The sequence below is a fragment of the Pinus tabuliformis genome, chromosome 8 (assembly GCF_031772625.1).
Source record: "Pinus tabuliformis cultivar Carrire ecotype Pingquan chromosome 8, CPIR1, whole genome shotgun sequence".
Taxonomy (NCBI): domain Eukaryota; kingdom Viridiplantae; phylum Streptophyta; class Pinopsida; order Pinales; family Pinaceae; genus Pinus; species Pinus tabuliformis.
The window spans coordinates 1,391,644,990-1,391,717,078 of record NC_142294.1 but is presented as its reverse complement, the minus strand read 5'-3'; the positions used below and the strand labels follow the sequence as shown (position 1 = coordinate 1,391,717,078).

The window sequence follows — 72,089 nt, the reverse complement described above, 5'->3', positions numbered from 1 at the left end:
ATGAAAATACATCGTTCCATACGTTACATATCTCACTTAACACCTTTAAATACAATTCCTTGGTGACATCATTCTCCACTTTGAAATCCTATTTTCTCTGCATATATTTTATATGAAAAGAGAGGATTGCTTGGCAAAAATATAAACAAATAAATAAACACTAATTTGTAACATAAAATTTATTTAATATATATGTATAAATTGTCTTCATATTTATTTTTAAATTAAAAATTAAAAATAAATTTATATTAGAAAATTATGACCTGGATTATCTACAGTACTTTGTTCATTAGATTGATGTTTCAAATTCCACAGGGGATCCATCATGAGGATAGAAAATGAGTAATAAACTGAGAGAAGATTTTGCCGACCAGGTAGATAAATAGAAACCCTATGGTTTGATATGTTAAAGTAGAAGCCGACTAATTTTAAAATATATAACCTATTTAATTTTATTACTATTTAATATGAATTATTCATAAATTTTATTTATTCCCTTTTTTTTTGTTATAATATCATTTCATTTTAATATGAGATCCTATTGTATTATGTTACTCAAATAATTAGTTACTTAATTAAATAAATGGTTTATGTTAATAATTCATATTATTTATAAATAATCATTTAATTACCTCATTAATAAATTTATTTTATTTATTTAGTTTATAGTATAGTTTAATTTGAATTGTATTACTACTTATTTATTAATTTTAATTAATTAACTAATTTGAATTAAATTTATACTTATTAATTAATTGTTTAATATCCTAATGTTTAATAAATTATGTAGGTTTTTAATTGTTTAATATTTTAATGTTAATAAATTAGGTAGTTTTTTTTATTTTAATTAGTTAATTAATTAATTTTGATTAATTAATTAACTAATTAGCTAATGGAGAGAGAGTTTTAGAAATTAATTGTTTAATATCTTAATGTTAATAAATTATGTAGTTTATTTGTTTAATATTTTAATGTTAATAAATTCGGAAGTTTTAGTTTATAACCAATTTTAATTAGTTAATTAATTAATCAACTAATTAACTAATGGAGAGAGAGTTTAGAAATTAAGGAGGGGGAAAGGGACAACCTGATGTACTACTCCTTGGTCTAGAGGGATTGATATGTCTAATCAGGGGAAGCCAGTTTCCACTAATCTCATTTCCATTGTCCCTATTGAGGTTATGTGGAACCTTCATAATTTCAATAGCCTCTTTGATTTTTCTCATTTGATAATGATCTTCCCTTGCAATAATCCTGGCATTCTCCAAACATACATGATGCTTGGTTTTGGAGGAGTGCTTTGCAAGAGTTGACATACAAGATCTACCATTCCTAATATCTGCTCCGTGCTCTTTAGTCTTGTTTTCAAAGGCCGCCCTATCTCTCCAATATAGCTCTTTGCGCATGAACAATCAAGAAATCCATAAAAAGAGCTCAAGAGAAGGTTCTCTCCAAAGGTCCTTGAGATAATAACAGAAAAGATAGTTGCAAAAAGGTGTACCTTCCATTCATTCAAGGGGTCACAAATAAAATCAATAAGATTGATTGTTCATGCGGGAAGAGCTATATTGGAGAGATAGGGCGGTCTTTGAAAACAAGACTTAAAGAGCACGGAGCAGATATTAGGAATGGGAGATCTCGTACATCAGCTCTTGCAGAGCACTCCTCCAAAACCAAGCATCATGTATGTTTGGAGAATGCCAAGATTATTGCAAGGGAAGATCATTATCAAATGAGAAAAATCAGAGAGGCTATTGAAATTATGAAGGTTCCACATAACCTCAATAGGGACAATGGAAATGAGATTAGTGGAAATTGGCTTCCCCTGATTAGACATATTAATCCCTCCAGACCAAGGAGTAGTACATCAGGTTGTCCCTTTCCCCCTCCTTAATTTCTAAACTCTCTCTCCATTAGTTAATTAGTTGATTGATTAATCAAAATTAAAATTAATTAATTAATTAATTAATTAACTAATTAAAATTGGTTATAAATTAAAACTTCCGAATTTATTAACATTAAAATATTAAACAAATAAACTACATAATTTACTAACATTAAGATATTAAACAATTAATTTCTAAAACTCTCTCTCCATTAGCTAGTTAGTTAATTAATAAATCAAAATTAATTAATTAATTAATTAACTAATTAAAATTAAAAAAAAAAAACTACCTAATTTATTTTTTTTTATTATTATTATTATTATTTATAATTTATTTATTTATTTATTTTTATTATTTATTTATTTATTTTTATTTTTTTTATTTATTTATTTATTTATTTTTTACTGACATTATTTTGAACTGATTTTTATTTATTTAATTATTGTTCCCTTTTATTTATTTTAAAATTTTAATATTACTTTTTTCCAATTTGCTTTTAACTTTGATAGTACTTAGAAATCAGCTCCCTTTTCAATTAATTTTATATATATTTTACATTACCTTAAGGTCCTTTATATAACTAATTTTACGTTGAAATTCTAATCTAATTATTTTTAACTAATTTTCTACTAACGTAACATCTTTTGAATAAACTAACCATTAAATTATGATTGAATAAAAATACTCGTCAACCTATTATTATGATTTTAAGTATAAAAATATTTATATATATATGTATAATACCAATATTAATTATTAAATAATTTAAATAAATAAATAAAATTTTCTTTTCTTTTCAAATCAACCATTGAAATGATTAATCCTAACTTTTAATAACCTAGTATTATAATTATAGTTATTAATTTTTATAAATAAATTCCTTTTTAACCAATCATTTATCTAATTTAACTTATTTTCATAGAAAAATAATAATAAAAATAGTAAAAATATTAATTAATAAATTATAATTTTGACCTGGCTCCTAAGGTCAAAATTAGCCGTTAATCAATCTAGCCGTTTGAGACTCTGCTCAGGATATTTATCATGCTAAGCTTGATCTGTTTCTTCAACTTGTCCTGACGATGAACCACACTAGTTGGTTCGAAACGCGTCGACAAATGATACTCCATGTGATTTTCGCAGAAAAATCTCTCACAACATATTAAACAATTAAAAAACTGTGTAATTTATTAAACATTAGGATATTAAGCAATTAATTAATGAGTATAAACTTAATTCAAATTAGTTAATTAATTAATTAATTAAAATTAAAATTAAAATTAATAAATAAGTAGTAATACCATTCAAATTAGACTATACTATAAACTAAATAAATAAAATAAATTTATTAATGAGGCAATTAAATGATTATTTATAAATAATATGAATTATTAACATAAACCATTTATTTAATTAAGTAACTAATTATTTGAGTAACATAATACAATAGGATCTCATATTAAAATGAAATGATATTATAACAAAATAAAAAGGGAAGAAATAAAATTTATGAATAATTCATATTAAATAGTAATAAAATTAAATAGGTTATATATTTTAAAATTAGTCGGCTTCTACTTTAACCTATCAAACCATTAGGTTTCTATTTATCTGTCATGGTCGGCAAAATCTTCTCTCAGTCTATTACTCATTTTCTATCCTGATGATGGATCCCCTTTGGGGTTCGAAACGTCGATCTAATGAACAAAGTACTGTGGATAATCCGGGTCATAATTTTCCAAGAAATAACCACAGAAGTTTAAAATTCAACATAAATTTATATTAATAATTTTAATTTTTTTTATTAAAAATATAATTATTTTATTTTATTAATGTATTTTATAAATAAAAATATATATCATTTTAATTTTATTATAAATTATACTTCAATTTGTACATATTTGTAAATTTAATTCTAATTTTATTTTTCCAAATACAAAAATATATTGAAATAAATATTTGAAAGTTGAAATTCATTAAATATTTATTTTAATATTTATATAAATTTTAAATATTAAAATATATAATAATAATAATTAAATTTATAATATAAATTCTAGTCATTTATTTTATTTTATTTATATAATTAAATTGTATTAAATGTTCTAATATCAATATTTTATTTTTCTTTCAGTTAAAAATATGTAAAGAAAAAACACCTCTAATTTTATTTTTTGTAAGTCAAAGTTTTATTCATTCATTAAAAAAGATGTACATCAGTTTTATTTTTTGTAAGTCGAAGTTTTATTCATTCATCAAAAAAGAAGTACATCAATAGAAAAATGCAGGTAGTCTTACCCCAACCAAGTTTATTGACTACCACGATTAGCATATGACAAAGAAACAAAAGAATAACTAGAGACAGTCCACAACTTAGGAGGCCAAAAGCACCAGAAAAACACATAAAACAAGTAAAACACCTATAACCATACTCAATCATCAGAAGTAATAGAAGCAGGATTGTTCGGAGCAATCCTTGGAGGAGGAGGATGATGAAAGGAACATTGTACATGTTCTTCGAAGTGAGCCATACATGACTCCAGCTTCTCCACCTTTTCGGATAACATATTCTAACCACGTCGTACCACCACAACCCACCCCTGAACATGACACTGAAATTAATGCATCTTGTTCAATGTAGCAATGAGCGCATGTTCTTCATGTCACACCCTCTCTGAACTTTCCAGACAGTCTAGTGCAAATTGGATCAAATCCCAACAATTGTCCAAACAACAACGATAATCCGTTGTTTCCCCACACCTAGGTCATCTCACCTTCTCCCGTCTACCCATGCCACCTCAACATGTTGCTCCACCCCTCTTTAGAGTCTGTGAGGTTCTCCCCCCATGACTATCCAGCAAGCAACCACGACCACCACAAGCCCTGGAAGTCACCCAACCCGAGATGTTAGCAGTTCCACCACCCTAACCAGAACTTGGAGGCTCCTCTACCGCTATTTCCACCTGCAGGTATGACCCATGAACCCCCTGATTGGACGAAATTCGCTTAGATGGGGGAAGGGAACGAGCGTTGCATGTCTTAGGGCGCATTATATCAAAACCAACGACGCCAAGTAAAGGTGGAACGAGCGAACAATTATTAACACACACCATAACAATGACTGTAGAGAGAATCCCCAACCGCACCATAAAGTCACTTACCACCATGACCAGGAGAACTACAAGAAGTTGAGAGACCAATCCAGTAGCAAGACATTGAACCATCGACTCACAAACCCCAACCCCTCACAGAAAGAGCATGGACCGAAAGACTTGAGGGAAGAAACATCTCTACCATGTAAGTTGCTTAAGAATGCATAACCCCGAAGGAAAGCCACTTGGAAAGGTATACCTGTTGTCCCATAAACACATAGGAAAACAAGGAGCGAAGATATCAAACCACCCACAAAAGGGCTCATGGGTCGATCCAATAGCTAGATGTCGAACCCTTATCCCACTCAGAAAAGCCAGAGACCACATATGAGAAAATAAATCGTCCAATTCAATGACCTTGATGTTGGGGAGGGGGCACCGTCTGTGAAAAAACCACCATTCCCAAACAGGGCATCAACTGTGGAGTTTAACACTGCTACCAAAGCTCGATCGATGCCCATCAGACTGCCACAAAACCCAAACTACATGCCAAACTAAAAGAGCACTGCCCTCCATAAACTAGCAATGTTCTCCCACTCTCGATCCCAACGAGGATGATGGGAAGTTCACACACATTACATTAACACCTCCCATACTTAGAACGTCGTGAGAGGACAGGGAGGCTGACCCCTGCACTAATGGTCAAGTGTTTAACATCATCAACCACACATTTGGTTGCTTTCCGTGTTTATCACCCCATCAGGGAAACACCTCTAATTTATTTACTGTAAAATATACTTAACTTTTTTGTGTTTTTTCTAAACATAAAAATATATTTAAAAAAAATAATCAAACATTTTTAAGGAAAAATGTATTTTGAATTTCAAATAGAATTTGAAAAATATAATCTTTTATGTACAATCATTACACAAATCCAATAAAATAAACACTCTTTTGAAAAAAAAATTATTTCTTCCATTGATGAGTATTTGGTTGAGTATAGAGAGTCATGGCTCAAAACAAGTTGTTCCATCATGTCAGATGGATGGACCGATGGAAAGAACAGACTATCATTAATTTCCTTGTTTCTTTCCCTCAAGGAACCATGTTTTTGAGATCAGTTGATGCATCTGATAAGGTGAAAGATGAAACCTTTCTATTTCAGCTTTTGGATGAGATTATTCAGGAAGCGGGGGAGAAAAATATTGTGCAGTTCATCACAGATAATGCCTCAAACTATGTTCTTGCTAGAAAGATGCTTGAGTCCAAATATAAGACCATATTTTGGACTCCATGTGTTGAACATTGCATAGACCTCATGCTTGAGGACATAGGGAAAGTGGAGTGGGTAAAAAACACTATAGAGCATGCCAAGTGCATTACAAAATACATCTACAACCACTCATGTGTATTGAGCCTAATGAGGAAAAACATTGGGGGAAAAGAGCTTGTTAGGCCTGAAATTATGAGATTTGCAACTCAATTCCTCATGTTGCAATGTCACAATTCTGAACAAAAAAACCTGCGAAAAAATTTATTCTGATGATTGGATTGAATCTCCGTGAGCTCATAGATAAGATGGAAAAGACACCAAAAGTAAAGTTTTTGACAATTATTTTTGGAAAAGGTTTGCAGATCTTGTGAAAATTATTGAGCCCCTTGTTAAGGTGCTAAGGATGGTGGATGGGGAAAAATTGGCCATGGGCTACATTTATGAGGCTATGGATCAGGCAAAAGAGAAGATACGAGGAACTTACAAGTATATGTTAGCTAAATATGGCCGTATATGGGAGATCATTGATAACATATGGAAAAATCAACTCCATTGTCCTATACATGCAACTGGGTATTTTTTGAACCTAAAGTATCATTATAAAGCTCGGCTAGGAGATCTGCATGTTGGGGATGTCATAGATGGATTAATTGATTGCATGGAGCTCGTGGTCCCTAACCATGAAGACCAGTTGGAAATACATAAACAACTTACTCTTTTATTATGGCAGTTGGTACCCACCTGGTGCCTTTGGAAAAAACTTGGCAACAAAGGCAAGAGATGTGGATCAACATGGTAAGAAATTCCAATTTGTGTTTCTTTTAAAGTTAAATTGTTTACAAATTTACAATTCAAATTATCTATCAATACTTGTAATTTGTAAATAAGTAATGAAATGAACTAAGTTTGTAATTTATTTCTTTGTCTTTGCAACACATTGGTGGGAATCATTTGGCAGCCAATGTCGTCAATTGCAAAAGTTTGCAATTAGAGTCCTCAACCAAACTTGTAGTGCTTCACATTGGGAGCACAATTGGTCTATTTTTTAGCTCATACGCATGAAGAAGATAAGTCATGTGGAAAAAAGACGGTTAAATGATTTTGTCTTCATGCAATACAACCTTCGACTAAGGCACAACCAAATGATGAACAAAAGACCTAATCTAGATCCCATTATGTTGGAAGATATTGATCCAGCATCAGAATGGGTGGAGGAGACTGAAGATCATGAGTTTGATGTTTATTTTAATATTGACATGGCGTTAAGGGAGGATGAAGCATATTTGGCAGCACCATCAGAACCAGGATTATTAGTCGCATCAAGTAAAGGAAAAAAACTAATGGAAGGCATTAGTTGTGCAACTCGACCAACTCGTGCTTCCATTAGGTCCATAAGAGTAATGTACCCAAACTCCCTCTTAATCAGGTATTTACTTCCAACAGCTCTCTAGGTGGAGATCATGGGACAACTAACTACTTGTAGGACTCCCACTTTCAATGCCATGAGTTTATTCTTTGTTATGGAGCCTACATGTTTTGGGAATTCTTCGTATGGCATCGACCATCCATCACTTTCATTCATGAATCATGTCAGCCATGTCATCCTTTCTTTCATTAGAAAGTAATCCACTAGCCCATATTTGGACTTTCCTTCATACCCTGCTACCTTCTTCACATCATGTTTCCTTTCGAATATTTCATCCTACCACATGAGTATCAGTTGCATATGACATCTACAACTCTTCTTTTCGTAGCCTTGCATTAGTCCATCCAGATATTGTTCAAAAACCAAGAATGAACATCAAATCAAACTTACCTTTATGATGTTCTTTTCAGCATGACATCTGCTTGTTATCCATGAACATCCTACATACATATTGACACATCTCCAAGATATACAATGTCAAGGGTCTCCTTATTTTTCAGACTGCATAAAAGTCTTCATACCTTTTTCCATGGAGATGTCACAGTCAATCCTTCTAGTCATCAGATGTTGATTTCCTTTTATGTGACCATAGTTGCATATTTCATGATCTCTCCTTACTTTCTTCACATATTGCTTCTCAGGAACTTCCATTCATAGTTCCTTCATTTTTTTCAACCACCTCATATTCCATATGAGGACTTATTATGTTGATTTCATCTAGTCAATATGTGAACCATGCCTTTATGCATCCTTCCAAAGGAGGAGATCCCCTTTTCATGAGGTGGAGCTTTTATCCATGCTATCTGCAATTATATGACATGACTCAATTTTATCAAATACAAGCATACATGCCTCATCTCTTCCTTTCAGTCATCTAGACATCCTTCAGAAGCCTTTTCCATGATTGAGTGTACTTCAATTGTCTTGACCTACTTCACTTCTTCATCATCATACCACCATCCCATGAATCCCATACAAGGTGGAATTCTCAACGATACACTTGCTTCTTCCAATAGGTGAATCTTCCAATGAAGATTCCAACAGAGGATCTTAATCATCCTTATCCTACAAATGCTTCTTTTTTGAATGATGTATGATGATCTCTATATTAGATGGCTTTCTTCTTCCGATAAGTACTAATGATTTTTATGAGGTTACTGAGAGCTACATCCCTTTATAGGTGACTGTTATAGACTTCTATTTTTTAGTTATCTTTAATGCTTCTTTACGATGATGTCACGAGCTCTTGCTTTAAATCGTATGCTTCTATGATGCCATCTCTGTATATGATGCATCCTATCATGTTTCTAATGATTCCTTACATGATAGCTATACTTTAAAGCAGAAAAATTGAAACATAAACTTGAAAAGAACTAGGTGGGGAAGACTATCTCAATCATAGTATAGATCTTTTACTTCCGCCTTCTTGGATTTCTTCTTTTTAACTTCTTCCACCTATTTAGTGATATGGGTTTCTTCCATTTCTCTTTTGTTGTTTTACTTCTTCATCTCTCTTGTAGTGCCCATATTCATGATAGCCATAACATTGAAACTTTGACATGTTCTTCTTATTTTTTCGAGGACCAAGCTTCCCAAACTTCCCTTTTACTTCTAACCATGGTAGAAAAAGCTTGAGCCTACTCGCTTGATCCTACATTGATTTTTTCCTTCCGCCTAGTTTCTTCGATTTTGCACACAATGACGATAGTTCATTGAATGGAGTAGCTTTCTTCTTCCCATATATGCTTGATGTGAAGTTTCCCCATTCCTCTGGTAGTGCATTGAGAACTATGGTAGTCATTTCCTTGTCAGACATTATTTCTCCCAACTCTTGGATTTGGTCTTCTTATTTCTAACACCCTCATAAAGTATAAGGCTATTCCTTCTTCTTTTGATATCTTCATCTTATAGAGCTTGAGCTTCTTATTTCGACGGTTCGACAATTAAACTCTTAACATGACCAATGACTTCATTTTTTATGAGGATCAAATCTATCATCTTCTTCCATGCAAGAAAATTTTCATGATCCAACCAATTTGTTGCTTTCCTTGCAAAATGAAGTCATCTTGATAGATAAATATAGATATAAAGATACTTGTCAAGTGAAGATACACCTATATGATAAAATATTCAGCTTGATGCCTTCTTGATTTTGATGAAGATGTAGATAATAGAAGATGTCTTCCTTCAAAATTGATCCTTGGCTCATAGGGAGATCACATTGGTTCCTTGATGATGACAACACTTTTTCCTGCTTTTCTTTCTTCAAGTCAACACTAATCAAACTTGTTTCACAACCTCAAATTTTCGGCCCTTCTTCAGAATTTCAGCTTGCTGTAGGATGTCTGCAATTTTAGCCTTTTTTGCATAAACCCTATGTCTCACGTGTGGCTAGAATATGGATCAATTTTCCTCTTTTTGACTTCACTTGACCTCGACTCCTCCTGTTGAAAATTCAGCTTGCTAAATAGTCCTTCTTTGACCAAAACTTTGGATTCTTTGAGTGACTGCAATTTTTGGCTTTCACTACTACAAACAATGCCCTAACCTTCACAAGTGTGGAGGAGAATTAGACCAAAACAGATCAGAAAATGATTCACTCTTCTTTATTCTTCCTTTGTTGGGTATTAGATTCCTTTATCTTCCTTGATCGAACTCTTCTTGATGATTGATGCTCTTGATGTTTTCAAGATGATTTATTCATAATTCGGCCCTTAAGTATTCTTATTTGGGTTGCCTTTCTTTGATGTAGTCACCTTAACTCTAATACCATGTTCAGAAATCTAGGGCAGCTAGATTAGGTAATTTCTCTTACTTTGAAAATAATTTTTTGTGATGTATTTTTACTTTACTTGATTAACTTCTTCTTTCCTTTATTAGTATTAGTGTTCTCTATCATCAAACAACTACCAAATCATAAAGAACGGTGAGATAATAGGACACAATATGTAGGTGATCAGCTAGGGACAAAGCCTCTCCAATTGAGAGGAGAACCCGTCAAAATTCTTCTCTTCTTATAGGACTTCAATTGACGAATTCCAAGACCTATAACCCTTAACCAAGACCCTCCAAGACGAAGTTAACTTTTTCCTTCTTGAACGACTTCCAACAACAAACTTCGACCTTCCAGTAACTTTGACCCCAACAATAATTTCTGCAACTTTGACCTTGATGCAGCTTCAGTAGCTTTGACCTAGCAACTTCACAACTTCGACCTAGAAGAAACTTCACATCTTCGACCTAGAAGCAACTTCATAGCTTCGACCTTGCAGCTTCATAGCTTCAACTTTGCAGCGTCACATCTTTGATGTAGAGTCAAAATTTCGTCTTTCCCAATAACTATAGAAACCCTAACAAAAGAGAGAGAGAGAGAGAGAGAGAGAGAGAGGCCCAAAAATTCGAACTTGTTCTTCTCCTTCTTCGTCCTTTTCCAACGTCTATCTTGTGGAGATTGAACTTGTTGGAGTGAGTGTCCAAATGAGGTTAAATTCCTTCTTATTTATAGGCTTGTGATGGATGTGAATTCCTATATTGAGGTTGACTTGTCCCTTTATGTAGGCCAACTTGATATTTGTGCCATGATGAGGTCTTTGAGGGTATTTTGACTCAATACGTTTTTCTTTACAATATGTAACATGCCCAAATGGGTCTTCAATACATGAAAATGACTCAATTGAATTTATGAAAAACCTTGAAGCACTCAATGGGTGCTTGACCTATAAATAAATTTCCTTTGAGCATGAAACCCATGCCTCAAGAACACAAATAATAAATTTATTTTTCTCTTTTCATTAAGTACATAAAATCATGATTACATATGTCGTTATGAAGACCGAACCTAGTTACATATTTCAGCACCTTGTAGCATCTATGGGATGGAATATTCATCAAATGGACGTGAAGATTGTTTTCCTCAATGGTGTAATTGAGGAAGAGGGATATATAGAACAACCTCAAGGGTTTGAGGTTCATGGAAAAGAATCTCATGTATGCAAGTTGAAGAAAACTCGATATGGACTGAAGAAATCCCCTAGAGCTTGGAACTCTCGCATTAATGCTTACTTGTTAAGGCTTAATTTTATAAACAATGAAGCTTAGCAAAATATCTAAATAAAAGTGGTAAAGAATGAACCTGTGATCTTATTTTTTTATGCAGATTACTTGCTTTTGACTGGTGTGGAGAACCTCATTCCTCAGACTAAGAGGGAGTTGGCTGCAAAATTTGAAATGAAGGATATTGGATTGATGCACTATTAATTAGGCTTGGAATTCTTACAAAAAAATTATGAAATTCTTATTGGATAAGGGAAGTATGTAATCAAGGTCCTACAAAAGTTTGGAAAGTTGGAATGCAAGTCCATGGAATCTCCCATGATAACAAACATAAGGAATCTCACTCTATTGATCCATCCATGTACATACAAATGATTGGTATGTTAATGTACTTGGTCCATACTCGACCAAACATCTATTTTGCAATAAACACACTAAGTCAATTCCAGATGGAGCCCAAACATGATCATTGAATTGTAGGAAAGCTTTGTGGTATTGTTGACTATTGCCTAAAGTTTGTTGTAGGTAATGAGATTAGGTTGCAGGAATTCTTTGACTTAGATTGGGCTAAAAATATTGAAGATGGAAAGAGTACAACTAGTGAATGTTTTTTGGGCTCTGTTATTGTTTCTTATATGAGCAGAAAAGAGTAGCATACACATTGATTCGAGATCTTATCTATCTCTTTGGGTTCGAGTTCTGATTTGTTTCTTTAAGATCTGTGGCATATATATATATATATATTATATATATATATATATATATATATATATATATATATATATATATATATATATATATATATATATATATATATATATATTATCAAGGTTTGAGATCAATGGCATATACATTGTTTTGAGACCTGATCTATTTCTCCAAGTCTGACTTTTGATTTATTGCAGGCTTGCGGTTAGGCCAAGATCTAAGGTCATTTAAGATTTCTCTCTAGTTTGATATATGAGTCTATTTATGGCTGTGATAATTTGTATCTTATGTGAAGTCTGAGCCTCTAAAGGAAAATATTTAAGCTTTATCTCTGTGGTATGTTTGTGATCTTGTTGGCAAACGTTGTGAAGAAAATATTAGCACATGTAGAAGCCATCTCGTGGTCAGTGTTATCTATGTCTTGATGTCTTGTTAAAGGATATCTCTAAGGAAAATATTTTATGGGTTTTACCCTTCATCGGGTTTTGTCCCGATCTTTGACCTAAACTACGGTGTCTCTTGTTATTGTGCTTTGTGATCTCTACTTTCTTGTCATTGTTATCTGTTGGATTTCTGAAGTATAATTATTTGATGAAGAAAATGAATTAAAGAAGCTCAAATAAATTTGCGAGTAATTATCAATAGTTCAAAAATATTGCTACTTGGTTTTTCAACAAGTGATGGGAGAGGAAGAATGCGAGTTTTCAGATTGGATCTAAAGTAAATTCCAAGTCTAGTTTAAAGGGTGTTATTGTCAGGTAAACTTGACTTGGTGAAATAGTGAAGGTTAAATAGGTCAACAACAGTGATTTCAGGAACATGGTATTGGTGACCTGTGATATTATATGTAGTTAAAATCTTTAAAAGGCTTGGGGATTCTCCATTGTCATATGTGCTTGGAGGTAACCATTGAAGACTTAATTGGCTAGCTTGCTCAAGTTTGGTCAATAGATTAATAGACAAGTCTTTGAATTGTTTTCCATTTCCTTTCACCATAGGAATCGATACCACAACTCTGCCACTATAACAAGGTTGTCCATAACCTTGAGCTAAACCCCTTGATCATAATGGCTTCCACTTGAAGCCAAACCACTCTTATACCACTTGTTTATTAATCCCTTGAATCAATACCACATATCTGCCATTGTAACAAGGTTGTTCACAACCTTGAGCCAAACCCCTTGGTCATAATGCCTTCCCCTTGAAGCCAAACAACTCTTATACCACTTGTTCATTAATCCCTTAACCAAAATCGACCAAGGTGGCCAAAGTGAGTCTTTAGTGACCATCTCCAAGCACATTACAATGGAGAATCCCCAAGCCTTTTAAAGACTTTAACTACATATAATACCATATGTCATTAATTGAATCCACCACTATTGACCTATGATCACCTATGGAGTTCCACTTTGTTGCCACTGTGGAGATCCACAAGAAACTCATGCACATGCAGAGATCCATATTGTTACCTTTCATAAGTACATAAAAAATTTATAGTCTAATGAAATTCCAAAATAAATCTCATCTCAAAACAACATTTGTTTCAGTTACATAACTTGCGACAAATGAATATTATTAATTACGATTTGACATCTTCATTTCTTCGCTTGGCTTGGATTTGTAAGATAGATTTCATAGATCAATCTAGGAAATCTAGTCATCACATATCTAAATAGATAATTAGCTTATACTAAAATATGTATTCAATATTTTAATATCTCCATTCCATTTTTTTTCTGATACAAAATATACGAAGAAAAATAGTGTATAACCACATTGTAGAAAAAGACAATTGTCTAGCTATTCTATGTTTTGTAGGTTTTCTAGGTATCTTTTTTGGTCAAATTTACACAAATTTTGACAGAATTTACTAGAATTACAAGTTGTGAACTCTACACAATCCAAACGCCCCAAGGGTTTTTCAAGACACTAAATTTATTTATATAGTAATTTTTTAAACAGACGATTCTAGCGAGAAGCTCTAAAACATAGAATTTCGAAAAGAAAAAAGAAAAAAAAAACTATATAAAATTGTTCTGATAAGCATGTCTATTTTGGAATAACACTCCCAAAATTCTAATTTAATAATCAATAATTATTAAGTAGATAATAGGGATTTCACCTCTATATAATAATCTCAATAACATGCACAAATTAGAGATTGAAGTTTGTTTTTAAATTATGTCTTTTTCACTCTTTTAATTAAATTCTATAATTTAAAAAAATGTGATATGAACTAGTGTCATAAAATTATTTATAGTTTTTGGGGCGTGTTGTGTATATAAGCGATGGTATTGTAACAAAACATATATATCACTTTATGGGCATGTGGTATGTACAAGTCATGGTAATGTAACAAGACTTATTTATAGTTTTTTGGGCATATAGTATGTACTAGCATTTGCACCAAATGTTGCAAAGGAAACATCGTAAGGCATAAATTCTAGAAGAATCGTGACATATAGAAAATCGTTGAATATAAAAATTAGTAAACAAAATGCCATTCAAACAAATATTTACACAATTTGGCCATCAATATCAACCTCTGATAGATTTCATGGGCGATGTGCATGGATCTACCTCCTATTCTTATACTCATACATCCTGGTAAATAAATGACCAACTTATGAGACTGACCAGAAACCAGAGCTGTTGTGGATGGATTCTCAGACAAAACAATCTCATACCCATCTCCAAATGAACTCATTCCTTCAAAACAATCTCATACCCATCTCCATATGAACTCATTCCTTCTGCCATCATCTGCCAAAACATGGCCCCTCCACCTGCTCCTCCCCATTTAGGAGATGCATATAAATGTTTATAAACCACATCAAGTAAATTGTCTCTCTCATGTGAAATCATGGGTCTTTGTAAGATTTCCCAAACTCTACAAACAGAACTGGTTTTTTCAATATCCTACTTCCATCTTCAAGGTGGCTCTTTATCCAACTCTGCAAAAATGAAAGTTGGGTCTCCTCATCTACCCCAGCAAGCCTTTAAAAGTTCAAATCACAGTTCAATATATTAGTGCAAACTCAAACATTATGACCAAGCAATGAACACTTGTTACTATAATAATGAACTCCGCATTCGAAATAGATATTTTTAAGCTAAATAATTGTGGTAACATCACCTAACAAGTAGTTAAAAACATTACAATATAAGTTGACATACATCATTCACTTATAAATTTAAATATTTTCATTACTTAATTAACTCTTTAAACTTTTTAATTACTTAAAATATACATTATACAATTATAAATTTACATATTTTCTTTAATTATTTTTAAACTCTCTTCGATTACAAAAATCATAACAATTTAGTTTTTTTTTCATCACATTTAAATATAAAAATAATATGTTATATTATTAAATAATATGTTATTATATAATTATTATTATTATTATTATTATTATTATTAAAAATAAAATTTTAATTCCCATAAACACTAAACAACACCACTTTCATTCTTCATAGTAAAATAATGTAAATTAATTTAAAATTTTACTAAAATAAAAAGATAAAGTACATCTACATATGTTTATGGACAATGATTATGACACTTGAGTTGGTAGATATATAAGGGAGTCATGAAATATAGGAAGTTAGTGTTGGTAAATCAACCATAATATTTTCTCTAATGTTCAAATTCTCAACCACTTATGAGAAGCAAGAGAAGATTGGCTATGGTTTTCCTTGTTTATAACATTGAAGTTATTTGAAAATAATTAATGCAAATCGTACATTTATCTTCACTAAAGGATTTTCATGTTTACAAGTATAAAAAGTCAAGGTGAACATCCCCTTCCAAACTCACAATGGAAAATGGTGCTATGTCAATATTAAAGGAGAATATTAAGGAACTGTGCTTTTTTATATTTGCTATGAAATCATAATTAGGTTCATACCTCAATATTGTTCAACAATCACCGATAAGATAAAACATAATAAAGTTTAAATAATAGAAAAGAAAGAAAGACAATAGTGCTTAAAGCACCTAATTTGGTCTCTTTTAATTTAATTGACCTAATAAGTATTTTTCTTCTAACTTAATGAACCTAATAAATATCTTTCTCTCTGTTATATATATACATCGTAAGCTCACATGTTTAATCATAAACCTAGAATCAACATGTAACTTTATTGATATACTGAAGATATTGGCTTTGGGAAACTTAAGATAAATGGCTTGATGATACACTCTTAAAACTAAGAGAAATTTTCCCTTTAGCTTTATCAAACATTACTTTCTCAGACAAAATTACAAGCATTAATGAAGGATTATTGACCCGTTTTCATAATAATTGGATTCGATATTGAGTGAAACAAAGAATTTTTTTGAAAAGATTATATGTTCACTTCGTTGACCTAAATTCTAATTTATCATCCAAAGCTTAAGGTTCTGGAGTTTATGTTTAATTTTCTGAAACAAAATTTATGGTGTTGTTACCAAAGTTTATGTTCACAATAAATATCTTCGCATAGGGATTCCCTACACTTCATCTGTTGTTAATTCGCGGCGTTCTAAAGAATACAACTGTCATTTCAATTCTGTGTTCACCCGATTACCTTATCCTTCTGGTGGTTTTTATTGTTTTTTTGTATTAATTGCCTGCTCTGCTTGGTACATGGCACGAGCAGGCCCGTCCCACCGCAGTTCCCTTCCTCGATCACTTCGCTGCATCGATGGTGGGGATCCAAGTCATTGAATCCTACGGCTATGATTGATTCCGGGTTTATTCAAGCTAGCTCTCAGGAACTAGGTTGCATTTTCCTCTTTCGGTCCAGAGCGCCAGCTTTGCTTTCCTCTCTGTCTCTGCAAACTAGTTCCTTCTTTCATCTCGACCGTGACCATCTTGGGAGATTTTTTGGTGCAGCGAATGGTTTCAACTCTGAACGGCGGTTCCAAGGTAAGAAATCACTGTTTATTTGCTTCTGTATTATCTCTTCTCTGCGGTTTACAATTTCAGTGATTTATGTTTTCTTGATTAATTCAATTCAGATACTAATGCAATTTGTGAAACCTCTACCTGTAGATTTTGTCTCAAAGGATCCAGGAGCTACCCGTCAAGCAGTAAAGTGGTCACCCTACTAGGTTCCAACGCTCAAGAAGTTCCAGGTAAGAGTTTACCACCGGTCCTCTCGTTACTTGGCTGAGATGTTCGTCCTCTCCACAAATTTGTTGTCTATACTTCTTGAATCTTTTGTAATTAAGTTCAATGGAAAGTTGTATAGTTGACAGCCAAGCACTAAGAAATTTTCATTTTTCGCTTTGTCGAAACGAGGGTTTGATTTCCGGCTTTAGTTGTAAAGTCCAAGTTAGCTGAGGATTTGATTTCCGGCTTCAGTTGTAAGTCCGAGTTAGCTTAGTTCTTTGAAGGGTTCTCCCATGTCAACACCCCTTGTTTTAGTCTTGTTTTCTTTCACAGTATCTTGTATTTGATGAGAATCTCCTTAGGATAAAGATTATGTTTTGCTTCTCTTATCAATGAGACTAAGCTTATTGTTCCGTTGGTTAATAATTTATATGCTCTGGACGCTGTATTGGTTATGGGCTTCTGCTAGATATCAAGGTTTTAATGGTCACCTTCTGTAATATAATCACATGGTTCCTAATCTGAGCTTTCAGGGTTTTATGAGTATGTTCATGAAATTATTCATATGTATTTATGGTTTTTTCTGTGCTCCTCTTGAATTATATTAATGTTATTCTTGTGCTCTACTTTGTGCATTTATTCACTGTATTTACCATTGTTATTTTGTTCAAGGGCATTGGAACATATTACCAGGGTATCTCCGTCTAAATTTCCATTTGAAATTATTGTTTACGTAGAATGTTTATGTTACTGAGTTGTTATTGATGTTGGCCTTTGCTATCTTAGATGAGAGCTATCTCCTTTTTTCTTTCCGCTATTGTTCTGGTGATGGTTAAGTTATTCCCTCCTTCGAGGGTTACTTGAATCTTCCAGCATTGAAGATTTCCTACCTGTGTAGGGTTTATGGGGATTTCTTCAAGGTTTTGAATTCCTTCATTAATATGATTTCCTTTCGCACAGGTCGACTCGACCTAGGGTTTAGGTTCCGGTCTCTCTTCGTTTCTTTTTTTTTATCTCAGAGTTTTTCTCAGATTAACTATCAATGGGAACAACCCCCTCTGCTTGATGGATTTCCATCATTTCCTGGTAAATTCCTTCTAGCGCAAGCATCTTTGTTCAAAGTTTGCTGGTCATAAGATTTTAAGTTACAAATTATGGGTTACCCTTAATCCTCTAAGGTAATTATTTTTCTAAATTTGCATTACTCTGCAACAGTATAATCTTGCAATACTTTTACGATGTGGCTACATACGTGACATCTAGTTCCTACTTGTACCTAGCTTGTGGACACCCTACAGTTTTGAGACAGACATTGTCTTTAAATAATGGGTTTTCTATAGCTACGGTAGTTCATTCTTTCCCGTCATCTCTTTCTTGTTTCTCTGTTTACTACAGTACTAAACTCTCTATTGTTTATAACTTAGGAACCTTACAGTGTAAAAGCAATTCATTAAACTACTATTACCTCTACATTTTACATTCAATTGAGGTTCTAAAACAAATGGTCTTTCATTTTTTGTAACGGTGTCGTTTTCTTAGCTATGCAGACACGGTTTCTTATACTTTCATTTACTGCTCGAGTCCAAAGAGTCACAATAATTCCAGCGTTGAAGGTTTCCTACCCTTGTAGGGTTTATGTGGATTTCTTCAGGGTTTTGAATTCCTTCATTAATATGATTTCCTTTTGCACAGGTCGACTCGACCTAGGGTTTGGGTTCCGGTCTCTCTTCGTTTCCTTTTTTTTTTATCTGAGTTTTTCTTAGGTTAACTATTGGTGGGAAAAGCCCCCTCTGCTTGATGGATTTCCATCATTTCTTGGTAAATTCCTTCTGGCGCAAGCATCTTTGTTCAAAGTTTACCGGTCATAAGATTTTAAGTTACAAATTCTGGGTTACCCTTAATCCTCTAAGGTAATTATTTTTCCAAATTTGCATTACTCTGCAACAGTATAATCTTGCAATACTTTTACGATGTGGCTACATACGTGACATCTAGTTCCTACTTGTACCCAGCTTGTGGACACCCTACAATTTTGAGACAGACATTGTCTTTAAAGAATGGGTTTTCTATAGCTATGGTAGTTCATTATTTCCCATCATCTCTTTTTTGTTTCTTTGTTTACTATAGTACTAAACTCTCTATTGTTTATAACTCAGGAACCTTACAGTGTAAAAGCAATTCATTAAACTACTGTTACCTCTGCATTTTACATTCAATTGAGGTTCTAAAACAAATGGTCTTTCATTTTCTGTAACAGTCTCATTTTCTTAACTATGAAGACACTATTTCTTATACTTTCATTTTCTGCTCGAGTCCTATACAGTCACAATAATTCCAGCGTTGAAGATTTCCTGCCCATGTAGGGTTTATGGGGATTTCTTCAGGGTTTTGAATTCCTTCATTAATATGATTTCCTTTCGCATAGGTCGACTCGACCTAGGGTTTGGGTTTCGGCCTCTCTTCGTTTCTTTTTTTATCTCAGAGTTTTTCTCAAGTTAACTATTGGTGGGAACAGCCCCCTCCGCTTGATGGATTTCCATCATTTCCTGGTAAATTCCTTCTGGCGCAAGCATCTTTGTTCAAAGTTTGCTGGCCATAAGATTTTAAGTTACAAATTCTGGGTTACCCTTAATCCTCTAAGGTAATTATTTTTCCAAATTTGCATTACTCTGCAACAGTATAATCTTACAATACTTTTACGATGTGGCTACATACGTGACATCTAGTTCCTGCTTGTACCCAGCTTGTGGCCACCCTACAGTTTTGAGACAGATATTGTATTTAAAGAATGGGTTTTCTATAGCTATGGTAGTTCATTCTTTCTCGTCATCACTTTCTTGTTTCTCTGTTTACTACAGTACTAAACTCTCTACTGTTTATAACTCAGGAACCTTACAACGTAAAAGCAATTCATTAAACCACTGTTACCTTTGCATTTTACATTCAATTGAGGTTCTAAAACAAATGGTCTTTCATTTTTTGTAACGGTCTCATTTTCTTAGCTATGCAGACATTGTTGCTTATTCTTTCATTTACTGCTAAAGTCCTATATAGTCACAATAATAGTTCTTTCTTTTTCTGCAAAAGTCTCTTTTCCTTTTAGCTAATATTATTAATGTAATTGTAAGTATAAATAAACTTAAATTTAATATTGATTTAAATTTAAATGAAATACAAATAGATATATTGTATAGAGACAAAATTCATATTTTAATACTTTAATTTCTTTAAAGAATGGGTTTTCTATAGCTACGGTAGTTCATTCTTTCCTGTCATCTCTTTCTTGTTTCTCTGTTTACTACAGTACTAAACTCTCTACTGTTTATAACTCAAGAACCTTACAGCATAAAATCAATTCATTAAACTACTGTTACCTCTGCATTTTACATTCAATTGAGGTTCTAAAACAAATGGTCTTTCATTTTCATGGTCTAGTTTTCTTAGCTATGCAGACACTATTGCTTATACTTTCATTTACCGCTAGAGTCCTATACAGTCACAATAATTTTTGCGTTGAAGATTTCCTGCCCGTGTAGGGTTTATGGGGATTTCTTCAGGGTTTTGAATTCCTTCATTAATATGATTTCCTTTCGCACAGGTCGACTCGACCTAGGGTTTGGGTTCCAATCTCTCTTCGTTTCTTTTTTTATCTCAGAGTTTTTCTCGGGTTAACTCTCGGTGGGAACAACTCCCTCTGCTTGATGGATTTCCATCATTTCCTGGTAAATTCCTTATGGCGCAAGCACCTTTGTTCAAAGTTTGTTGGTCATAAGATTTTAAGTTACAAATTCTGGGTTACCCTTAATCCTCTAAGGTAATTATTTTTCCAAATTTGCATTACTCTGCAATAGTATAATCTTGCAATACTTTTACGATGTGGCTACATATGTGACATCTAGTTCCTACTTGTAGCCAACTTGTGGACACCCTACATTTTTGAGACAGACATTGTCTTTAGAGAATGGGTTTTATATAGCTACGGTAGTTCATTCTTTCCCATCATCTCTTTCTTGTTTCTCTGTTTACTACAGCACTAAACTCTCTACTGTTTATAACTCGGGAACCTTATAGCGTAAAAGCAATTCATTAAACTACTATTACCTCTGCATTTTACATTCAATTGAGGTTCTAAAACAAATGGTCTTTCATTTTCTGTAATGGTCTCATTTTCTTAGCTATGCAGACACTGCTGTTTATTCTTTCATTTACTGCTAGAGTCCTATACAATCACAATAATAATTCTTTCTTTTTCTGTAAAAGTCTCTTTTCTTTCTAGCTAATATTATTAATGTAATTGTAAGTATAAATAAACTTAAATTTAATATTGATTAAAATTTAAATGAAATACAAATAGATATATTGTATAGAGACAAAATTCATATTTTAATACTTTAATTCATAGTTACAGACTAAATAAAATTCAATAATGAAAATTACAACTATCTAAATATATCGTTTAACAAAGGAGACAATTAAGCGAACCATTAAAACTGCTACAAATTATATAATATAATATTCAATAGAAATTAAATTTCTATACAATTTTTATACTACAAAAATTTACAAATTTCACATTATCATACATTTTATATTTAAAATAAAGTTAAATAGTTTTTGAAAATATAAATGGTTAATTAATAATTAACTAAAAATATCAAATTCTTTTTATTTAACTTAAAAAAATATATCTCACATATTTACAAATTATTAATTTATAAATTAAAAATATAACATATACCAATATTATGTTTTAGCCATATAAATCATAACACATAAGTTAATATATATCACTATGAATTTCATTAAAAATTTGTCGTCTAATTTACGCTCCAAAATTTCACTACAAATGGCAGACACGGTGCTATATGCACATACATGGTAATGGTTAAAAATGCATTAAAGTTGTTAAATAAAACTAATCATTGCTAAGTAAACTATATGAAAAAAAAAAAAAGAATATACAACATGCACATACATATTAAATTAAAAATTATTGAGACTGTCAAACAAAAATCTGCAAATTGAAAATATGTTAGGATGATTCCCGTGTTCACATAGTCATTTGATGAAAAGGGCTCAATATTTAGATTCATAACTAAATGTTCATCTTGTTTTAGATATAGTCGGTTGTTTAATAATAGCAAACATGGAAATTGTTTTTGTTAGGGTTAATAATAACAAACATGGAAATAATCTCGGATAATATTATTAATATAATGGGAAAACGGTTGAAATTATGGAATTAGAATTAGACTAGCTGCATTGAAGCATTCCAGATACAAAGGTCTGGGCTTTCGCTACATGGCAAGAATCAAGCCTGAAGAACGACAACCCAGCGAGGAGACAAACAGGCGAAGAGGATCTTTTGATAAAATAGGCGTAAGAAATATTGAGTTGAAGCCAGTTATTTGATCTGCAACACAGAGGCGGTTTGTTTAACAAAAGGGCCCTGTTTTGTGTTCTTCTGACTGGTATTTTCTTCATAGATATAGTGGAAGCCATATATTATATGGCTAATCTTCTTTTGTCTCCTCTGTGTTTCCTCAACGCGTAATCCCTTATTGCTACGCGTGTGCAAGGGAAGGAGAACCCTTCCACATTACGTAGTGGCTCCTTGGTAGTTGCATATCTTTAAGCCCATTTGCCCAGGATTTCCAATGTCATCACAGTGTAATCATCCAGAAGCTTCATAGAAGCACTTAACAAGCCATACATATACATGTCTTGTGATAGCAATCCAGAGCTTGCAAAATACAAAAATTTTAGAATCAAATTCAATCAAAATTTGTTATCCCAACAGACCAGAGGACTGCAAAAAATATAAAAGAAACTTAACAGTATTGCCCAGGAATTCAAAGTCTAGCTCTTCATGGTACCCTGGAACATCTCCCCATTTGATGTTTGCAACAGAAAGAGCTAATATCATACTTTTCCTTTCAATGAACACTGATACAAATAAGGAGAACTCGGAAAAATGCAACCACAATGCCTGTAGTGTAATCATCTAGAAGCTTCTCTTTCAAAGAATGGGAAAAATGCAACCACAATCCCTGCAGTGTAATCATCCGGAAGCTCCTCTTTCAAAGAATGGTAGTTGCAAAGTGTTAGTCGTGAACCGTTACACCCAGAAGCTTCTCTTTCAAAGAATGGTAGTCGCAAAGCATTAGTCGTAGACCATTATAGATAATAACCAATGCATACCACCCCGCAACTAACTTGTAACTAATTTGTAACTATTTTGATCTAATGGTTGAAATTTGTGCAATCATCTAACATCTAATCATATGGCGCACGAAGATGACACATAGGCAAGGAGGGGAGTTGATTTTAGATGGAACACCTTATGGCGTAACAAGCAATGGTATTGTAACAAAGTCTATTTATGGATTTTTTTTTTTTTTTTAACCAACAGATTCTTTTTTCTTTTAAAGACAACGCCCAATAAAGCATTATGCCGCAATGAGACTTACCCTAGTTAGGGAAGTTATCACTCTATAAAGTAAATCTTGTTATATATATTTAACTTATATATTAATTCTCTTTTTAATAATAATAATAATAATATAGTTTCAATTCTCTGATCCATAATGAATTAAAAAAAGTCTTTCAGTAGAAAACACATAAGAGAAATTTTTGGTCAACGCTTTTCGAACCAACCAGTGTGGTTCATCATCAAGACCAAATGAAGAGGCAAACCATGGCAAAGGGTTAAATAGAGAGCAATGTAGAGACCATAATTTCAAGTAACGGCTATTTTTGAAAAATAATATTTAAATTATGATATTAATTTATTAAAAATAAATATTAATAATAAGAGCTAGTTTTTGAAAAATAATATTTAAATTAATTTATTAAAATCAAATATTATTAAAAAATCTATTAATTGAAATAATCAAAAAATATAACTAACGAGCAAAATAAAATCAAAGTCAATAATATTTAAAATTATGATATTAATTTATTAATTTATTAAAAACAAATATCAAACAGCTAGTTTTTGAAAAACAATATTTAAATTGATTTATTAAAATCAAATATTATTAAAAAAATCTATTAATTGGAAATAATCAAAAAATATAATTAACTACAAAAATAAAATAAAGTCAATAATATTTAAAATTATGATATTAATTTATTAAAAACAAATATTAAATGACTAGTTTTCGAACAATAATATTTAAGTTAATTTATTAAAAACAAACGTTATTAAAAAAATCTATTAGTAAGAAATAATAATATTTAAGTTAATTTATTAAAAATAAACGTTATTAAAAAATTCTATTAGTAAGAAATAATAAAAATATAACAAAAATAAAAAATCAAAGTCAATAATATTTAAAATTATGATATTAATTTATTAAAAACAATTAATATTAAATAACAGCTATATTAAACAACCCGTTATAATTTAGTTAATTCAAAAAATAAAAAATAAAAAATTAACCACTAATATTTTAATATTTTAATACTGGTTATGGATTAATCCTATCAATATTTATAATCTATTTAATTTATATAAATACATTACTATACAAAATCTGACATTTGACTACATCAATGTTGTGTGAATCGCCCAAAAAGCTGCTTAAAATGAAAATTGACTACTGTTTAATCTATGTACCGACTTCAATCAACAGCGAAAATATATATCGCAATGGATTATTTGTTCAGGATTAATTAAATACTGCCTTCAATTCTCTGTATCATTTCAGATCTACCCATTGGACTCGCTACCTTTCACGCAATAAAAAGATCATCCATGTTTAATTGCTGAACACTGCCTTCAATTCTCTGTGTCATTTCAGAGCTACCCATTGGACTCAGTAGCTTTCAGGGACAACCTCTACTGCCTTTTAAGATTTTGACTTTATACGTCTTAATAAATCTATAAATTATAGATAAAAACATACTCCAAAATACAAAGGCCTGATTTTGTGCTGTAAGGTATCAGGTCAATAGTTACAGGAATCTGTGGGTGGGCTATTTAAGCAACTTATCATACAATTATAGTAAGCATTTAATATCCCATTAAATAGGTTTGAGCAGTTTATCTAGTGTTCACAGAACACTTGTCTGTTTTCCGCCATATAGTCTGAAAAGATGAAATGCAGACATTCCAGAGACAATCACCATACATATAGCTGCCAAGAATGCGTTAATCAATCCAGCTCCACATTTGAAGCAATATGCCCTGAAAAAGATGCATGTATTGAGCCACCCAAATTCTTCCTGCCCCTGCTCTGAAATATACGCTGCTTCTGTACTCGATGCTGCCGCAGCGAAGGTAACATAGGCCATCGTCTGCTCATTGCATAGGTTTTATAATCAGCTCTTTTCAAAAAATGAAAACAACATAGAAGGGCATCCTAAAATAAATTAAGACCATACAACTATGCTGTAAAGCCGCAGGCAGACAATCTGCATTCTCTTATTGAAATTCAATATTCAGACTTAAGAAAAGAACATAACGGCCCTAGCCCTAGCCCTAGCCCTAGCTCTTTCGTAGCCTTGTGGAGAGAACAAATTTATAGCAGGACATTTTTTCAGTAACTGAAAAGCATCAAAACCACCAACTGGTGGATCCGGGCTGTTAACCAAATTGGTGGAGCAGGGCATTCAACACTGAATTTACTTTATTAATGGAAATTCAACTTAGGGTACTGTTGGTGGAGTCGCTGTTAACCAAATTGTTGGAGCAGGGCATTCAACACTGAATTTACTTTATTAATGGAAATTCAACTAGGAGTACTGTATGTGGAGTCATGGGAATTCAACTCATGGCACTGGATGTGGAGTTGTGCATGGATCTTTAGGGGAGATTGAACTAAAGACAATTCACCTATGAACAGAGAAGTGGAAATGAAATCTTCGATTTCTGAAGTCTTTGCTGTTACATTGTTAGCAAATGTGTAAATTTCTCTCTTAACCCTAATTGGGTATTTGCCCCCATCAGGTCCCTGGGTTTAATAGACGAACCTCCTGAACATGAAGTTGAACAGGTTCAACAACCGCAGTGCCCTGCTCACCATGGATCTGGAACAGTTGGACTGTGTTTGCTGTGGGTTAGCAAAAGCCATATCCTCTTAAAACACTGCGTTGTCATCAATCATCCAAGGTGCGATATTTTAATGGAGGAAAAAAAATGGGAGGCATTTACAAAACTTTAATGGTGATTTGGGATTTAAATTTGAATGGAACTGGGTTTGGAGTATACTTTAAAATTATTTTTGCTTCGCTAAGAGCTTAGACTCAAAGAAATAGGTTAACAGTCCAAGACCTAGATGCATTTAGCAGGAGTGAAAACCTGCCCCTTACAACCTACCCCCTTACAGACGACCAGTGGGTAATTACAGTGCCCCTTACAACCTGCCCCCTTACAGACCAACCTGACCCCTTACAGACCAGTGGGTAATTACAGTGTGTAATTACAAGTGGTGTGGTTTTCCTTGAATAACAGTAATGAGTCAGCTTACACTGGCGAATAGAAGCCAATGATGACTGTGCTCACAGATCTATGGCTGTGCTCACTACCGATTTGACAACTGAATTATAATAATAAGTTCTCTCCCTCTTTAAAAAAACCAACCAAATATTATAAATCAAATATGAAAGCACTCAAATCTCTTCGTCCTAAATGGGTATTTACTATGTCTGTAGCATCAATGGGGAAATGGTCCCAGAGAGAAGAGCAGAACTAAATATTTAAACTCACGTGGGCAACGTTCAAACTTCTCTCACTCTATGTGAGTATTTATACCGAGTTAATTAGAAGCAAAGATATAGACAGCAATGGGATCAGATACTAAAACTCAATCGGACCTGTTGAGCAACTTTAAGTTCATACCGTCCATTAGTTACTTATAAATCCAAGTACAGTCTTCTAGTTTCAATACTGTGAAATGCACAAAGAATAGATGAACCAGCTCAACCTATACCAGGGCTCTATAACATAGTTGAGAATTTTTATTATTTATGTGCTCCTGAAGCCTTACAGTATCTATGGGACCTCTGTCTTAGTGCAAAAATATGGAATGGACACTCAGATGAGCATACCTGATCACAAAAAAATATAGCCCACGCCAATGGCTTGCTCAACAGAATGCTTTGCATATACAGGCTTGAAAAGCACCTCAACCCTTGCAGAAGAGAGTATAATGCAACAATTCCATCTACAATGACTAAGAATCTGGATTAAAAACAAAGAACCCATGTCAGGTTTTATCTGCCCTGCATTGTTTCTAAAGGTACCTAATTTCAAAAAACCACAAGTTCAGCAGAAACAAAATCATATAAAACTCACAGTAGTGTTTTCAGCAATGTGAATCGGACATGTTTCTGTAATCCGAATATGTCTCGTGTTGCAGACGCAGTTCCTACGATGATTGCTGAAACAAGAGCAAAAATCACCACAGTGAAACGCAATATCACCTCTGTCATCCTCAGCCTCCTGTCCATCTTAGGGATTACATTATTGTCCCGAGGAGGAATAAGGAGAAGCCCAGAAAACCTGCTAGCTGGCCCTTCAGTATCCTTCCCCATTTCATTACCACCTTATGCCTCTCCTTCAACAGATATGGGCAAATCATGTAGTGCAATGTACTCATTCTCGGTGGGACTTATATATGTCAAAAACTACCAACAGTGATCATTACAGATTCATTTATTCTAGAGATCGGATCTCTTTCTCCCCCAGGTAACAGAGTGCACCTCAGCTGAAAGTAGGTTGACAATTTTCGCAACTTGCAAGCTTCATTAAACTCCCAAGTTTAGCTTTCAGATTTCAAAAGAAGCGACGAATTAAATGATGGAATCAGGTTTCAGATCTGATGGCGAAAAATGGGTTTAAAGTAGACATTAGCCTAGGCCTAGATAGGTTGTTGTTGGACATGATGAGACTTGATAATTACTTGCCATTAAAACCAGCCCTAGTTCCTGGGATTATAGATGGCATAGCATGATAACTTTAAATGCTAGTCGTTGTGAGATTCTCACCAAGGGCTAGTCACCATTCATGGTGGTTGTTCCGGTGTTGTCAGTGATCTGACCAACAACACATTAATGATTCGTGCTCTGGGCAAGGAATTACCAATCAGAGATAAATGCCTGGCAGCTTTGAGAGTGTCTTGAGATCTGGCTTTCATGCTCTTGGCTTTGCCCAAAGGTGGAAATGGTATATTTTCCATGGCATTAAAATGTGGGATATCATTTTAAAATAATTTATACAAAAGTAGTTCTTATTTTTATTTTTGAAAGTATTCGGTTGTTTCTAGGTCGCTGTTACTGTATATAAAATAACGTTCTGCATCAAGATACGAATAAAATAAATAAATAGAAACGTTCTGCATAAAGATACGAATAAAATAAATAAATAGAAGATTGAAAAGTTTATTGTGAATTTAAAAATAGTTTTAAGAATAAATCGTTTCTAATGCTATTGTGAATGGGTTTAAAGATAGCCCAACAATGCTATTGAGTTTGGGTTCTTGAGAATTAAATGGATTAGGTGAGGGAGTTTTTTCTTGCCATATACTCTTAAGTCAAACTTCAAAATCTAAATAATTAATTGGTAAGAGGCAGATTGCTATCTGCATCTTAGGAAGGTTTAACGTACACAATGCCAATGTTAAATAATTATGGCTAGCATTTTCTCTTCGACATGGGGATTTACACTTGCATAATCTTTTGAATTGTCAAAGCTTGAGGCGGTAAAGACACTTCAATCAATTGGTAGTCGTCCCCACAATCAACATGTTATACCATCATTAAAAGCTCTATAGATTACAAAAATGATATACAACCCCTTTTTTGGATTTTACAACTCATTCCATATGAAGATTTAACATACTTTCACGAGGTCAAATGCTAGCTAAGCCATTTGATGTAAGGATCGACATTCATTCACTTAATGGTATGATGACAAGACTCATTAAATCTTATGGGAGCTACAATTCTCATTTACAAATGCTTACTAGTGGACCAACATCTAAGACTAGTGTTAGTCACCATCTATCTCCCATTAGATTGACAACAAACCCTGGGGCCCATGGTTCTAGATAGTTGTCTTAGACTTTGTAAGGTTGCATTATGCAATACTTTTGTCTAAGGATAGAAATACCATAAAAACATTGATGATTTAATAATGTACGTACAAGTATACACTCAGGTCACATTAATGATTGATTAAGTATTTTCCATGCTTGGAGTAAAGCTTGACCATATCAAACAAGCTTATGCCAAAATCAACATTGCTCATTTAGGAGGCTCTAGATTAACATCTCATCTATAGCATGATTGAGTTTTTCAATCATTAGTTAAATTTCAATTACCAACCTTCTTGGAACCAAACCTATTCAACTTCCCAATTCTAACAAAATTTCATGTGCATAAAGTCTCCAATCGGGTGGGGGGAGGCGCGGGTTATACATTCTAATTGAACTATACCATTTCAAGAGGCATTTCTCGCATTGGATTAACGCTGGAATATTTGTGATGCAGGCATAGAAGAACTCACATCTTTTTAATTACTCATGTCCTTTTGTTTTGTTCGAATTAAGGAGCTTTTTACATTTTACAGTGGTAAAGATTACAAAGTTAATTGCACATACACTTGGTAAATAAGAAATATTTATTCTAATTGTATGTCCTAAGAGCTACATTAAAATTATGAGTCATATTTATGAGGAGTCAACATTTACTCATTACCCTTGTGGGATGATGCTTGTGTTCCAAGAGCATAGAAGCCTTTGTAGGAGGCTCCATCGACCTAAATTTCTCAAGGCTCCCTCGACCTGAATTTCTCAAGGGTACTTGTTGAGACAAAATAAATTTTGGGGTCAACACAATGGATATTCCAAAGGCTATACTTATTTCTAAAGTAGTGTTTATGGAACAATAGTAATATCTAGTTCACTTGAGGAGTACTTTAACGCTCCCATCATGTTCAATGGTTTAGGTAGAGCTTTTGACTAAAGTTGTAAGGATCATGAGAGTATAGTTGTACATTCTAAAGCTTATCTTTAGATGTTTGATGAAGACTTTGGCTTGTTGGATCCTCTTATAGAAAAAAAAATGTTTCACCTATGAAGCATATCATCAGAAAGGGTGTCCAAGTTTTCCATCGACATGGTTAGAAATATTTTTATATAACCTAGTATACCTAGTCATGATATTAAAATCATACTTCCATAAAATTATCTAGTAGATACATCAATTCAAACAAGAAATAACAAGTTAATTAAAGGTGATACACGTCATTTAAAACAAGTGAAAGAACTCATCTAAAATCAATTACCCACAATTGAAGAAGGGTGTGCTCTTTTCCACTCAACCATAGCTCAACTGTGCATGTCTTGTCTACATTTGGCCACCCTGTAGCCAAATCATGATACCATTAGGGAAACTTAATTTCGTATGGAAATTGATGAGCATGAAGATCACTCTTCTTCAAAGATAGAGAAGTAGAAAAAAACTCTCTACATATTGAGACTAGGATCTCCACAAATTGTACAAATGCCTTCCCAACTAGTTGCAATTACATAAAGGAATATCTTCACTACTTATGCAGTCTCTCAATGTCCTCCCCTCTCTGCACATGCTTCCATTCCCATCTAACATCAAAAATTCATAGCCCTCTTGGGGTTCCAATTTGAAAAATATGGATCTAGAACTTTTGGGAGCCATTTTGAGGCATCAAATGATGTTTTCTAGAGTTGCAGGGTTCGAACGATGTGAATGCACCCTTGAAATTGATATACACTCGAACGTATTTATGATGGTCCAAATATCACCTCAATTAGAGATCATATGCAAAATTTATGCCTCTCACAAATTGACCTACCTAGTTGACCACCATGGTATGAGTGGATGCCATGTCAACCCCATCACTCAAACATGCAAAGATGGAAACATGAGGATTTTCAAAAAGGCTTTAAAAGGTATAAAACCTTATCACATTGAGAGTTGAGGAATTTAAACCCCTAAACCTAGATGGTTATCAAGGTATGTTAAATATTTGGGTGCTAGGAGGAGGAGGGGCTCCATTCTTTTGCATTGTACTTGTTCCATGGTTGAGAAAAACATCCCTTCTACAAATGTTTTTGAATTTCAAATAGACTATGTAGCAACATGACATTCAATTTTGATTGCTTCTCCTTTTCCCTAATAAGTCTTTCCTTGTTTTCCCTGTAGCTTTGAGGCCTTACTTTTAGGCTTCTCATAGCTTTTGCCATATCCATAGGTGTTTCTACATTCCTCCTCTCATAAGATTCCTAATTTTTTATGTGTGAAGTACCCTCTAATGGGCATTACACCATCTATCTTTGTTGTAACTTTACCTATTCTCTTATCATTGACCTATTTCTTCTCTTTAGTGATAAGACAAGCAATTTCAATTGTTAGTGATAATCCATCACCATAAAATATTAACATTTTAATCCTTTCAGTTGAGTTTGTCCCATAGCAGTTAGCGTTGAAGCTTTGCTCTGATACCACCTGTAAAAAAATCACCCCCTTTAATGACTGAATGGAAGCTGGAGTTTCATTTTCGTTTCATTTCCAAATTGATTGAGTTAAAAACCTAGTGCCCTTTTGTAAGCCTTCTTGATTAGATTATGAGGCAAGAATAAGAATTATCATGGATAAAGTTCCCATCCTTGACTGATTGTGTCCTAAGCTAACATAATTTTGTTTTGCACAAGTATATTAAATCTTCGTTGAAAGGATCATATTAATGGTTATAAGAAATATGGCCAACTTTGGATAGTAACTACCCCTCTATCCCAACCTCCCCTTCCTCCCCTCCACTCTATCTACCCCTCTCCCCCTCCCCCCCTATCTCACTCTCTTTCTCTTTCCCTCTCATTCATGCACTCTCTCTCTTCCCCTTACTCTCTCCCTCTCCCCCTCCCCCCCACTCTCTCTTTCCCCTCTCTCTGTCCCCCCCCCTTACTCTCTCCCTCTCCGCCTCCCCCCCCCTCTCTCCTCTCCGCCTCCCCCCCCCTCTCCCTCTCCGCCTCCCTCGCCCCCCCCCCCCTCTCTCCCTCCCCCCCCCTCTCTCCCTCTCCGCCTCCCTCCCCCCCCCCCCCCCTCTCTCCCTCCCCCCCCCTCTCTCTCCCTCTCTCTCTCTCTCTCCCACCTCCTCTCTCTCTCTCTTTCTCTCTCCACCTCTCCCTTTTTTTCCCTCTTTACGCCCTCACTCTTTATGCCTCTCCCTCACCCACTCACTCTTCCCCCCCACCCTCCAACTCTCTCCCCTGCTCCCCACAATTACCCATATTTTCCTATCTACCTCTCTTTGTACCCTTTCACTCTATCTCCCTTTCAGTCACTGGGTCACTCTCCCTCTTCCCCTACTCCCCCCTCTCCCTCTCCCCCTCCGCTCTCTCTCTCTCTCACCCCCTTTTTTTCCCTCTTTGCCCCCATACTCTTTATGTCTCTCACTCACCCACTCACTCTTCCTCCCTCCCCAAAACCTCTCCCCCACTCCTCACAATTCCCCCTATTTTCATATCTACCTCTCTTTCTACCCTGTTACTTTATCTCCCTCTCAATCACTGAGTCACTCTCCCTCTTCTGTTTCCTCTCTCTCACTACACCACTCCTCTCTCTCTCTTTCCCTCCTTACATCCCTTTCCCTCACTCCCTCTCTCTCCCCCTTCCTCTCTCACTATTCCTCACTACTCTCTTTGTATACCCCTTTATCCACGCCCCTCTCCCCCACCACTTTGTAACAACCCCGGTTAAAAATCCATGTAATAAAGTTAATGAAGGAAAAATAATAATCAAGGTGATGGCATACATATTCCAAGATAAATGTTGGGAAAAAACATAATGATGGGGATCACTTGTGATTAATTAATGGCTATGGGAATTGGCAAAGGCAATGGAAAAGGCAAAGTGGCATTAATTGACATTTTATTTATGAAAATAATGGGAAATAAGAGAAAATGGAGATGAAAGATCACATGTTGCATGTGGGGAAGAAATTGAAGGAAAATAGAGAAAAATGAAGAAAATAGAGGTCTCAATGATAAAAAGGCTTATGAGGATCAGTTCACAACTTTTGTTAGTTTTAGCTTGGAATTCTTTCTCTATTCTCTCTCTCATACTCTTGCACACTTAGAGTTTTCTTAGAGAAATCTTGAAGGATTTTTGGGCACACTTTGGATTTGGAGCAAGAAGGCAAAGGAAAAGTAGGAAAGCGTAAGGGAGCAACAGGATCAACAACTACAACGGGTTTGTGAGTTGCATGTATGATTTCATTTCTAGTTTTGGCATGCATGGTGTATGCATGTGGTTGTTTGGTTATGATCTAACATTGGCATGGGGGATTTCTTGGATTGGCAGTGGTTTTTCGTAGCCTTTCCATTTCCTGGATTGACAGTGGTTTTCCTAGCCTTTCCATTTCCTAGATAGCCATGGTGTCATGGTTTTTCTCTTCTTCTTTTTTGTTGGTGCCCACGTTACTTATGGTTATGGGTTGAGTTATTAGTTCCTAGAGCCTTGGTTGGACAAACACTCTAGATCCCTTGGTGGGTTTAGTTACTAGTCCTAGAGCCTTGGTTGGACAAATGCTCTAGAGCCCTGCGACAGTTATGGGGTGAGTTACTAGTCCCAGAGCTGGGTTGGAACAAATGCTCTAGAGCCCTGGACAACTTGGGTAGAGACTGATCTAGTGATGTTTAGTGATGTTCGACCATGAGGTGGAATCACTAGTTGAGGTTTGAGGTTGTTTGGCCTCTAGAAGCCCTAGAAATTCCATGAGATCCCACTTCATGCTTGGAATATGGCACGGGGGTGAATGGTTGAAAGAGAGATTTGGTTCAGCCCAATCTATGGTCAGGTGGTACGTGGAAGTCCCTGACTTGGTTGGTTTTTCATATGTTAATAAGAGCTCCTTTTCTCTTGTAAATCATGAGTATTTATACTTGTCATTATGTGGCTTTAATGGTTGTTTCATCATTGATATTTATTTGGTTATATGTTGGTTATAAGCATGGTTTTATGACAGACTTGAGTTATGGCTCTCATCATGTTTTGGTTAGTAAATGAAATGTTAATGAATGCATGACCTAATAGATGATATTGCAACTATTGTGAGAGGGCATCATACCTTCTTGATGATTCTTAGATAAGTATGAGACCCCTATGTTTAGATGTGTATTTCTGACCTGTACATTGCTTGTTCATGATGTGTTTGACAAAATGTTTATCATGGTTGGGATGGGCTAGGTTACATCCTTGTTCAAGTTTTGCATTAAAAGCTTTATCTTTGTGTTATGTATCCTTTTTTAGAGTTTCAGTTAGTTATGCGCAGAGGCCTGGGCCTTAGCCCTGAAAAAGTGGCTTATATCTCGTGGTCGTTGGCACAAAACTAGGTAAAAAAGACTACAGTCACTCCCTTCCAGGATTATGCATGTGACTGGAGGGTTACGGTCGAATTTAGGTAGTGTTATGCCAGCACCAGGGAGTTCAAATTAATGAAAAAAAAAGTTAACTCAAGGTTTGGGCACCTGGAAGGGTGGTTTAGCTCTTGAGGGTCTTGTAGCACCTGAGGGAAGTTAGTAACATCTTGGTTTTTCAACTCCATTTCCTTAAGGTGATCTACGAGGTTGAGTCATATCACAGTAACTCTTCATCACATATTTACCCCGGTGGACGGTAAGCTTGGGTAAGTGTGGGAGGAGGGTGTTACAGAGTGGTATTAGAGTGGGTTTTCATTCTCTTTGGGTGATATATAATATGACAGAGTGGTATCATAGCTCTCAAGTTCAACACTTGGACTGGATGGGCATAATGTGCTTGTCATGCATGCATGAAGGTTGTATATGATATTGATATGTATGCATAGTGGTTGTCATGTTTGCAGTTGTATTGTCATATAGAAGTTGATGATGTTCTTGTTGGGGTGTGTTTGGCATGACTACATGTCATTTGCATGTGTTCATTATACTTGTGGTCTATGTGTGTGTTAGGTATGCATGTTGATGGTCATTTTTGTGCTTGTGTCGTCATGCATAGGTTAGTGTTGAGATTGTGAATATGATGATTTCATTGTGTGTGTGTGTGTGTGTGTGTGTGTGTATATATATATATATATCTTATGCTAATCTGGATTGATGTTGCAGATGAGAAGCATGGTGATGAGTACTCCCCTCTAATAGCAGACACTTTGAGAAGTTTGAAGGTAGAAATAAGAAACTGCAAAGTATATAATGATAGAATCATTCAATCACAAGAGAGATTTGTCAGGGCATAGGAGAAGCAATCAGATGTCAACGCAGTTATCCTTCAGAGTTTGCTATATTTTCAGAGATAGGGACCACTTAGGATTAGTCATGGACATGAGGATAGGACTAATGAAGCATATGGTAGCAGGTCTCAGGGTGGAAACAGGTCAGATAGAGATGATACCATTAGAGGTGGAAGGTTATTTGATACACTTGATAGACGAGGCAATGGACATGGGATTTACTCTAATTTTGGTTCAGACAGGTATCATGGTCATCATTATTATCATCCTTACAGGAAGAGTGATAGGGGATATTTTTCGGTTGAGATCAAGAAAGAAAATCCACCTACATTTGATGGGGAAATGAAGAAGTCACGGGATGCATAAGCATGATTACTTGGGATGAATAAGTTCTTCCGATTGCATGATTACTTAAAGAGCATGAAGGACAAAATATTTACATTCAGTATCAAAAGGTAAAGCAAAAATTTGGTGGGAAGATGTAAAGAATGTTAAAGGTATTCATGAAGAGGAGTTGACTTGGAGTGAGTTCAAGAGACTTTTCAGGAAGCATTTATCTGAGAGATACTATGATGACAGGGTAAAGGAGTTCTATCAGCTAAATATGGGATCTATGACAGATGAGGAGTATACTAGCAGATTCTTGGATTTGTTGAGATATGTGCCTTATATTAAGGAGGGGAAAACGAAGATTCAAAAATTCATTAGTGGGTTGTTAATATCATTCAAAGACCGGATTGAGTTCGATGAGCCTAGATCATTGGAGGAAGCCATCAGAAAGCTAAAGCATTGTTATGATAAATCGAAGCGTAGGTCCGAGACTAAGTAGGATTGGAAGGGTAGTGACAATACTAAAGGAAAATGGGATAAGAAGCGAACAAGACCTTAGGATACAGGTAACGAAGAGAATGCAGCACTGCCTAACAAGTTTAATGCATCAAACAGAGGACATGGATTTCAATCTTAGGAGAAGAACAAGGGAAATGGAAGGAAGCCTTTACAGTGTTGGCCTTGTGGTGGAGAACATGACAGGAGAGATTGTCCACAACCTCTGGGTGGTAGGCCGTAAATCTACAATGCTCAGGAGGCACAGACAGTGGGGGATGTTGGACAAAGTATTCCTCAGATTTATGTAGTGTTGGATAACAGGCAAGAGGATCACCAAACATATATTATCGAGATGGAAAATAAGCTTTGTGATCAGGTTATTTCTATTTTTCTTGGCCATAGATCTAATTATAGTTATATTAATCCTGACCTGGTGGATAAGTGTGGTTTAAATAAGTAAGTGCATGTAGAGTCTTGGTTAGTGTAATTGGATATAGGTACTAAGAAAAGAGTTTGTCATTGGGTAAGAGCTTTTTCATTTGAGTTGAATGGTATGCCTACAACAATGTAAACTTTGAAATGAGAACCCATACTGTTACCCATTTTGTAGAGATAGCAAAAAAGTGACCCGATTTCGAAAAGGGGTTATGCAGAACACACATGTGTTTTTTAAAGCTTAGTTTTTGGCACTATAAATTTTTTTATGTACATTGCGTTTTATAATGGTAGTGTTTTTTATGTTGATTTAAAAACGTGGTAATTCTGCACCAAACCCTTTTTTTAAAAGGTTTTTTTTTTAACTTTTTTAATTTTCTAATGTATGAAATGTAAATAATTATTTTGTAAACTTAATAATTTTTGAAGTGGTCTTTTTCTTCATATTTTCTTATTTTTATTTTTATTTTATTTTTTTTGTAGTGAGGTTTTTATTGTTTCGCATATTTAAAAAAGAAGGTTGATATTTTGAATTTTTGATATTCTACATATTTATACATTGTTAATTAATTTTTCAATCCACAAGAAATAATTGTTTCTAAAAAACAATATTTTCTAACAATTGACATAAAAATAGCCATATTTAACATAAATATAATTAAAAAACTACACATTTTGATAATTTTTTGCTACAATTGGCATGCGAAAATCACAATTTTTATACGAAAAATTTAACTAAAACTAGTTAAATAATAGTTTTTTTTTATGAATTTCATGTCAAAAAAATAATAATCACTTTTTTTTCAAAAATTAATGGTTAACTTAAAAATTAATGCGAAAATCACATATTACAAATATTGAATGCATAACAACCTTAATTGAGAGTATATTCTTCTCATAAAATGTCAAAGTCAAAATATTGCAAGTATAACTACTCAATAGTTACAAAAAATGAGCTTGATTTCCAAGCACAACTTAAATTTAATCAACAATGTCACGTAATCCAAACTCTTCGTCCTCTAGAGTTTCATCATTGTTTTCTTCCTCAATATTTTCTGCTTCCTTTTGCTCATTTTCGTCTTCTAATGCATCTTTCATGTCTGCCAATCTCCCAATGTATGTCTTTCCAAACATCTCATGTAATGGTGGTTGAGGTTCCTTTGCCTTTTCTGCAACACGTGATTCACTAAAGTCCCCTTTCTTCAACCCAATTTCTTGCATTGCATCTGGAAGAAATTGAAGAACATTAATTCTTTGCTAAATGAAATTGCATTGTAATGGATCTTTTTCAATTGCAATGCAATTTCTTCCTTTTTGAAGGCAACATGCTAGTGTTGTACCTAGTTATCAAGCACAAAATAAATAATGAAGTAAATTAGTACAATGACATATTAATTAAAAAAATAACATATTGAAATTCAATTCTATATAATAAAACTTACCTGAGCCAGAAAATAAATCCAGAACCCAATCTCCTTCATTTGAACATATGTCTATAAGATAGTTAATCAATAATTGTGGTTTTTGATAAATGTTAACTATCTCTCATTTTGCTTCTTTGTCTTCATATGTTAGTTTTCTCACAACAGCATCATAACTCAATATTTGGCTATGAATCTTTCCGTCCACCCGATTAAAAATCATAGACATACAACTATCATCTTTTTCCCAACTATCAATATGAATGAACTCACAATCATTTATAAATACTTGATCGTCACGGTTAAGAAGATTTGACTTTTGCCTGTAACATGAAATAGTAAAAGTTCAATCAACTTGTACATAAATGATTTTTTCAACATTAATCAAATATACATTTTAAACGTCTTACCATGTAAGCTGCATCCTTGAATTTGTTTTCCCTTTGAAGCTTGACAATATCATTGCCAATTGTGTGTCTAAATGAAATGTCACAAATCTCCATAATGGTGATGACGTGACTTCTACAAATCCCGCAACTAGTTTACTAAAAGCTTGATAAGTATAAGGGTCACTATCATAGTCAATATTTGGAATATTGAAACCATGGGGAATATCTACAATAACTAGGGCATACTCCCTTTTAGGTATGAGTTTAGCAATGTCTTCACAGTCGCCTTGTATTACTTGATATTGAACAGTGTCTAGCCCATTCCAAATGAAATGAGTAAGAGTTGGATCAAGTTCAACATTCTTAACACGTTGCTTCCTCAGTCTTTTGGTCTTTATTTTTTCAATAAAGGTTCTGAAGCTAGTTGGCGCTCCATTATCATCCTTCTTCATCTTTTATAAAATAAACAAATATATGTGTAAGTTATAAATTAAAAATAGTACACAGATGAATAAAAACGAATGTGTAAATCAAGATACCTTTTTAAATGCAAGATAGAAAGCTTTTAATGTTGATGTAGATAAAGTAATCAATGGCTTAGACTTTTTGACCTTTTGGTTTTTAATGCCAATGTTTTCCCACATGCTAAAAATCTCATCAATCAAGTTCCAAACATCTCCAGTTCTAAATGCCAGTTGGAAAATGTTATCAACACCTCTGAATATATCACTAGGAAGGTTGTGTTTTCCACCTTTTGAATTGGGTTTCTCTTCAATTTGATAGCCTATTTCCATACAACATTCCCTTTGGAAATCTGCAGTAACATTTATCCTATCCCCACCACATTTTTCTTGAAATTCACTATGAATAAATCTAACCCTTTGGATGGTGTCATAGACATCCTATATTCATTATCTGAATTATGATCCCATACCACTAACTTTGCTTATGTATCCAATAAACCAACATAAATGATACATTTCATTGTTTCAAAACGTGGGTTATTGGGATATTCCTCCATCAATTGTCTTTGAGCTTCTACAAAATGGTTCCCCCCAAGCACATAATAATTGTATTCAAAACATTTTGACTTATCAAATGCTTCTTTGTTGGGAACTTGAACTGGATCAACAAGAAGCACATAATTAACCACATGAGCATATGGATTATACCTCATCAATGTCTTCAAGTTGTGAACATACAGATGGTGTGGCTTTCTGACTTGATATTGACATTGTCCTTCACTTGCCTTATAGGTTTGTCTGACATTAAGCTGAAATATATGATCACCATCAATTAAGTTTTTCTTTGTCAAATTCTGTCGAATGGCATTTTGTTTTGTTTTGATAATTCCATCGTTTAAATCAGCTCCTAGTGTAATGATTTCTCTGCTTTCTTTTGAAGTTTCACTAGGTTCTTGACTGCTGGTAATGACTACTTCAAAATCTTCAACTTTACTTTTCTTCGTCATAACATTCTCAACAGATTTATTTTTGGGTGTTGTTACTTTTGGTCTTTTACGACTCTTCTCAGTTCCAATGTCATCTTCAGTAACGACAACATATGTTTCACTATTAGTTTCAACTTCATTGCCCTCAAAAGTAACTTGTTTACCCTTGCTAGATTTATCCACTAGAGGCCTTTTTTTCTGATCCTTGGATGTAGTTTTGTAGCATCACCAATCACTACATTTTTCTTGTTTTCCATATCTTCTTCTGACACTGAGTAAAAAATGTTGACAACTTTCATAATATCATGCTCTATCAAATGAATGCCTCCCAACCTAATTGAACAACTTCCAACAAAATTCTGCCAAACAAAATATCATATGTCAATAAAAACAAAATTAAAGAAATATAGCGAGACATTTTCAAGAAAACAAAATACAAATATAAATAACAATACTTACGATGTTTTGTTTCATCTCATTTATGATTTGTTTACACAACTTTGTAGATACCTCTCTCGTTTCATACAATGAATATGTTATTTGATATTTAATCCTTTCATGTGACTTGGGAGCTTTTGTAAGTATGTAAACAACTTTAGTGTCCGGTACCGAACACATATCTATGACTCTTCCCATCAGCTCAAAAATTCCATTTTCATTCGGTATATCAATATATAGATATATGTTCACATTTTGGCTTTCTCTTTCTTTCACATACCAGATTCTTGATGGGAATTTCACCTCTTTTGAATTCTTCCAGTCTGAAATTATCTTCTTATCATTTGAGGCACTTGAAAGATTTGTAGCCATGAGCTCAGGTGGAGTTCGTTCACCAATGTTTTTTGAAGATGCACCTTTAAGTGTCTTTGGTCCAGACATATTCACAGAAATCTTCTTTGATGCCATTTTCCTGAAAAATAGAAACACATAAATTAGTAAACAACGAAAACATATTAACTTAAATCCACAATGAAAATATATCCTAAATTTTTAATTTGTATAATTAGATAATTGAAATTAAAAAATTATTAACATTAAGAAATGGTAGAAGCCCACTGACACCACCCCGTCCATCCACGAAGTATCGGGCAATTTCCCCACCCCTTACCCCGCACGCCCCCCTACCCCTCTTCCCCCTCAACCAACCCACGCCACCCCACCTCACAATCGGACGGCCATCCAACCGCACCCTTACCCCCCTTCCACACCTCCCCCCTACCCCCACGCCACCCCATCCCCCAACCACTTCCCCTCCACGCCCCCCTCCACCCCCTAGCCCCCCTACTGGCCCACAACCCATGCCACTTCACCCCCTTCCCCCTCTCCCCAACCCCCAACAGCCTACCCCCTTCCCCCCCAACCGAGCCACCCCACCCCGCAATCGGACGGCCACCCCAGCCCACCCTTACCGACCTTCCACCTATTCCCCCTACCCCCCTCGCCCCCAGCTGAACCACCCCTTCCCGCAATCGGACGACCACCCTAGGCCACCCTTACCACCCCTTCCCTCTACCCCTTAACCCGCCCCTCCCCTACCCCCCACCTCATCCCCCCTACCTCACCCCCCCCGGACTCACCACTCATTCCCACCCTCCTCCCTTCCTCTAACCTCACCCCTCATCCCCCCCCTGTTCCTACCCCTCCTCCTCACTCCCCTTTCCCCCACCACTACTCGCCCCGCCCCCCCTAGCGCACCCCCACCCCTTGTTCCCCCTCACTCTACCCCCCCCTCACCTCACCCCTCATCCCCCTCACTCCCCTTTGCCCCCCTCTACCCGACACCCCCACTCACCCCTCGCTCCCCCTCACTCTACCCCCCCGTCACCCGTCACCCCCCTCACTCCCCTTTCTGCCCCTCCCCCACCTCACCCCTCATCCCCCCCCTCTCCCTACCCCTCCCCCTCACTCCCCTTCCCCCCTCTACTACCCGCCTCCCCCCTCACCCCTCGTTCCCCCTCATCCCTCCCCCTCACTCCCCTTTCCCCCCCCTCTACCCAACCGGCCTCCCCCCTCACCCCTCGTTCCCCCTCACCCCTCGTTCTCCCCCCCTCACCCCAACCCCTCATCCCCCCCCCCGTTCCCCCTCACTCTACCCCTCCCCCTCACCCATCATCCCCCCCCTCACCTCACCTTTCATCCCTCCCCCTCACTCCCCTTCCCCCCCCCCTTTCTACCTAGCCCTCCCTCCTCACCCCTCATTCCCCCTCACTCATCCCCCACCTCACCCCTCATCTCGCCCCACCTCACCCCTCATCCCCCTCACTCCCCTTTTCCCCCCCTCACACCCCTTTCCCCCCGCGCAAACCCCTCGGTCCCCCACCTTAACCCCCCACCTCACCACTTGGCCACCCCCCTTAACCCCCACACCCCCTGGCCCTGCCCTAACCCCCCCCCCCCTACCCACTCACCCCTCACCCTAAATGCCCCCTCACCCTAACCCACCCCCTACCCCCCCCCCACCCCCTCACCCCTCGCCCCGCCCCCTTCCCCTACTCTCCCCCGTCCCCCCTCCCTTCCTCGCCCCTCTACCTTCCTCCTCCACCCCTTGGCCCCTCCCTTCCCCGCCCCTCTGCATTCCTCCCCCGCTTCCCGCTCCCTCCCTCCTCCGCCTCCCCCTCCCTCCCCCTCCTCCCGCCTCCCAACCTCCGCCCCCTTGGACGGCCACCTGGGCGCACTAGCGGGCTGCTGGGGTGGCGCAGTGTGGGGCGTGGCCACCCACCCCGCGCCACCCCAGTAGCCCGCCAACCCACCCGGGTGGCCGTTTGATTCCCGGAATCGGATGGCCACCCTGGGCGGGCTGGGGTGGCGTGGGGTAGGCGGTAGTGTGCCCCACCCCGTGCCACCCCGGTGGCCCGTCAGCTCGCCCGGGGTGGCCATCCGATTCCGAGAATCGGACGGCCACCCCGGGCGGGCCGGCGGGCCACCGGGGTGGGGCGCGGCCACCCATCCTGCACCACCCCGGTGGGCCGCCGAGGTGGCATGGGGTGGGGCAGCACCGCGCCACCCCGGCGGCCCGCCCGGTGGCGCCCCTCCCAGCGCCACTCGGGCAGGCCAGCAGGCCGCCAGGGTGGCGCGAGGTGGGACGGCACCACGCCCTTTCCTGTGCCACCCTGGCAGCCCGTCGGCGTGCCCGGTGGCACCCCTCCCCGCGCCACCCTAGCGGTCCGCCCAGGTTGGCCGTCCAATTCCTGGAATTGGACAGCCATCCTAGGCGGGCCGACGGGCTGCCGAGGTGGTGTGGGGTGGGGCAGCACCACGCCCCTCCCCGCGCCACCCCCGCGGCCCACCGGCCCGCCCAGTGGCACCCCTCCACATGCCACCTCGGTGGCCTGCCAGCCCGCCAGGGGTGGTCGTCTGATTCTCGGAATTGGACGACCACCCCGAGCGGGCCGCCGGGCCACTGGGGTGGCGCGGGGTGGGCGTACCACGCCCCTCCCCGCGCCACCCTAGTGGCCCGCCCGGGTGGCCGTCCGAGGGGGCGGAGGTCGGGAGGCGAGAGGCGGGGGAGGCGGGAGGATGGGGAGGGAGGGGGAGGTGGAGGAGGGAGGGAGCAGGAGGAAGAGGGGCGAGGGAGGAAGGCGGAAGGGTAGGGAAGGGAGGGGGCTGAGGGGCGGGGGGGAAGGCGGAGGGGCGGGGAAGGGAGGGGCTGAGGGGTGAGAGGGGGGGGGGACGGGGAAGGTTAGGGTGAGTCGGAGGGGAAGGGGGGGCGGGCCGAGGGGTGGGGGGGGGGAAGGGAGGCGGTCAAGGGGTGAGGGGGGGGATGGGGGAGGGTAGGGTGAGTGGGGGGAAAGGGGGGTCGGGCCGAGGAGTGGGGAGGGGGGGGTAGTGGGGGGGTACGGTGAGGGGTGAGGGGGTGGGGAGGGGCCGAGGGGAGGGGTGAGGGGGTGAGGGGGTGAGGGGGAGGGGTCGGGGTGAGGGGGAGGGGTGAGGGTTCGGGGGGGGTGAGGGGTGAGTGGGGTGGCCGAGGGGTGGGGGCGTAGGGTGAGGGGCAGTGAGGGGGGTCGATGGGTGGTGCGGGGCCAAGGGGTGAGGGTAGGGTGAGGGGCCGAGGGGTGAGGGTAGGGTGGGGTCCGAGGGACGGTGGAGTGAGGGTAGGGTGGGGCGAAGGGTGAGGGGTAGGGGTAGGGGTGGCACGAGGGTGAGGGGGAGAGGTAGGGGTAGGGACGGGGGGAAACGAGGGGTGAGGTGAGGGAGGGGGGAACGAGAGTCAGGGAAACGAGAGGTGAGGTGAGGGAGGGGGAACGGGAGTCGGGTAGGGGGGTAGGTGGGTGGGTCCAGGGTAGTGAGGTAGGGGTGAGGGGGTCGTGTGGGTTAGGGAGGTGCGGTGGAAGGCGGGTTGAGGGGTGAGTGGGAAAGGGGTTGCTGAGTTTGGGGAGGGGCCCAGAAGGGTGTGCGGAGGGAGTGGGTGGTCGGCCGATTGCAGGATGGGGTTGCCCTGGGCCCACCATGCTCACGACAGAAATATTTGTTAATTTGGTTGACAAAAAATTTTAAGTTTATAAAAAAAAATTGGTGGCTGGTCGATTGCAAGATGGGGTTGCCCTGGGCCCACCATGCTCATGGTGGAAATATTTCTTAATTCGGTTGACAAAAAATTTTAAGTTTAGAAAAAAATCTACTTCGTTAAACTAATTTAATATGAGAAATTTCAAGGAAAAAAAATTAACTGACCTTTCAATTGCGGGAATTCTTCATTGAATATGTTGTTGATCCCAATGTAGCTGCTCCACAAATTCACTCCAAGTCTTTTAACGAACCTCAGAAAACCTTGATGTAACGTGAGTAATAATGATAATGGAATATATAGGTGAAACTACGGAGATGTTTTACCGTACGGTGAATGCGAGATTAATTAGTTTTAATAAATTTTAACATGTTAATTTTTTTATGGCGATGAATGAAAATATGATAAAGCGAACAGTATGGAATTGTTTTATAGCGGGGTGAATGTGGGATTAACTTGTTTCCGAATGTATTATAAAAATTTAAAAAAACATTCAATTGTTTAGTAAATATTATATACTTTGACTATTAAAATAATTGTGGTAGAAGTTGTAATTTACAATTTTAACTTTAATGATTTATTTTATTAAAAAAAATTAAGTTTACATTTTCATTAAATTGCATAATAAAATAATGAAGTGAAATAAATCTCACAAACTTTTAGGAGGGAAATATTTTCGCGAAATTTTTTGGGTGGAAAATTTTTGGAGGGAAATATTTTCGCGAAATTTTTTGGGAGGGAAATTTTTGGAGAAAAAATTTCATTCTCTAAGCTATATAATATCTTTAGGAGACTCCCCATTTGTATCATTCAACATCTTATATTTGAAAGGGATGGATTGTCCTGATAGTGAAGTTTCGATTTATACAGCATCAACATCTTCATCGCGTAACAACTCTATTCATATGAATGAATATAGCGGGAATTCTTCCACTATGAATGGAAAGTAAATTCTTCCGCTTAGTCCTGATCCTAAGGACTATGAGAGCAACACTGATGAAAGAGGAGATGGAGAATTTCAAATAAATAAAGAGTCACAGATTCCACTTAGTTCGAATTCGAAGGACTAAGAAAGCAATAGTGATGATGAGCTTGATGACAAATTTCAAAAAAATGGAGTCTCACGGTGTCCACTTAGTCCTAATTCTATGGACTATGAAAGCCGCAATGATGAAGAGCAAGATGGTGAAGTTCAAAAGAATGGAGTGTCACGGTGTCCACTCTGTCCTAATTCTAAGGACTGTGAGAGCAGCAATGATGAAGAGCGTGATAACGAATTTGAAAAGAATGGAGTGTCAAAGTGTCCACTTAGTCCTAATTCTAAGGACTATGAGAGCAGCAACGATGAAGTGCATGATGATGAATTTCAAAAGTATCGAGTGTCATGGTGTCCAGTTAGTCCTAATTCTAAGGACTATGAGAGCAGCTTTGATGAAGAGCGGGATGATGAATTTCAAAAGTATGGAGTGCCACGGTGTCCAATTAGTTCTAATTCTAAGGACTATGAGACCAGCTTTGATGAAGAGTAGGATGATGAATTTCAAAAGTATGGAGTGCCACGGTGTCCAGTTAGTCCTAATTCTAAGGACTATGAGAGCAGCTTTGATGAAGAGCGGGATGATGAATTTCAAAAGTATGGAGTGCCACGGTGTCCAGTTAGTCCTAATTCTAAGGACTATGACAACAACAGTGATGAAGAGCGAGATGATGAATTTCAAAATAATGGAGTGTCACAGTGTCCACTTAGTCCTAATTCTAAGGATTATGAGAGCAACAATGATGAAGAGCGCGATGATGAATTTCAAAAGAATGGAGTGTCACAATGTCCTCTTAGTCCTGATTCTAAGGACTATGAGAGCAGCAGTGATGAAGGACGGGATGATCCACTTAGTCCTAATTCTAATGAGTATAAAGGTAGCAGTGATGAAGGACAAGATGATACACTTAGTCCTAATTCTATGGACTGTGAGAGCAACACTGAAAATTCACATGAGGAAAAATATCCAATAAACATCAAGTGAAAATTTCCATTGAGTCCAAATTCTATGGACTATGACAGTAGCACTAAAGAAGGGGAAGATGAAGAATATCCTCCAAGTCAGTATTTGAAAAGCACAGTTGATCATAGTGTGGATAACATTCCTCTTAATGATGATGAAAATCCTTATACAAATGATGATCTAATGATGGAGATGTTGCCAAGAAATATTGTATCGAGAAGTAGGAGCAGACCTTTTCGTATCAATGCAAGATGTTCTAGTTATACAAGGGGTAGAGCAGAATATCTGATGAGAAAAAGTTCTATCAACGCACTCATTTCAAGTGAATGTTGCCAAAAATATTGCTTGAAACATATGGATTTCAAATTTGCATTAGAGAGCAGGAAGAGATATTTGTCAATGAATAAAAGCATGCAAAATTCATATTTAGTTGGGTGCATGAAATCTACATTGTCAGGTTATTATTATCATATTAAGACTTTATTTATCCGTAGAAAAGCTTTGAAAATGTGTCATTCGATTCAGAATTTTCTTCTCTCGAGAATTCAAGAAAATTTGGAAAAGGATCCCACATTTTATTCTGAAGTACATCATAAAAGACAGTTTGGGCCATTATCAAACACTGCAATGTCATGGATGAAAGATTTCTTTTCAAAGCATGGAGAGTGTATGCCAAATAGAGAGACAATACATATTCCAAATAATTTTTCGAGACGCGAAATCTACAACTTATACAAAGAATATGCAGAAGGTGCTGAGGGACATGGCCAGTTTATTACATATCAATATTTTGTGAAGATATGGAAGAAAGAATTCAACAATGTCCGTATTCCTAAGAAGACAAGGATGGGGATTTGCAGTACATGTGCTTCTCTTAAATAAAAAAGGGACAAATGTGAAGGGTCAGAAAGAGGTAGGCATTCATAACTTTAACTTTTAAAATTGTATATTCATCAAGTATGAAAACATATTTCTTAATGGCTTTCTTTTATGTTGTGTAGATTCAATTGTCAAAAAACTTCAGGAGCATCGCGAACAACAAACAAATGAACGGAAAAAGTTGTACAAGCATCAAAAGAAGTGTTATGCTAATTCGAATAAATATTTGGGTTTGATAATTGATGGTATGGACCAAAAGAAAACACTTTTACCACATTTTGTACACACACCCAAAAATTTACAAGAGGAAAAATTTATTCAGTATCACTTGGTCAGTTGTATGGTCTTCAATGGGAAAATGTTGCCAAAGGTGTACTTCACAGCTCCAAATATTCATAATGATGCAAATCTGACCATAACCATAATTCATGATGTGCTTTCTCATTGGTCTGGTAATCTTCCTAAAGTTTTGTATCTACAATTGAACAACACTTGCCGTGTGTCGCACGGAAAGTGTCGATCTTGCGGACAAGATAGACCTTCCTAGAATCTAAAGAGGACCTAACGACAAGCAAACCAACCAGACACTATCTTTCTCTAAATATGCTTTAATAAACAATAGCAAACAAGTGTTCTTAGGGCCTACCTTTGGTCCAACACAAGCTTGTGGATGCCCTCGCTCCTTTGATCCAAATGAGCTCCTTTTCACGAATCTGCAAACACAAACAAGGCAAACAAATTAAATAGCACCTGAAAAGCCAATTGCATAAAACATATTTAACATGAAAGTCAAGGAGTCCATGAAACAAATAACATAAGATATTTGTTGAGAAAAATGAGTTTGATTGTATTAATTCAAAAGAAGAAGAACCTTACAACCTTTGCCTTGACGCTGTACAAGCTCCTCCCAGGGTCCAACAAGATGTCTCCTCTACTTTGACAAGTTTCACTCACTCTCCAATGGAACCAAGAGGTATGTGATCTCTCCTCTCAAGCTCAACCAAAGAGTCTCAATTTCACCAGCATTTACCCTCAAAATGTTCAGCTTCTAACCTCTCTAGTCCTCACACCAATGCCTGTATTTATAGTGCAATGGAGGGAAGTTACTAGGTCCTCCTTCAAAGGGATAAAGCCCTCCTTCAAAGGGATAACTCCTTCAGTCAAGGGATTAGCTCCTTCTCTTTTGGGATGCATGAACCACCTCAGAGCGAACAATCCACGTCAAAATTCCTTCTAGAAAACTATAGAATTAACCCAAAGTGAGTTTTTTAAGATAAAACTTGCGCCTTTTGACTTTCACAGGGGTCTGCACCTACACCGTTAGGAACAGAGCGGGTAGGTACGCAACTTTTGTACACAAAAGGTGCGGGACCGCAGGTGACCATGAGAGAAAGTGCGGAACCAGAGTTACATTGATATTTAATCTCTTTCTCCCACTTTTAAAGCTTGATTTGAAGAGCTGAGGTCTTAGACTTGCTTAGGAGGACAGTACAAGTGATGATAGACCCATATTGATTGCAAATAATCATGGTGACGATATTTTTGTGTAACAGATTGCCCCCTAAAGTGCGAAGTCTGTAGTAGATGAGGATTTCATTTATCATATAGGAACAATGAAGTACTTTATCATTTCGAGGATCATCTTGTGGAGGGCCCGGTCAGAACCTGTAAAAACATTCAATGCAAGATATATATATGAGATCATATCATCGCTGAGGTAGGCATTCCCATACTCAAATCAAAACTAACTAGAAAACTATCTACTGCTCTGATATAGGAATGATCTTGTAACATCATAAGTATAGACTCGTGTGAACACAATATGGACGCAACCATCTGTTTATGAATAGTCCACAACATAATGAATACAAAATTCCTCGCAGCCTGGATGGTGGAAACTAGATCCAGGGTCTTCATTTCTACTTCTCGAAATAGTACGATTCTATCCATGCGAATAAATGTGTTGATGTCGAACATGGTAGAAACCACTTGATTACCAGTCAATGATGTATACTGTTAACAAGTGTGAGAGAAACCATCAGTTATGTCAATGGCTCTCAAAGTACCCAGTACAATCCATGAGATGTGAGTAAATGTGTTGATGCCGAACATATCACGGAATCCTTCGATCAAAAGTCAATTATGTAAACTGTCGTCAAAGGCGAGAAACCTGCCATTGAGGCATGCAGATCTCAAGGTACTGATGATTTCTAGATCATCTTTCTAGATAATGAGCTGATGTCGATAGAAAGCGATCCGTCGTAGGTAAGCCCACAACTTGAAATCATAGATCAAGTTGAAGAAATTTAGTTGCAAGGACTGACTCAGGGATGGTCAAGATGGATGACAGATATTTTGTAGATGAATGGCTTATTGGCAGTGACCTCTTGAACACATAACGACACGACAGATGGCTTGGTGACAATTGACCCAAAGTTAATACCCAGAAACTGGCTGAAGACTTTCAATGTGGTTTGATCAACTGTTAGGCAAAGGATTTCCCAACCCAGGTGAATAAAAGTGTCATGTTCAAGAGTGGTTACAAGGTATGACAAACAGACTCATTTTCTTCTCTTTTCCCCCACCATTTCTAGCAAGTACCTCTTTATTTTTGACAAGCTTGAGGAGGATAACATTTGCTTGATTATAAGCTCATCCTTCGGATGAGTCCAACTTAGTTTAGATTTGAACCCTAAGAAGGAGTGGTTCATTCCTGTTTGTAATTGAACAGGTCCTGTACTATGAAATTTTAACGAGTCTAGTATAGGAGAAACTCGGCGTTTTTCAATTTTAGAGAGTCTGAAAAAACTTAAGAAGACTCCAAGGTTGACCTTTTTCGTAAATTTGTGTCTCCCAAGTCCGAAAAAGTATAAAATAATACTTGAGAGAACCGCTTGATCTTTTACGACCAAGGAGTACTTTTCGTTATTAGTGTCACTGATCCGAAAAAGTAAAAAAATGATCAACGACACGTCGTTTTATAACCAATATCGAATTCAAAACGACAAAAATCTGGCAATCTTTTCATGTTTTTACGGTCGGAAAAGAGCTGTAAGTGGACCGTCGTTTAATTCCGTTTTAACGAGTGTAAAAGAAACGCTCGACAATCTTTTCATATTTTAGGAGTCAAAAAAGGGCTTAAAGATGACTCTACTTGTTTTTTCGTTGAAAATGATAGATTTCACCTGAATAATCCTTTATTCTGCACAGAAACACAAACATTACTCATACCTGTTTGAAATGGATAAAAGCATTGCAAAATACCTTTTCAAAGTGAAACATAAACAAATTTGCAATTTATTTACTCAAAAAAATTATAAAAAGGGCCTTTGTCAATTCATTTTTACCATTCGAGTTTGGGTGAGAAAATAGTGTTTTTGCTTAGAAAACTTCCCGTGAAGATTGTGGAAAATCCAACCGTCGGAATCGAGCGCCATCTTCTCCAGGTAACCCACATCATCCTACTCTTCATTTTCAACTGTTTAGTTTTTTGATTTAGTCCTTCATTTCATTTTTTGGGAGGGTTTTTAGGCGCAAAACCCGCGCGCGGGGGTCCGCAGGTTTACCATTGCGGACCCGCGGACCCCGACTTTTTCTCCATTGGGAAAAAGCTCGGGGTCCGCACCTTCCGTGTAGACAAAGTGCGTACCCACGCACTGTGTCTAACTCGGAGGGTGCGTACCCCGCCACAAGGGTTTTGAACCCAAAATTTCTCAAAAATGGACCAATCAAAATGTTTTCTAGCAATTTAATTAATCTTTATACTTGATGCAGAGAGTATATCATGCTAGATTGGCGTGAACGAGAGCATGAGGACGTGGATACTGCCGCATGGAATCATCAACCTTCACTTGATGCTTTGAGGGCATGCAGACTGTACAAATTCTGGACCATTCCTGGCATGAGGGCTCAGGTGGATTTCTTACAGTGGCTGGTTGATAGATGGAGCATACAGGACCAATGTTTCTTCATTGGCGGGAACCGGCTCGAAATCGAGCCGGAGAACATTTATTTCTTGACTGGTTTGCTTAAGAGAGGCGAAGACTTGACTCTATTCGGGACTAGGCCAGGTGGCCAGTCCGTCGATAGCCTCCGGTTAGAGTACTGCAATAGCCAGGCTAAAGACAAAGGGATAGACATAAAGACCATATTCCGTCCTAAGCTCATGGTGATTGTGTTTACCGTCACCAGACTTTGCAGAGCTGCTGCATTACATGTTGCCACCGGATCCCAGATGCATATGGTAGTTGATTGCTTTCGAGGCACCATCTTCAACTGGTGCAATGCTGTGCTGGCCAATGTGAAATGCCAACTGACCAGGGCCAAGAGCGGACGACTAAAGACCTTTGGTTATGGGGCTTTGGTCGTGAGTTTTGGCCTGGAGAGGGTTCCTATGTTGATCCCACAACACCTTACTGTTGGAGGTGGGCTTCCTCGAGAGCCCAAACTGATGCGATGGGTCGCAGTCATGGCCCGTCACCCGGACGAGAGGACAGAAGTTGCTCGGTTCAAACCTGAGTATTTCCAATGGTTGGAAAACCAGGTCTTTTCCATTCAGGATTTCCCTTATGCTGGGATAGATTTCCGTGGTGACCCAGACATGGCTCTTCCACCAGGAGAGCAGTGGGACAAGTCAGGTAAAATCCTTTTCAACTTTTCCTATTTTAATTTTTTTTTATATTTTTCATCGTCTCAAAACTGATAGTAAAAATTTCAAATGCAGATGTGGGTCCACAGCGACCAGCCGCTCTCCGGCCTTTCGAGAGGAGGCAACCAGTTGCACCTGCGCCAGCCCCACAGGACGAATCAGCAGAGGTTTTGGCCGAGTTGGAGGGTCATCTTGAGCGCTTGACAGGGGATATTCCTGAGACCACTATAGACAACATTCCTCGTCGACTTCAGCGCTATGTGATTGGAGTCCCGGGACCTTTTAGGAGGTTCCTTTGCAAGGTGGCCCGGGCAGTGGTTTCTTATAGAGATCATCACCAGTGATAGGATGATCGCCTTTGTGGGCACATGTGACATTTTTGTTTTTTGTACTTATCATTTTTGCCGATCATAAGGTGTTTTTTCAACCTATGATCGAAGACGATGTATTTTTTGACACACTCCTATATATATATATATCACTATTACCAGCTTATCTTGTAAATCATGTTATGGAATGGTTTTAAATTTACATGTATGATTATTGCAAATGTCTATTTAACATTCGAGAAGCAATTGCATCTGCTAATGTATTTAAAGACCTTGGAATATGCTGATATTCAATGTAATCAAACTCACGTTCCAAGAGACGCACTCTCAAAAATAATCTTAATAACACTGGATTTCTAATGGCATACACTCTATTAAGCTGTAATACAACGAGTTCAGAATCCAACCTCACTATCAAACTCTGAATCCCAAATGAAATAGATTCAGATAATAACTCAATCACTGCACTATACTCTGCAATGTTGTTTGTTGTTTGACCGAGGCTTACCCCATGCATAGAAACTAACTCGTCAGAGGGCGAATAGATAACCCAAGCTGCGGAAGAGATGTTCCGTGTATTACGACAAGCACCATCAGCAAATCCAATGTATGTTTGGAGAGGCATCGACATCTGCAATATCAAGAGTAAAACCAAGATAAGCAGGAATAATGACGGAAAAACACTCTCTAAACTAAGCACACTTTGTAAACTAAAACACACCAGCTAGAAAGAAAAACTATCCTAACTAAAAATCTCCATACCCCATTCTTTTAAGCATAGTACCTCTTCAAGTAAAGGCCATTTCTGGGTTTACCCAAAGAGTCCCCATCAAAGTCTACCAATTCATAGGCCCCTTTTGCTAGCTTTCGCTTAACAATATAGGGACCATGCCACATAGGAATGAATTTCCAGCGCCTAATTTATCATTAGCTTGATCATACAATAACACTAGGTCTCCTTCCGAAAAATTTCGAGGGGTCACATTCCGATCATACTGAGCTTTCATACGTTTTGCGTGAGTCTCGATCGCCAATGCAGCATCACGTCGATTCTCATCTAATTGAGCTAAGTATAACAAACTCTTTTCCTCTTCGGAAGTAGCTGGAAGTAACTCGATGGCCATTTGCAGTGACGGGATTTCGCACTCAATGGGTAACACAGCTTCCAAACCATAGACTAGTTGGAAAGGAGTGAACCCTGTTGATGTTTTTACTGAAGTTCGGTACGCCCAAAGCGCTGAAAATAGCATGTTGTGCCAATTCGACTGATGAATCCCAATGATTCGTCGGATCATGATAACTAAAACTTTGTTGATGGACTCAACCAGACCATTCGCTTGTGGATAATAAGGAGTTGAACTATCGTGACGTAAACCAAGCTGGCCTGTAAGTTCGGTCATCATAATGTTTCGAAAATGACGCCCATGATCAGTGATTATTGCTTGTGGGACACCAAACCTAGCAATTATATGATTGAACACGAAAATTGCAGCTGTCTTGCCGTTTGCCTCGAATGTAGGCATCGCCTCGGCCCACTTAGTAAAATAATCTACCGCAAGGATGATATACGCATGCCCCCCGACCGAGTGAGGGTTACATGTAATAAAATCGATACCCCATTTGGCAAAAGGACCGACGGCAATTATAGGGTGGAGAGGAGCAGGTGGAGCGCACATCTTACGATCAAAAATCTGGCAGTTGTGGCATTTTCGGACCGCCGTAATACAATCTTTAAACAAGGACGGCCAGAAATAGCCAACGCGCAATATCTTTTGGGTTGTGGCATACCCAGACATATGACCGCCACATGCTCCAGAGTGACAGTCATTTAGAACCCTTTCAGCTTCTTCGTGAGTTAAGCAACGTCGAAAAATAGAGTCCGCCCCATGGCGATAAAGAGTATCTCCAATAATTTTGAATTGTTGGGACTGGAAGCGAATTTTCCGACGTTCCGACCTTGAAATTTCTGGCCGAAAGGATTGGGTCTGGAGATAGACGATGATATCCCCATACCACGGATCTAAAGTGATGATTAGAAACAAAGATTCGTCCGCAATGGGCTCCTCTGCCACAGTTTCTATGTCAGCACGCGGGAAGTCACACATTAACTCTGCAAAAACTAAAGATTTCTTAGACTTAGATTTCTCAAACTCCAAGTCGAACTCCTGCAGGATAACGATCCATTTAGAGTACTTGCCCCCTAGCAATTGTTTGGTCAAAATGTAGATCATAGGGTTGCAATCCGAAATTACCGTAGTTTTACGTAGTAAAATGTAGTGACGAAAACGTTGGACAGCTTGAACGGCTGCCAATGCCAATTTCTCCACATGTGAGTATTTTAGCTCAGTTGGATTTAACATGCGACTAAGGTAATATATCACATGTTCCGTTCCGAATTCATCTTCCTGAACTAAGACCATTCCAATAGTGGAATGGGAGGCGGCGAGATACAAAAAGTAATCCTGGTTGTAGTTGGGAGGATGCAACAACGGTGCATGGGTCAACGCGTGTTTGAGTGCATCAAAAGATTTCTGAGCTATCTCATCCCAAGAGAATTGAGTGTTCTGTTTCAACAACCGTGTAAAACCCTTTGTAACCTCGGCGTAGTTAGGAATGAATCGTCGTAAAAAGTTTGCTTTCCCCTGCAAACTTTGGAGTTGGCGAAGACTCGAAGGAGGAGGCAAATTGATGATAGCTTCGACCTTCGAGGGATCAACGCGAATGCTGGCTTTCGAAACTACAAATCCCAGCAATCGACCCGTTTCTATACAGAAGACACATTTGTGTGGGTTCAACCGAATACGATAATGCCTACACCTCATAAAGATTGCTCGTAAATGGACGAGGTGATCAGCTCGATGTAATGAATGAGCAGGCAAGTCATCGAGATAGGGTTGCACAATGTGCTTGATGTCATGAAACGCATAAGACATCGCCCTCTGAAAAGTTGCTCCGGCATTCTTAAGCCCAAAAGGTAATTTGCAATAAGCAAATGTCCCCCATGGACAAATGAAAGCCGTTTTTGGTTGATCGGCAGGTAGAATGTTGATTTGATTGTATCCGGAAAAACCGTCCATAAAGGAAAATATTTCGCTGCCGGCACAATCATCAATGATTTGATTGATATAGGGAGTTGGATAATTGTCCTTTGGACAGGCTCGATTAATGTCCCTATAATCGATGCATATTCTTATTGTCCCCTGTTTTTTGTTAACCGGAACAATATTCGATACCCAATCCGTTAACGGGATCGGATAAATGAAACCTGCTTTCAACAGTTTTTCAACTTCTGCTTTAATTGCAGCAGCTTTTCGTGGGTGAATTTGACGCAAACGTTGCCGGACGGGTTTAGCGTCCGGGTAAGTCTTGATCTCATGAACAATAATCGCGGGATCAATTCCTGGCATTTCCTCATAGGACCAGGCAAACACATCGTGGAATTCTTGAAATAGGGCCTTATATAATTGAATTTCGTCATTTGTACACGAGGCACCTATATGAATGTTCTCAACAATTCCGGGTTTAACCGAAATGTCAATGGGAATAGTTCGAGAGATGTTTCCCAAATTTAACTCTGAATCGGGATGTTTCATTGGATTTTGAGGTTCCTTGACATATTCAGTCGTAAAGATTGATGAGAAATCATTTTCAAAATGATCATCCTCAGGTAAAAACGAAGATCTGTGATGGAGATCTTCCCATGGTAAATCATCTACACATAGGATTTCACGAATTTGCTCATTAGAGTGAACAAATTCAGAAAACGTAATTAAATCCGAGGTTGATGTGAAAAGTGATTCCTCACGGACCACATTCATTAAGTCATTTTCGGTTGAACACGGGTCAGCAAAAGACTGCACGGCTTCATAGGCAATTTCATATGGACTCAAAGGCATGGAATTACCAAATGAGTCTATTTCAGATTCAGAAAGAACGATCCAAGGATCGTCATAAAAAATAGTGTCTGATGTAATCATATGAATGGTTGCAAATGAAGATGATGCATTGATTGGAGGAAAAGGAAAAGTTCCCAGTAAACCGGCATCTTTAACTAATCCTACTCCAACATCCTTATATGGGATAGTCGTTTTACCGACATGCTGAATACTCTCCGAAGAGGCTGGGTCGGATGAAAAGTAAGCCAGCTGGTCTATTGTTACGATCTTTCCATTATGTGGAAACTTTATGATTCTAAAGACCGATGAAACGACCGCTGTCATAGCGTAAGACCAACTTCGACCCAAGAGAAGGTTGTAGTCTAGAGGGGCATCAACCACCTCCACATCTAGACTAACGGTTTTTCCTTCAACCCCTATAGGCAAATCTTGTAGAATGCCAAAAGGATGAAACCCACGGCCATCAAAGGCCTTAAGAATTGTCGGGGATTGATTTAGTGAAGGAGAACCAAGCGATCTCCAACACTGTATCGACATAATACACGTTGAGGCTCCCTCATCAATTACAGTCCGATGAATAGGCCTGTTTTTGACTATCACTGGGATCTGGAAAGCCATTTGATGAGGCAAACGTGGTGTACTATTTTCTAGATCAAATATTATTAGGTTCGGGTCCTAAACATCAACAGCTCCTATAGCCGACAAAAGTAATTTACGTTGTGCTGGGCATGATTGCAGCACTTCCAAAGCCGACATTGCTCAGGGTGAAACAGCTAAATCCTCAACAATGTTATAATTCTGAGCCGCTCTCGCATGTGGATTGAAAGCTGAATTTCGAAGTATACCCTTGGCAGGCGGTTTGATTACTAAGTCTGGATTAGGTTTCTCGATCTGTAGTGGATCGGAACCGGGAGCTGAGGTTGATGGATTAGAATGAGAAGATTCTGCTTCTTTGCCATCAACAAGACTTTTACTACCATAATCTTGCGATCAAGTCGCAATCCTTACATGGGACATCATCAATATGGGTTCTTCATTGGCACTCGAGGAAGAACCTATCATCTTACTGCCTTGACTTGGAAATGGATCCTTCAAGACAACAGGAGTTTGGGAACCTTTGACGATCTTCACAACCTCTGCTCGATGAGGGCAGTCTCTTGTAAAATATTCTTCGTCACAAATGAGACATGGATAACGAGGTTTGTGATTTTCATCATTGGATTCCGCCTTTTCAGGTTTCTCCTTTGAACTTTTATCCGTTTTATTCTTCTTCTTTCCTTTCTTCTTCCCATCGGATTTTGATTTAGCCGTAGATGACTCTACAACGTGAATATCGGCGGAAACCTCTGCAGAAGAATCTCCTGTCGGGGAATCAGGCAAGGTTATGATAGGAGAAGAATTCTTGGAAGACTTCTTCTTACTTTTAGTGTTAACTGTACTAATCATACCGTCAGCGGCATGAGGTCCCGAAGGAGCTGCAATGATTTGATTTGACTTGGGAAGATCGGGGATCTTTTCGTGTAACGTACCATACTGAGTATAGACCAAGTCAAGGTACTGTGCTTGAGCAATCACTTTCTCCTCAGTAACAACTCCGGCTTTAGCAACATCTTCAGTGATCCTTGGCAACAAAGATTTTACAAACCACTCAGCCAAGATTTGATCCAGAATAAATACCTTCACTAAACGTCGTCGACGTCTCCACTCATGAATATGATTTGAAATATATGTGGATGTTGATTGTTTTAGCGAAGTTAACAATTCCGTGCCATTGTCATATCGGACTGGCAACTGGAAATGAGTTAAAAACGAGGTAGCTAACTGACTAAAATTATAAAAAGTGCCTCGCGGTAACTCAATGTACCACTTGGCCGCGAGACCAATTAGAGTGCACTGGAAAAGTCTAAGACGGATCAAATCATCTGTGATGGAGTTAGACACACACCAGAGGTGGTAAGTCATCACATGGTTCGACGGGTCCTCTCCAGATTTACCTTCGAACTTGGGAATGTCACTGGGCAACTTATTCGACATTGGCGGCCAAAACTGAAGATAATTAATCGGATCGTTCGTTAGGCGCGACAAGTTTAGTAAGTCCAAAGTTGCGATAAACGGTAACTGCCGATTAGGATCCCTAAAACTCTGGGTCATGAGACCAGCCCCAGGAGGAGGATATCCAGGATAACTAGGAATAGGAATCGCGTTCGGGATATTGTATCCTCCCGGAAAACCAGGATTAACCAAACCGTACTGGGGTTGTTGAGGTTGTTGATAAGTGTACCCAGGATACGGTTGATACTGATAAACTGGCTGCTGGACAACAGGACCGAATTGGTACTGTCCCTGGTACGGTTGATAGGTGAATTGTGGTTGAATTGTGACAACCGTACTTAAACCAGGTTGTCCTATAGGCATCTTAACCGTAGTTTGAATCGTGGATCCAGACGGTGGTAAAGATGTCTGAGGAGTAGATACAGGAACAGTAGAAACCGAGGCTGTCGATACTCCAGAAGTAGGTGGGGCAGATTGAACAGATGTTGCGGCAGTTGCAGCAGTCGTTTGAGATGGAGTACGAGGTGCAGTAGGCCCAGACTGAGAAACTACCGAAGGTACATAAGTTTGAATATTAGACTGGACTGGTTGCTAGGGTGAACCAGAAACTAAGGGTTGTCCAGTTTGAGATGACAACTGTACATTTGGCTGCAACACCTGTTGAGTTTGCGATGGATCCCACGCTATGTTCATTCCGGGGTACTGACCCATAAAAGGTTGAGAATATTGAGGACCATAACCAGGTTGAGGGTAGGATTGATAATTGAAAGGTACATTTCCCGTTCCTTGAACATAAGATTGACCTTGGGGTGGTTGGAAACCTTGGTTTGAGTACTGACCTTGGGGTAGATACCCCTGAGGCACGTACTGATACTAGGGTTCACCTTGAGGTATAAATTGATACTGGGGTTGACCTTGGGGTACATATTGAGTCTGGGGTTGACCTTGAGGAACGTATTATACCGTAGGTACGTACTGTCCTTGAGGTTGCCCCCCAGATGCAAATTGTGTACCTTGAGGTTGCCCCCCAGGCGTTAATTGAGGCTGCCCCCCAGGTGGTAACTGGCCACCTTGAGGTTGAGAATTGGGAATAGAACCTGACATCATAAGAATGTCTTCTACGCTCAACGGATTTGCACCATTGCTTCCAGTGAATAACCCTTGTTCAATGGGTTGAGGAGATGCTCCCGAAAAATTACCAGAAAGTGACAGATACCCAGAGGGAACAGAAGGACCGCCGTAAAAAAAAGATTCAGGCGATTGAGTAAACATGGACGACTGACCTGACATATTTACAGGAGTATAAAAACCTCTAGGATGATAAGGAGCACGAGGTGGTGAAAAACTTAACGTTGGGTTTTCCAAATAATTAGTCAAAGAAAGATACCAAGTAGTACTTCTAGGTGGACTGTAAAAAATTGATTCACGCTCCCTTAGATCAATAACAAGTTGATTTTCAGGGATAGGGATGCCTACTTCTTCTTTCGGAGCAAGTTCTTCAATAGCTATCAAACCAGAAGGAAGATTTTCGGTGATTACTCTTTCTACCCTAGGTGAGTTAGGACCACTAGAAGTTGGAGAGACAAACCCTGATGTTGGATTAATAGGTTCAGATATCTCAGGTTCTTCACCTATATCACTAGTAGATGAAAAGCTACCAGCAAGTTCGGAAACCGAAATAGATTCAGGATTATAGCATGTTACTAGAGTTTGGTAATCAGGATGTACAACCAATGAAGACTCTCCTTCCTCAGGTGACCCAACTTTATTACCACTAGGAGTTACGAGGACTTTCAAGCCTTCAAGCTGGCTCGGGACTTCTTCAGGAGGTTGGCCCGGAAGTCTAAGGGACTTCCTCAGTAAATCAGCCACGGTTACAACCTCAGGAGACTGGCCCCGAAGTCTACGGGACTGTCTTGGTAATTCAGCCACAGTTAAAAAACTTTTAACTACTTCACACACAAACAAAGTAAAATCTCAATGAAAACCACCTAAAGCCTCTAAAGAACCAAACAAATTTGAATCACACGCCTAAAGAATCTAGAGATCAAACAGACACAAACAATAACTTTCCGGACCGAAAACACTAGTTGGTGATGAAATCCAACGTTGCAGAATTCAGTACAGAAATGGCGGTTGGAACAGTTACCCCGGCAACCTGCTTAATGAATAGACTAGACCAAGTTCCTCCACTTAACCGTCTCGAGTGAAGTGAACCCCCCAGAAAATCCAAGTGAGTCTAGCCGACGTCTGCTCCAGGTACAGTGGGATCTTCCCACCACTGTCACCTTAGGAAGAATCCTAAAGAATATGGTCACTAAGGCTACCAACTGAGACAAATACACCTGGGGGAATAGTCTACGATCCGATACGCACGCAAGGGCAGAGTAGCAAGCTCAATCCCCTTGAAGGCTCCTTGACATAATCCAAGGTTTACCAACAAGTGACCCCAGGCTCCTTGACAATGGTTAATCCGAGGTTTACCGTTTTTAATACGTGAATATCTAGCATCGTTCCCAATGAGGAAGGATTGATTCCCACACTGGTTCGGACATGATCTCGTGCTTCTCCTTTAAGAGGAGCTTTCCCAGAGCATAAATGCAACAATTGGATTTCTTCCTACCACAAGATACAGCTACTTGTTTGTTTTTACTGTCTTGGAGAGTTAATTACTCTCCTACTCCAAGACACTAGCCTAAGCTAAGTTGGTGTATCAGAGCCCTAGAAATAAAATGTTACTAGGTGAATTTTACTTTAAGCGTTAATTTTAGTGGTTGTTGTTTAAATCAAGAGGTGGTGGAGATGAAACTCGTGGTGTAAATACTTGACTCGAAATCACTAAAAAGATGCACCTAAGATGATTTAAACAATCTTTTCTCTTCGATGAACTTCTAAACTAAGAAAGAGTTTGAGAATGCAAATACTTCGTAAACACAAATCTTTCTCAATTAAACAAATTGAAAGAAGAGCTTTTCCTTTCCAAAGCACTCGAAACGAGACAACTAGTTATTTCACAAAAAATTCCTTTGTCTTTTCAAAGCACTCAATCACTACAAAAAACAAACTTTTCAAAAGAGATTTCTTTTTATATTTTGTAAATAAAACACTCAAAACTAATGAAAATGACTAACTTTGAGAGCTACAAACTATATAAAAAGCTACTTGAAGTCAAAGCCTACTAAAATTCTTTTTGAGGATGTTTTACTTAGCTAAATGTGAGCTAAGGACTAATTTATGTAGAATCACAATTAGTCAAAAACAACCAATCTGTTTTTTTTTTTTTTTTTAAATGAAAATTCTGAACTTTCAACTACAAGCTTTTCGAAATTTTAAAATGAGAAAACTCAAAGCGGATTCCTCAACAAGGGGAGATTTCATAAATGGTCAGACTCATAAGAAGACTGGTAGACACCAAGGTAATCTGAGGTCCCTACGGCTTCTAAGCTCAGAGCCACTACACAACCAAAAACGAAAAACAAACCCAACAAGCAAAATTCCTAGGAATTCCACCTAAAACCCTAATGCTAATGAAATTCAACCAAGGAAAGTTTTTGACAGGGAACAAGCAGGTCTGGGCAATGGCTAAAACCTATAAACAAATTCTAAACTGATAAAAAAGAGAAAAAATTTAAAATTTTTCAAATTTTTGACAGGGTACGCAGGCAACCTGTTTACACAGGTGCGTCCACACTCTGTGCACAAAGCAAAAGTGCATACAGGTACACACTGTGCTTAACTCAGAGGGTGCGTACCTCTCCCAAAACTATGAAAAATGAAAACTAACTCAAAATTAACTAAATTCACCCAATCCCACAATCATCAAGTCAAAAACAGAAACAGAAAATACAGTTTCTCAGGTCAAAGTATAGACAAAGAAAACAATCAAGTCCCCAGCGGAGTCGCCATTTTGTCGCACGGAAAGTGTCGATCTTGCGGACAAGATAGACCTTCCTAGAATCTAAAGAGGACCTAACGACAAGCAAACCAACCAGACACTATCTTTCTCTAAATATGCTTTAATAAACAATAGCAAACAAGTGTTTTTAGGGCCTACCTTTGGTCCAACGCAAGCTTGTGGATGCCCTCGCTCCTTTGATCCAAATGAGCTCCTTTTCGCGAATCTGCAAACACAAACAAGGCAAACAAATTAAATAGCACCTGAAAAGCCAATTGCATAAAACATATTTAACATGAAAGTCAAGGAGTCCATGAAACAAATAACATAAGATATTTGTTGAGAAAAATGAGTTTGATTGCATTAATTCAAAATAAGAAGAACCTTACAACCTTTGCCTTGACGTTGTACAAGCTCCTCCCAGGGTCCAACAAGATGTCTCCTCTACTTTGACAAGTTTCACTCACTCTCCAATGGAACCAAGAAGTATGTGATCTCTCCTCTCAAGCTCAACCAAAGAGTCTCAATTTCACCAGCATTTACCCTCAAAATGTTCAGCTTCTAACCTCTCTAGTCCTCACCCCAATGCCTGTATTTATAGTGCAATGGAGGGAAGTTACTAGGTCCTCCTTCAAAGGGATAAAGCCCTCCTTTAAAGGGATAGCTCCTTTAGTCAAGGGATTAGCTCCTTCTCTTTTGGGATGCATGAACCACCTCAGAGCGAACAATCCACGTCAAAATTCCTTCTAGAAAACTCTAGAATTAACCCAAAGTGAGTTTTTTAAGATAAAACTTGCGCCTTTTGACTTTCTCAGGGGTCCGCACCTACGCCGTTAGGAACAGAGCGGGTAGGTACGCAGCTTTTGTACACAGAAGGTGTGGGATCGCAGGTGACCATGAGAGAAAGTGCGGAACCAGAGTTACATTGATATTTAATGTCTTTCTCCCACTTTTAAAGCTTGATTTGAAGAGCTGAGGTCTTAGACTTGCTTAGGAGGACAGCACAAGTGATGATAGACCCATACTGACTGCAAATAATCATGGTGACGATATTTTTGTGTAACACCATGAAAACAAAAATCAGGTTGTTTTTGGATATCTAAACATGCTTGTTGAATTGAGAATTTTTCAGAAGGTAAAGGTTGGTTTCCTTCTTGTTGGGCACACTCATGACCATATTGATCAGATGTTTAGATGTTTTTCAGTCACATTGAGGATGAAGGAAGCTGGGAGCTTGCCATCATTAATTGAATGTATTAAGAAATCATACATGCCAGAGCCTACTTTTGATGTGTTGGAAGAAACTGTTGACATGCGAAGGTTTATTATGGGATCATATGGTGAGGGGAAATGCATTGAACAACTTAATGACATTAGCTTCCAACATCAATTTCGTATCAAAAAAATTGATGGGAAAACACTAATATGGGGCAAGAAGTATTCAACTACTACAGAATGGGCACCGTCATCAGGTTTGCAATTTTTGAAGTTCATTCCAGATCATCCAATATTTGCATCGAAAATATTGTTATTACAATCAGTTGGTGAAGTTCATAATGCATGCAAACAAAACAAAGATATAAATTATTCTGATTTCCTAGAAGAAATTAAAAAATGTATTAGATATACATATGAGTACTTTGACATTGTTGATTCAGTTTGGTGGGAGTCATTTGTCAATAATCAAAGTGACATCATTTCAACAAGAACAAATGAAGATATTCCTTTGAAAAATCCATTTATTTAGCCACAAAATGTGTCGAATGCACATGAGGAAATAAACATTGTTGAACAACAACAATCTCAAGGTATCATTAATTCTTCATAGGCAGAGGAAAGAGAGATGTATATTGGTTCCAGAAGATCTCGTGCACAACGTGAAGCCATGGAAGACCTTTACAGGGGTTTAGTACATGATATTAAGGAGGGTTGCATGATCGCAGTGCTAGAAGATGGAGATCTGAATGGCTATCGATTCTGGGTTGCTAAAGTTATAAAAGTATTTACAGAAAATGAGGATGTTACAAGTGTTGAAGTACATTGGTATGCCACAAATACACACCCATTCAATGGGTATAAGCCAGAGATGGTAGTTGACAAAAAAAATGGCGGAAAGAGAAAAAGAAAGGGTATGGATATAAATCGTCACCGCACAGACATATTCAAATTAGAGGATCTTGACATACTTGTTTATGACTTCAATTTAACAAAGAGGGGAACTCTTCGCTTCAAAACGATAGAGATTCTGAAAAGATTGTTACCAGAAGGAACAATATTGAGATGGGAGTCTGCTGAAACCAGTCGTAGATCTAGAAGAATTTTGAAACTTGAAATGATGGGCATGCATGTGGACTTAGATGGGGCACTAGTTGATGAAAGAGAAGAATATGGAACATCTTCATCAGCATCCAGTCACTCATCTGAAGATGTGAATTCTAATGGCGTGCAAGAAAACATGAGTGATTTTGAATAATTGTTTAAGACAGTTTATCTAACTAATGTATGCATCATATCTTGAAATAAATTTTTTGATTTCCATATGGTTTTAAATGAGAAGTTATGAGTCATTTTTATGTTGTTAGATCATTTTACTAGCATTTTTTTTTTTATTTTGAAGATTGGCCCTAAAAGAAAAATCATCGTTCCAGTATAATCACTTTTTCATTTTCAAGCTATATTTTGCACGAAAATTTTGTTTTCACTGCCATTTTTAAAACATGTTCAAAATTGTCCCTAAAAAAAAAAACCAACGTTCCAGTATACACACTTTTCGTTTTTAGCACTGTTTTTGATGTTTTTTGGCGTTTTTTGGCCAGAGTTCCCATTTTGAGTTTATAGTTCCCGTTTCGAAGTTTACATTGTTCTACATCAACGCATATGAATGTGCTTCCATTGGTATCATACAATATGCTTCTGGCTATGGATTGGTTGTACCTCCATAGGACCAAAGTAGATTGCTATGACAAGTATATTGAGTGCTTGGATGACAATGGAGAACAAATAATCTTGCAAGGTAAGAAGAAGTCAAGATCAGTAAGGATGGTTACAACTATGTAGGCCAAGCGTAGTCGCAAAAAAGGATGTGTATTTTTTGCAATACATATTTTTAGTGACATAGGTAAGGAAGTTGAGCCTACGAATGTCTTGAAGAAGTATCTAGTTTTGCAATGTTTCCAGGATGTATTCCCTACAGAGATTTCAAATTTTCTACCTCACAGGGAAGTGAAATTTTCTATTGAGTTGGTACTAGGGGAAACACCAACATCAAAGGCACCGTACAAGATAAGCACTCTAGAGATGGTGGAACTGAAGTTACAGTTGAAGGAAATGCTTGACAAGGGACACATTAGACCAAGTGTATCGTCATGGGGTGCACCAATATTGTCTGTGAAGAAGAAGGATGGTACTCGTAGATTGTGCATTGATTATAGGTAGTTGAACAAGGTAACCTTCAAGAATAGGTATATGTTTCCTAGGATTGATGACTTGTTTGACCAATTGAAGGGAGAACTTCACTACCCTTTCCAATTCGAAACATTACAATATCATTGAATCTTATGTTGTGTTCGACCGAGAATGGCACAAATGGGACCATGTTAGGTCCCTATAATACTGGTGTAGACCCTTATTGTGATTGTTATTGTAGCCACATTATTGTTATTGTTATGCCCATTTAGTCCCCATATTGTTATTGTTGTGCCCCATAGAAGCCCACTATTGTTATTGTTGTGCCCTTACATTATTATTATTATGTAGGCTCTGATTATATTGTGACCCCTTAGACTCCTGTATATATATAAGAGGTCTTGTCATTTGTATGATCCAAGAATTTTTCATTTATGTGATGTAAAGGAGGTATCCCCCTTGAACAGGCTAATTCTCAAGTCTTCGATCTATCTTTTCTTCTATTTTATGAGCTGGTTGCATAACATTTGGTATTAGAGATTTGGATTTTAAGGTTTCGCTGCTTCAAATAGGTCATCTTGGTATTTTTGCTATATGTTATTTTATACGAAGTTTCAGAAGCTGAATTTTGACCACATGGAACCGAAATTGTGGTTAACTTCTTGTAAAAAATTTAGAGCTTGGTTCACTATATTTTCGAAGATATGATCTGAGATAGTTAGGTTTTTATAGGCTCTAGAATTCAATCTCAAACAAGTGACCTATGGAAAATCATCATAACTTTCTCTCCGAGCATCGGGTTTGAATTTCATAAAAAATAACTGAAAGTTGATGGACTTGAGTTTCTTTTGTATCATTTTTAGGGTCGAAGGTTGAAACAATGACACATGGAACTCTGTACAAGTTCACTTTACTGAACTAGTCTATAATCAGGTCATCATGGGAGATTAGGAATAAATATTTCTAAAAGAATCCAATCTCGGTCTGACTTGAGGGGTTCCAAATAAGACTAAGAGGGCTACCACAGGATGAAATTTTATACCTTGGAGATCCGAAATTATAGAGATACAACAAATTCAATATCGAGCTCCTAAAAAGCAAGAAAAAGGTGTGTATTTTTTTAAATTTTACATAACTTTTGTTTGAAAAATTAGTTTGAAGTGATTCCAAGGGAATATTGAAGCATAGATATCAATATTGGGTTCTAAAATGCCTCCCAAACAAAAGAATTCTACACCCATTAATCCCTCAGAAAGCTCTACTATGACGCATGAAGAGGAAGAATTGCAACATGATATATCAAAATTATGGGACCAAGTGCAACAAATTTCACTCTCACAAAGCAACCAAAGATGAACTAAAAGGGGACATGGATGGCTTAAAATGGGACATGGAGGGTTTAAAATTAAACATGGAAGGTTTGAAGTATGGATTAAAAACAGACATGGAAAGTTTGAAGGATGGATTAAAAGCAGACATGGAAGGTTTGAAGGATGGATTAAAAGCAGACATGGAAGGTTTGAAGGATGGATTTAAAGCAGACATGGAAGGTTTGAAGGATGGATTAAAAGCAGACATGGAAGGTTTGAAGGATGGATTTAAAGCAGACATGGATGCTAATATGGAAGGTTTGACAAAGTTGCTACAAGAAATGCTTCCTAATGGCTAAAAGGTATTTGATGAAACTCATGACGTGATCAAAATGAATGTAGATCATGACTTCAGAGACTCTAACTTTGGATTGAAGACCCACCATATTCTGAAATAGATATGAGGAAGTTTTATGGCAAGGATTCAGTAACATGGATACTATAGATGGAGCAATATTTTGATCTCCATAATGTGAAATACACACAAAAGGTACACATTGCATATTTATATTTAGAACCCAATCAATTTTTATGGTATCGATGGCTTTGTTCTCGTAAACCACTTGTCACTTGGTCAATTTTTACGGAGGAAATGATAACACATTATGAGGATACAAAGAGCAACATGTTCTTTAGTCAATTAATAAATCTCAAACAAAAGGGTTCAATGAAGAATCACATTAAGAACTTCCAAAAATTGAACATAAGGGTAAATGATATTTTAGAGGAGCATGGGATTGATGTCTTCATAGGGACTTTAAAGGATAACATCCAACATGAGGTTTGCCTTTGGGAACCTGATTCATTGGAGAAGGCATTCAAAGTGGCAAAAAAAGTTGAAAGAAAAATTATGGAAACAACGAAGTCTACCACTCACAACTATAAATATGGAATTGTTGTTTCTCTTAGCCTTCCACAACGTACAAGGTTGACACCAAAACAATTGGAAGAAAAAAGAGCAAAAGGGCTCTGTTACAGTTGTGATAGAAAATACACTAAATGTCATAAGTGTGATGAGAAGCAACTATTTTACATAGATTGTGAAGAGGAGGAAGAAAAGGAACAAGAAACGTCAAAAGAAGAGGATATGCACTAAGAACCAACCCCAGATAAAGAACAAACAAATATGACCATATCTCATAATGCATTAGCAGGAATTACCACTCCTCAAACTCTCAACATACAAGGACATATCAAGAAGAAAAAGATAACAATGTTGATTGATTCAGGTAATACCCATAATTTTATTCATTGTAAGATAGCCAAAGAATTGAATTGCTTCCTATATCCAGCACCAGAGTGTCAAGTGATGGTTGCAAATGGATGAACTATAAATTTCTCTGGAAAGTGCCATAATATCAAGATAACCATGGGGGAATATGTATTGAATAGTCCAATGCTTTCCATTCCAATGGGTGGTGTTGATGTTGTACTAGAAGTCCAATGGTTACAATCTTTGGGTACGATAGCTTTTAATTTTCAAGAAATTTTCTTGAATTTTTTTTGGAAGGAAAGGAAGTTGAATTAAGGGGTATCGTAGGGAAACCAGGAAAGATAATCAACTTTAATGGCATGAAAAATATTCTAAAGAAAGAACAATGGGGCATAATTGCACAATTATTCTCACTAGAGATTCAAACATCGAAATCATCTATCTATACAGATATCCAAAAAGTCTTGGACAATCATTCCAAGGCATTTGAGACTCCCAAAGGCCTCCCACCTATTCATGATCATGCTCATGCTATTCATTTAATTCCAGGAAGTGTTCCTCCAAACATCAAGCCTTACAGATATCCTTATGCCCAAAAGGGTGAAATTTAACGTATGGTTCCAGAAATGCTAGAGGTCGGTATAACTCAACCCAGTTAAAGTTCTTTCCCTGCTCCAGTAGTATTGGTGCACAAGAAGGATGGATCATGGCACGTGTCTGTATTATAGGGAGATCAACAAGATTACTATTAAAGATAAATTTCCCATTCATGTCATTGATGAATTGTTGGATGAATTACATGGAGCAATTTACTTCACCAAGTTGGATCTTCATTCAAGATATCATCAAATTAGAATCAAGACTAAAGACATTTTGAAAACAACATTTCAAACTCATGAGGTTCATTATGAATTTTTGGTCATGCCTTTTGGCCTTACCAATGCACCTTCCACATTTCAAGGTTTAATGAATTTCATTTTCAAACCCTTCCTTAGAAAATATGTGTTAGTATTTTTTGATGATATACTAATCTACAACAAGTCTTGGAAGGATCATGTTCGACATGTTGACAAGGTGCCAAAACTATTGGAGGAGAAACAATTATATGAAAAAACCTCCAAATTTTTCATTGGAGTACAGGAGGTGGAATATCTGGGTCATATTATATCTCATGAGGGCGTTAAGGTATACCCTAATAAAGTTAAAGCCGTTAAGGAATGGAAAGTACCCACAACCATAAAGCATATTTGACGATTTCTCGAGTTGATAGGGTATTATCGCAAGTTTGTTAAGAATTATGGGAGAATAGCAACACTTATAAAAACATCATTGGAGAAAGATGCATTTTCTTGGAATCCAGGAGAAACTAAGGCCTTTGAACATCTTAAAGAGGCAATATGCTAAGCACCAATCTTAGCTACACAAAACTTTACAAAAACCTTTATTATGGAATGTGATGCCTTAGGAAATGGAATTGACGCTATTTTAATCCAATAATGAAGACCCATTGATTTTAAAAGCTGTCAAATCAAAGGAAAGTATTTACATAAACCTATTTATGAGAAGGAAATGTTGGAAATACTACATGCACTAAAGAAATGGTGACCTTACCTAATGGGAAGACATTTCAAGTTAAAAGCAAATAATTGTAGTATTACATAATTTTTGGAAGAAAGATTATCTTCAGAAGAGCAGAAAAAATGGGTCACAAAGATGTTGGGTTATGACATTGAAATCATTTACAAAAAAGGGAAGCAAAATGTTGTTGCAGATACAATGTCAAGAAAGGATGAGGATGTGGAAGCATTTCTTTGTGCCATTTATATTATCCAACCAGATTGGATAACCAAAGCAATTGTTGAATAAAAGAATGACGAAGAAGTGTGGACACTCATTAAAAAGTTGCAACAAGATCCTAATGCATCTGATACATTTAGCTGGAAAAATGATTCATTATGGTACAAAGATCAGTTATATCTTTGAAATAATTCCCAAATCAAACAAAATATTCTTTTGGAATTGCACACCTTGTTACACAGTATTTTGTCACACCTCCTGCACTTCCCTGTGACATACCCTGAAGTGCTTGAAACATGATCATTATACATTATACTCATCCATGTATACAGCTCAGATCCCTCATTTAACTTTGCTTGGAAAATATCTAGAACTTTCCCTGAAGAAATGGCTCTTGAAACCCTAAAATCAGGGTCATCGCCCTTATGAAGCTCAAAACTGAGATGATCGTCTGCTGCACCTTGTTAAGCCAGCGATGAAATCTCTCTGTCCTCTCTCATACCCACGATGGTCTCAGAAAGGAAGTTTTCCCAAAGAGGACGAAAATCTTCGTGATCTATAAGATTCCAGAGCGATGAGCTGGAGGTGGCTTTGCATAGATGAGGTCGAATCCTCCTAATTTGACCTCTTGGTCTCATCCCTATGAGCTACCTCCTTGAGATTTGGGCCTAATAATATATTTGGAGGAGTCATAACTCCCTCTCCTAGCCTATAAATTCCCCCTCTACCATTCCCAAATGGTTGATCTATGTCCATTTGTACCCCTATGTTGAGCTTGTGCTTAGGGGTTATTCATTAGACTTGGAGAAGGAGTGTGTGGAGAGTTTCTTGGCTTGTACTTGGATTACCACTCAAGGAGAGCCTTTCAACAACAAGGCTATGGTTGTAAGCTTCCATTTATTCTTTAAATAATAATACAACTGTTGGTTCATCTTCCCAAAATATATATGTTCATGTATGTATTGGCTTGGCATTCCTTATTCAGCTAAGTAGGTTATTATTGGATTTTCTATTAGTTTTGGAATGCTTTGTTTTGTCTCTTGATCACTTGTGTAGGTACATAAGCATTAAAAGAAGCAGGAACAAGTCTCTGACACAAGCGGTTTGAGGATCTCAATAAAGGTAATCAGATTAGCATCAAAGCAAGGTAGGTCATCTCTCTTGTTCTACTTTTCAATTAGAATCTAGGAAGATGTCTAGTTGATTGTCACTTCAGTTGTTAGACCCACTCATTAGGCTAGAGGGATCGTCTCTGTCCATAGATATGATTAACCTTGTCAACACACCTCTCCCTTAGGAGGGCACCTAGGATTTTTAGAAACTTACCACAGGGTCAAGAATGATTTTTTTTGGGATGGCCTTAAATATGATATTCAAAATTTTGTGGTGGGATGTTTGGTTTGACAGGAAAACAAAGTTAAGACAATTAAGACCCTGGGCCTGTTACAACTTTTAGCCTTTCCAAGTCAACGTTGGGAGGAGGTCTCAGTGGATTTTATCATAGGTTTACCCAAGTCCGAAAGAAAGAGTGTCATCATGGTGGTAGTTGATAGAATTACCAAGTGTGCATGAGATAATTCACTTTTGTGCATTATCTCATCCATTTAAATCCATTACAGTTTCTATTGCATTTATAGACACAATTCAAAGGCTACGTAGAAACCCAAAGATTATTGTAAGCGATAGAGATCCCATTTTTACTAGAAATTTTTGGACAAAATTATATATATATATATATATATATATATATTATTTTTTATTTTTTCGGGTACTCAATTAGCTCATAGC

General features: G+C 37.6%; 1 protein-coding gene across 1 annotated transcript; it reads right to left on the bottom strand.

Moving 5' to 3' along the window:
- Positions 1 to 25,368: 25,368 nt before the first annotated feature.
- On the bottom strand, positions 25,369 to 28,303 carry LOC149240753 (CASP-like protein 2BC1). The gene is made up of 3 exons (XM_089367362.1): positions 27,841 to 28,303; positions 27,594 to 27,726; positions 25,369 to 25,841 (listed from the first exon to the last, which is right to left on the bottom strand). The coding sequence occupies exons 1-3, from the start codon at positions 28,077 to 28,079 to the stop codon at positions 25,599 to 25,601; spliced, it is 615 nt and encodes a 204-aa protein (XP_089223488.1). The 5' UTR covers positions 28,080 to 28,303; the 3' UTR covers positions 25,369 to 25,598.
- Between the last annotated feature and the right edge of the window lie 43,786 nt (positions 28,304 to 72,089).

Excerpts from the sequence above, each read along its gene's own strand:
- LOC149240753 (XM_089367362.1), bottom strand. The coding sequence starts at position 28,079 with ATGGGGAAGGATACTGAAGGGCCAGCTAGCAGGTTTTCTGGGCTTCTC. Across the intron at positions 27,727-27,840 it reads ACATTGCTGAAAACACTACT|ATTCTTAGTCATTGTAGATG; the intron begins GTGAGTTTTATA and ends TTTTTAATCCAG. Across the intron at positions 25,842-27,593 it reads CTATATTTTTTTGTGATCAG|ACGATGGCCTATGTTACCTT; the intron begins GTATGCTCATCT and ends TGCAATGAGCAG.